Raw genomic sequence first — 72,089 nt, forward strand, 5'->3', positions numbered from 1 at the left:
ATTCCAATATGTGTGGGCACTAAGATAAGCTAAGTATGCACGCAACAAGGGCGCAGAAAGACCAGGAAAAGTAATAGCTTACGTTTAAAGAAAGCTGAGAAGGAACGAAAAGAATTATTCGATCAATGATCTAGAGTTGGTTACGTTATGAACTCACTTAAAAGTTCGGAGTATTATCCATACAACATATATGTTGACAATCATACAGCCGTAGAAGGTTCCGGTATAAGTTAAAAGGAAGAATTGAGCTCGGGTCATAGATAAAGGATTAAATTGTTAAAGGATTGTATCATGGATATTCCATAATGCCTATGAAAGGCTAAAAGTAATAACTAATAACATAAGCCATATATTGGAAGATAGCTTAAGCCTACATAAAGGTTGATCAGAGGGAAGAGGAAACTAAATACTTACATCAACTAACTAAATCAGGAGTCTGATTATTGGACCCAGAAAATTATAGAAATCGCGATTAAAAACATTGCAGAGTCAATCTTAATATCAGAGGTGCAAGTAGTATAATAAAACTTCAAGTTGTGGATGTGAATTATACTGTGTGGAAGGGAGGTCATGAAAGAGAGAGAAGAAGTGATGTGAGATTTTAAGGTAAGTAAGGCAAAGGTGAACAACGTATGAGATACTCAAGTGCAGAAGGTTGTGGATAATCTATACTTCAGATAGAGGTCTAGAAGCGCAGGGATTCAGTATCCGGGACTAATAGCGGCATTGTCAGTAGCATATCTTCTAGCCTATGGTTTCTAGGTAACGATAGATCTAGCCAAGAGAGTAAAGAAGAGTTAGAGATGATGTGATGTATCGCTTGATGTTCCAGAATAACATAAGGAAATCTATGGTGCAAGCAAGTTGAAGTAAAGTTGCGAGTAGCATGAGTAAGGATAAGAAAGGGCGAGTGAGGAGGTGGCAAGAAATGTATAAGTCCTCATGATTAAGCCCATGAAAACAAGAGAGATAATGGTCTATCTAAGTTATAGAAAGCTCAGTATAGCCTGAATGAACTCAAAGGAGTCTAAGACTTGTAGCATTTAGAAAAGATGGAATGCTACCCTGGTAGTAGAATGAGGGTGTAATTGTGATAAATGAAGGATGACATTTGGGCCTTCGATTGAATAATGATTTGAAGGAAAAAAATAAAAAAGGGAAATTTCATGAATTGTACAGGATTAAAATACCCACGTAAGGTGAATCACATTCGGATGCTATCAAATACAGTTATGAAAGCATGGTATCTCCCCAGGTGGATCAGTCTAATCATTTCAGATGTTCACTGATGAGACGTGAGCCCTAGAGGCAGTATTACATAAAATCTCAAGTTATTAGTAGTAGATGATATATCAACATTAAGGTGAATCAACAATGGATGGACAAAAGTAACAAAGTATGAGGTGAGATTAGGCCATCATTCTTAAGATGAACAGTAATGAGGAAGCATTAAAGGACATAGATTTAAACATATGGGATAAGCAACGAACGTAACCTGGAGTTTGGTAGCAGACCTCAGTAATGATAAATCGAGGTAAATGTTATGGTATATTATGACCTACTTAGATGCAGTAAAGTCATGCGGATAGATAATCGGGCCTATGAAATAAGATATAGCAATATTCGTAAGTTCGACAAAGTACCGAGGGAAGAACTTCAGTATACCTACATATGCCCAGAGGGACATATTGTCAAGCTCTGTATATGTTTACAAAGTGAGGCCTAAAGATTAGCTAAAAACTGGAGGAAAGAGTCGCATAGGGAAGAGTCGCATAGGAAAAAACTGGTACAGACTGCATGATAGAAGGTAGCAACAGTTACGAGATTGGAAGAATTCCGACCACAAGTCGTGGTGTGAGAAAGAGGCCTGAAGATGGGAATGCCCCGGCCTTTGGATTTATTCACAGAATAGTTGCCTAGATGGCAAGGAGAGTACTAAAGTATTCGCAAGAGCTATAGGTTATGATAATGATAATTGCATCAGTCAACATTCGAGGACGAATGTTCCAAAAGGGGGAATAATGTTACACCCCATATTTTCGTAAGTTAAAGTTTTGTCGTAGGCTAATCGACGTATGTTCGGGAAGCAAATTATTTTGAGATTATAAGTATTATGCTATTTAAAACAAGTGATAAGTAAATTTATGAAGGTGAGAGGGTAAGCGAATCAAAGAAAATAAGCTTCGTCGAAGTTTGGCAATTTGGGGTAAAATACGGTCCGAGCTATAATACCCGACATTTTTGGACTAGTGCCATACAAGGTACCACATGACCATGATGGTAAGGTGTATAAGGTATGTTAAAAGTAAGTAGTATTTTAAGTAATTTGAGATAATTCTTAAATATGTGGGTAATTGGTTAATTATTTGTTAGTGGAAGATTAATAAATTAATAATTAATTAGAATTGGATAAGCTTGATGGATCTTACCACCAACACGACAGCCCATGAAGTTGTTAACAAAGTCACTAAGTGACTCATATAAGGTGTAGCAAGGTGTCACATTATTAGAGTACATAACAAGGTTAACATTTTCTTTAGCCTTCTGAACGTGAATTGCACAAATATATGAACTTTAGCAATGCAAGCTAATGTTTGCTTACCCCCCCCCCCCAAAAAAAAATTAGAAGAGGCAGCATCACGTTTCAGAGAAATTGCATACGTGATTTACAATGGTCGAAGCTGTAACCTGAGAATTTGCGATTCTAAGGAAGTACGGTGCAATCTTTCTCAAGAATATCATATGGATTTTTCCCTAGTTTGATCTACTGTTACACGTTGTCTCTATTGACGTGTGTTAGAAGGATTGTCCAGAAAATCCGCTCAGGTATGTTAAGGCTAAGCCCTTCCTTCATGTTGGCATGATCTCGTAATTACATGTGCTTGATAACGAGGCATAAAGAAAAGTTCATACTCCCAAATTTATATACATTATCCTAGTCTCATAAATTAAAATATTCTCCTTATCGAGACTTCATATTTAATTGAGTATTGTCTTCTTCCAGTCAAGAGAGCAGGGAGCCTATATATACAGTATTACAGTATTTGCATTACTATTGAGCTATAATCGATGGTCAGGCCCCCTATTGGGCAACCTCTGATCAGATGGTAAGTTATATACCGAGCTTACTGTGGCCGAGCATCTATGAGCGAGCCCAGCATGGCCGAGATACAGCACTTAGTATGGCCAAGCGCCTGTGAGCGAGCCTACTATGGAAGATCAGTTATATATATACCGAGCCTTATAGGGACGGATAACTATTTTACTTACTATATTGAGAGAATTGAGTCAGTATTAGCAGGTAAGTATATCTTCAGATTATCTTTTGACTCCCAGTTACTTTCAGTTATTATATTATCAGTTCAGATTCAGCTTTTTGTTAATCTATTGCCTTACATACTCGGTACATTATTTCGTACTGACGTCCCTTTTGCCGGGGACACTATATTACATGCGTGCAGGTTCAGACAGACAGACGAGTAGAACTCCTCAGTAGGTGTTGCCCGAGTTCAGCTTGATCGGTAAGCTCCGCATCCTTCATAGTTGCGGGGTCTAGAGTTTTAAGTACATCTTGTGTATATATGTATATATATGTTATGGATAGGTCGGGAGCTGCTCCGATCACAGTACATCCATCACTAGAGGCTTGTAGACATATCCTGTCAATTAGTGCAGTATGTTGGGCTTGTAAGCCTTGTATGTATAGTTTGTTTGTTTGCCTGCTGTAGTAGTTATGTTGGCCCAGCTTTATATTAATGTTTTGTCAGCATTCGTAAATTGTCTTGCAATATGGCCCATGGCCAAAGTATAACATTATATGTTCAGAGTCCCTTAGTCGCAAGTTGGTACGCAAGGATAGGTGAGGCACCGGGTGCCAGTCTCGCCCCCCAGGTTCGGGGTGTGACACCTATCCCTATGGCCATTCATGAAATAGGAGATGGATATCATCAGCCCTCTGCCATCGGCCCCAGGTAAAGCTATATTTATTTTATTTATGACTGACTATTTTTCTTAATGGGTTAAAGCACAGGCGTTCGAGAAAGTGAGAGAGAAAGAGGTTATAGACTTCATCTGGGATCACATCGTATGTCGATTTGGGATACCCGCCGAAATAGTGTTTGACAATGGAAAACAATTTATCGGCAGCAAAGTGACGAAATTCCAAGATTGCAAAATAAAAAGGGTATTATCAACATCGTATCACCCTAGTGGGAACAGATAGGCCGAATCGACAAACAAGACCATCATTCAAAACATGAAGAAATTTGATTGGTGCTAAGGGGAAATGGAGAGAAATTCTACCCGAAGTCCTTTGGGCATATCGAACAACATCAAAGTCCAGTATGGGGGCAACCCCGTTCTCTTTAGTATATGGCTTCGAAGCTTTGATTCCAATCGAAGTCAGGGAACCAAGTGCCAGGTTTCGACATATAACAGAATAGTCAAATGACGAGGCTATGAATACTAGCCTCAAATTATTGGATGAAAAATGAGAAGCCGCACTCGTTCGAATGGCTGCACAAAAGAAACAAATCGAAAGATACTACAATAGGAGAACAAACCTTCGCCACTTCAGAGTCGGGGACTTAGTCATGAGGAAAGTCACCATCAACACTCGAGATCCTAATGAAGGGAAGCTTGACCCAAATTGGGAGGGACCCTACCAAGTCCTCGACATCGGAGGAAAGGGATCTTATAAGCTCGGCACAATGGACGGCGAACAACTGCCAAATAATTGGAACATATCACTTCTCAAACGGTATTATTGATAAGATATGACTTTATCCTTTTCATTTTTCATTTTTATATTCGACACTAACTCACTGCAAGTGTTCGATCGAAGACATAGAGACCTCTGGTTTTAAAGCACGTATTGCAATCTTTTTCCCAAGTGGGTTTTTCCGGCAAGGTTTTTAACTAGGCAATATTTATGTGCTACGTAAGGACAATTCAACAGTATCCAAGGCTTCATTAAAATCAACCTCGACTACTAGGGGGAATCACCCTCAGATGTTAAAATTTTGAGGAAAATACTTTGTGTTAAAGGGTCTCGATAGGGAAACTTTGTAATGGGCCAAACGATCGAATGAACCGTGTTCATATAGATTAATCGAGCCCCGATGGCAAAACATGTACGCATGTATAAATTAAACAAAGAAGCATTCTTTCTATATCAAACATCTTATGTCTCAAAGAAAATTTTCTACTATAGAAGCTCCATACTTATGATTCTGTGAGAAATGGCTCAAGGGCCAAGTGAAAATATACCTCGTACGCTCGGGGACTACCATCGACGATCGACATATTTGAGTAATATAAACTCAAATTCATAAAACCTCAAAGAGGCACCCCTCTATCTACAGGCCAAGGCCATCATTCTCGGGGACTAACACCTCGAACAACTTCGAAGTGTTATTGGGAAATAAGCTCAAAAGGCATACCCAAAGGCTACGGCCAAATTAAGGCGGCTCCTAGACATCCGAATCCCGCAACAAAAATAGTCCTTTTCTTCTTGAGGGATGGTCTTTGATGTTTTTTCCATAGCTATATGAGGTTTAAGGAAGAAGAAGGTGGAATTTGTGTTTTAACAAGAGATTGACAAACGGAAACTCGCAAAGTTGATAAATTTGAAAAGAATAGAAGAGTTTTTGAAGATTAGAAAAAGTTTGAAAGTAAAGTTTGAGAAGATTATGATGGTGGTCTATTTATAATTGCCACTTTGACGGTTTGAAAGCACTGGGGGCCGACCATCAACTGGCGTTAAATAATGACCTTGGGAACTGTGCAGATACGACGTTTCAATCGCTTCTATCTCTTACGTCATGATGTCGATGTCATAATTGATCGAGGTATTAAATCGAAGTCTCGAATTCATTTTTTCTCATTACACTCCAAAAAATGAGGGGACTATCTGTATACGGTCGAAACCGGACGTACCCGATTACGTTGGCAGGGGAGTTGCCTCGAGGGTAACCTCATAATAGATCGGGCTCGAGCTCGATGATAGAACATCAAGCCTGGGGATTGAAGTGTTCATTGGGATTGAGGCCAGCAACAATCGAGATTAAGCGTGACTGACTTTGAGTAAGGCGTAATAACGGAATGGCGAGATATCAATAACCGATCGAAGATCATAGCAGAAATCCCAGAACATATCAAATCGAAGCGGTTATTATTGCCAATCATGGGATCTACTTCCGTGATTAGAGTCGTACCTTATTTAGGATTTCTCTATTATATAAATAGGGATCCCATTCACTTATGAAGGAGGGATTGTTCATTGATAAGAATATATACATACGCTGCTTTCTTTGCTTTATTCTATTGTTCATCGTTGTTTGTTCCATCCTCTACTGTTCTTACTAACTAACCTCGAGATTATCTATTATCGAGGTCGAGGTATTATTCGCAGACCGGTTTGATTTATTTTATTGTCCAATTTATCTATTTAATTCGTTGTTTACTGGGTATAATCACCTATCCTTAAAGCTACAATATAAAATTAATTAATTGTTATTCAATTTTTAGGGTAAGCACGAAGATATTGTGATTTATATTTTTCTAGAGTGTAGGTGAAATATATCAAATAATTACTTAGGATGAAAGATTGTTATCAAAATACAGGCATTCATGAATTAACACAATTATTTCCGGTGTCTTGTTCCTTCTAAGATGTATCTACTTATGTCTGGTGCAACAAGAAATTTACTTTTACTTGAATTAAGTGGAGTTTTTATGTTAGGCATATTTCTATATGTTTTAATGTTACTTTACTCATATTTTAACCGCTTTTTGGTACTATTTGGTCTTTACAATGCCCAACATGTGTTAATTATTTATTTTATTATAAATCAAGTGTGTGTGGTAATGTAGGATGTTTGGAGTACGAAAATATGAAGAAAAGGTGCTCCAGCTATAGTAGACGAGAGTGGATGCGTCGCATCCAACATAGGAAAAAAGGATATTTGGTTCATCCTTGAAAGTGAAGTGAGGAGAAGGAATCCACCTTAGCATCCACACCTGGGTGCACCAAGGATGAGGGAACATAGGGTGGACGAAAAGCATCCACCCCAGCATCCGATGGTGAGAAGTTTAAGCTGAGGCGGACGCGTAACATCCACCCCGCATCAATCCCTGCAGCTGATTAGGAATACGAAAAGGAAAACCTTGGCCCACCACTTTTGTACGCAATATAAAAGACAGAAATGCCTCTTTTAGGTCATCTAACACACGGGGGAAGCAGAGAAAAGCAATCACAGAGTTTGGAAATCATGGAATTCGTCTTGAGTTCTGTCATGACCCAAAACTCAACCTGTCGTGATGGAGCCTATCATGATACTAGGCAAGCAGACTACTTAGACATTTCCAACACTTTAAAATTTAAAATATATTAAAACAGGTTTAAATAAGTAAAAATCTTATAAAAAATGATAAAACTCGTCACAACTCGATATCGAAGTTTCCCAAAACCATGGTGTCAATGAGTACATGATCATCTATACAAATATAAAGTCTAATACACTGTCTAAGAAAGCAAAATCTGAATAAATAAAACTGAGGGATAGGGGAGCAGACTCAAGGTCTGCGAATGCCGGGGCAGCTACCTCGAAAAATCTCTGAATGATTGAAAACTTTGAGATTCAGCAACCGCCGTGTCCGGAAACACCTGGATCTGCACAAGAAATATAGGGTGTAGCGTGAGTACAACTAACTCAGTAAGTAACAAGTCTAACTATTGGGCTGAAAGCAGTGATGGGCTTCACAAGTACTGTTCAATTACAGACATATAGTACAGAAAGGTAGACATGCTTCCAAATTTAACAGTTAAAGCTCAAACAGGTAAGATATGTCAAGTTCAATTGAAACAAGATATGGCACATCTCGATATCTACATGTCAGTTATGTATGCCAACTAAAGTACAAAACAATTATAAAATCATATGCATACTCTCAGAGTATCAATCACTCAGTCCTCCCATTAACTCCCTCCTCATAGTCACTCATTCCTCACAGTCACTCAATCCTCCCAAATGCTCTCCACTCGCACACGCACTCAGTAGGTACCTGCGCTCACAGTAAGTGTGCAGACTCTGTAGGGAAAAATCTAGTCCAAGCGCTATAATAGGCCAATCATGGCATGAATCAATGAAACATGTTGTGACGTGCAGCCCGATCCTATAAATATCCTCACAATCAGGCCCTCGTCCTTACTCGGTCATCAATCTCTCCAGTCTCTCGGGTTCACAAAAGTCATGATAATCAGCCCAAATAATGATGATATGATGTATAAATAAATGGCAACAGAGACAGAGAGAGAAATGATATGCAAATAATAGTTGTGACTGAGTACATAACTTTAAATTAAGCAATTAATTCAACATGTAACACAACCTCTATGGGTCCCAACGGTACCAACATGTAGCCTAAGAATGATTTCTAACATGACTTGCATCTCTATTTCACTAACACATAGATAATATACTAATAACGACAAGATTATTGAACTATACAGTTTCACGAAATTGACCAAGGCACAATTTCTACGGTGCACGCCCACCCGCCCGTCACCTAGCATGTGCGTCACCTCAACACCAATCACATAACACGTAATTCGGGGTTTCATACCCTCAGAACCAAGTTTAGAAGTGTTACTTACCTCAAACCGTGCAAATCCCTACTCCAAATTCGAGGCCTCCAAATGCCTCGAATCTAGCCACAAACAATTCGATACAATCAACACGAGCTAAAGGAATCAATTCCATATAAAAATACTATGTTCTTAATCAAAAGTAAAAAAAAATTCAAGTAAAAAGTCGACCCATAAGCCCACGTCTCGGAATCCGATAAAAGTTACAAAATCTGGAAGATCATTCAACCACGAATCCAACCACACCAAATTTACTAAATTCCGATACCAAATCACCACTAAAATCCCCAAATTAATCTCTCGGAATCCCTAGCCTCAAAATCCCAAAATTCCACCTCAAATACACACAAACTAGGTGGGAAATTCAACGGGGAAATAATATTATTGAATAAAAATGATCACATGTGACTTACTTCAAGAAACCCCTCGAAATCCCTATCAAAACTTTACTTTGCCCGAGCTTGAAATGTACAAAATGATAAAAATAACGAAACCCTCGAGTTTTAAACTCTGCCCAGTGCTTTCGCACATGTGGGCCAAAATTCTACTTTTACTTTTTTGGGACCGCATCTGCGGAGAAATCTCCGCACCTGCGCAGTTAACTTAAGTCCCTAGACTCCATAAATGCACCCCAAAAATATGATACAAACTTAGTTGAGACCTCAAACAACATCAAAAACATGAATCACACCCAATTCAAGCCTAATGCAAACTAAGGAATTTTAACTTCTACAATCGATGCCGAAACCTATCAAATCATGTCCGATCGACCTCAAATTTTGCACACAAGTCATAAATGACACAACATATGTACTCCAACTCCCAAAATGAAAATATGAGCCTGGTAACCACAAAGTCAACTCTCAGTCAAACTTCTGAATTTCCAAAACTTCTAATTTTCCAACATTCGCCATTTAAAACCTAAATCAACTATGGATCTCTAAATCACTATATGAACACACTCCTAAGTCCGAAATCACCTAACGGGGCTATTAGAACCATCAAAACTCCATTCCAGAACCATTTATACATAAGTCAATATCTGGTCAATGTTTTTAACTTAAGCTTCCAACCTTAAGACGAAATGCCTCAACTCATTCTGAAACATCCCCAGAACCAAACCAACTACCCCGGCAAGTCACGTAGCAAAAATTATGCATAAAATGAGTAGTAAATGGGGGAACGGGCTACAACACTCAAAATGAACGTTCGGGTCGTTACATACTCCCCCCCTCCTCCCTCTCTTAAACAAACGTTCGCCCTCGAACGGGTCTAGAAATGTACCAGGAGTCTCAAATAGGTGTGGATATCTGCTCCGCATCTCATGCTCAGTCACCCAAGTAGCCTCCTCAACTGGCTGACCTCTCCACTGCACCTTCAATGAAACTATGTTCTTTGATCTCAACTTTTGAATCTGCCGATCCAAATTGGCCACCGATTCGACATCATAAGTCAAATCTCTATCCAACTGTACTGTGCTGAAATCCAAAACATGAGACGGATCGTCGACATACTTCCGGAGCATAGAAACATGAAATACAAGATGAACACTCAATAGACTAGGTGGATGGGCAAGCTTGTAAGCCACCTCTCCAATCCTCTAAAGCACCTCAAACGGCCAAATATACTGAGGGCTCAACTTGCGCTTCTTCCCTAACCTCATAAAACCCTTCATGGGTGAAATCTTGAATAGTACCTTTTCCCTACCATGTAAGCAACATCGCAAACCTTCCAATCGGCACAACACTTCTATCTAGGCTGCACCGTGTGAATCCGATCCTGAATCAATTTTTTGGCCGGGTTGTCCAAAGCATCCTGAACCAAGTCAGTACCCAATAGCCTAGCCTTACCCGGCTCAAACCATCCCACCAGAGACCGACACTGTCTCCCTCACAAAGCTTCATACGGATCCATTTAAATGCACAATTGGTAGCCGTTGTAGTAGGAAGCTTCATACGGATCCATATCAATTGATCCCAAGAACCCCTGAAATCTATGACACAAACGTGTAACATATCCTCCAATATCTGAATAGTGCGATCAGACTGTATGTCCGTCTAAGGGTGAAATATGGTACTCAGCTCGACACGTGTGACTAACTCTTGCTGCACGGCTCTCCAAAATTGCGATGTAAACTGCGTCCCTCGATCTGAAATGATGAACACCGGCACACCATGAAGGCGAACAATATCGCGGGTGTTGATCTCAGCCAACCTCTCCGAAGAATAAGTAGTCCCAACTGGAATGAAATACGCGGACTTGGTCAACCGATCCACAATCACCCAAATAGATTCAAACTTCCTCGAAGTCCATGGGAGCCCAACTACAAAATCCATGGTGATATGCTCCCATTTCCACTTTGAAATCTCAAGCCTCTGAAGCAATCTGCCCGGTCTCCGATGCTCATACTTCACCTGCTGACAATTTAGGAATCGAGCTACAAACCTCACTATATCCTTTTTGATCCTCCTCCACCAGTAGTGCTGCCTCAAGTCCTGGTACATCTTCGCGACACCCGGATGAATGGAATACGGCAAAATGTGGGCCTCCTCAAGAATCAACTCACGTAACCCATCTGCATCAGGCGCACAAATCCGACCATGCATCCTCAACACCTCATCATCACCAATAGTAACATCCTTGGCATCACCGTGTTGAACCATGTCCTTAAGAAAAAGAAAATGGGGATCATCATACTGGCGCTCTCTGATATGATCATATAAGTAAGACCGAGAAACAACTCAACCTAGAACTCGGATGGGCTCCGAAACATCTAATATCACAAACTGGTTGGCCAAGGCCTAAACATCAACCCGTCTCTCACCAACAGGAATAAATGCAAGACCACCCATACTCACCGCCTTTCTACCATAAGGCATCTGCCACGATATTGGCCTTCCCGAGATGATATAGAATGGTGATATCAAAGTCCTTTAGCAGCTCCAACCATCTGCATTGTCTCAAATTTAGATTTTTTGTTCAAACAAGAGCTGGAGACTTCAGTGATCCGTAAATACCTTACTAGACACACCATACATACAATGCCTACAAATCTTCAATGCATAAACGATGGCTGTCAACTCCAAATCATGAACAAAGTAACGAGAACTGGAGTTGTGGTCAAGGTAGTCATTGGACAACGCCTCACACTCATCGAACCACCTGAATGGAGCACCCTTCTAGATCAATTTGGTCAAAGGCGCTGCAATAGATGAGAAAATCTCCACGAAGCGACGATAATAACCGGACAAGCCAAGAAAGCTATGAATCTCAGTAGCTGAGGATGGTGTGGGATAACTCTGTATCGCCTATATCTTCTTTGGATCCATCTTAATACCCTCACTAGACACCACATGCCCCAAGAACGCCATTAAACTAAGCCAAAACTCACACTTGGAGAACTTGGCATAAAGCTTCTCCTCCCTCAGCCACTGTAATACAATCCTCAAATTCTAGGCATGCTCCTCTTGGCTACGTGTGTACACTAGGATATCATCAATGAATACTATGAAAAACAAGTCGAGATATGGTTGAAAAACCCTGTTCATCAGATGCATGAATGATGCTGGGGTGTTGGTCGGCTCAAACGACATCACAAGGAACTCATAATGATCATAACAGGTCCTGAATGTTGTCTTTAGAATATCTGAGTCCTGAATCTTCAACTAGTGATACCCATAACTCAAATGAATCTTAAAGAACACCCTCCCTCTCTAAAGCTGGTCAAATGGATCATCAATGAGCATTAAATGATACTTGTTCTTGATTGTAATTTTGTCCAACTGCCTATAGTCGATTCACATATGCATAGTACCATCATTCATCCTCACAAACAGAATAGGTGCACCCCATGATGACACACTAGGCCTAATAAATCCCTTATCAAGAAGTTCTTGAAGTTGCTCTTTCAATTCTTTCAACTCAGCCGGTGTCATACGATACAGAGGAATAGAAATGGGCTGAGTGCCCAGCACCAAGTCAATACCAAAGTCCAAATCCCAGTCAGTTGGCATGTCTGGCAGGTCTGCAGGAAACACATCCGGAAAGTCTTGCACCACCAGAACAGAATCAATAGTAGGGGTATCAGTACCAACATCCCTCACAGAGGCCAAATATGACAAACACCACTTCCCAACCATCCGTTGGGCCTTTAGATAAGAAATAACCATGCTGGAAACATAATCTAGAGAACCTCTCCATTCAATCCTTGGTGACCTCAGCATCGCCAACGTCACGGTCTTAGTGTGACAATATAGAATAAAATGACATGGAGGCAACCAGTCCATACCCAAAATCACATCGAAATCGACCATACTAAGCAGATCAACTTTAGTCTCCAATCCCTCAATAGTCATTACACATGACCGATATACATGGTCCAAAACAATGGTGTTGCCCACTGGCGTAGAGATATGAACAGATAAAACTATAGACACGTGGGGCATATCCAAATAACGAGTAAAATAGGATGATACATAGGAATAAGTATAACCAATGTCAAATAATATGGAAGCATCTCTCCGACACACTGAGACAATATTTGTGATCGCTACATCTGAAGCAATAATATCTGGCCTGGCTGGAATAGCATAGAATCGGGCCTGACCACCACCTGATCTGCCTCCCCCTCTAGGGCATCCTCTAGCTGCATGGGCCCTACCCCGAGCTGGGTAGGTAGGTGGTGAAGTAATTGGTGCAGAAGTTATAGCCTGACCCTTCTACTGAACCCGACCTCCCGAGTGACGAGGACACTGCCTCCACATATGCCCAAACTCCCGACACTCGAAGAAACTCCCTGCTGGTGGTGTGGGGGCTGAATTGGGCCCCGAGTACCAGAGTAACTATTAGAAAGATGTGGCACATATTAACCCTGAACCGATAGAGCACTAGATGAGCTCTAAGCTGGGAGAGCACTGGGAGATGACTGACCTCGATGGGAACTATACGAACTATGGCTAGTTGATGCACCACGATGAACTGGACGAGCTATCTGAGTGGGCTTAAAGGGATGACCCCTCATGTAAAAGAACTGTCCCCCTAAAAGGAATACCACTAAAACCACCCGAACCACGAGGCCTCTTGGCCTCCCTCTCCTCACGCTCTCGACTATAGACAATCTCTAGCAGCCGAGCAATAGGAATCGCCTCATCGAACAGAGCACCACATATACTCTCCCGAGTCATAAAAAACACAACTGATAGTGGAGGCCATCGGTGAAACTCCTAATCCTCTCCCTCTCAGTGGGAACCAAAAATATTGCGTGACGAGCCAGCTCTGAAAGTCTCATCTCATACTGGGTCACAAATATGCCATCCTGACATAGTTGCTCGAACTGTCTACGCAGCTCCTCCCTGCGGGTCTGCAGCACAAACTTCTCCAAGAAGAGAACAGAGAACTCATGCCATGAAAGTGGTGCAACACCGACTGGACTACTCCTCCTATAGGCCTCCTACCATCTGAAGGTAGCCCCTGGTAGCTGAAAAGTAGTAAAGGAGACTCCACTAGTCTCTAGAATACCCGTCGTGCGAAGAATTCACTAGCACCTATCCAAGAAGAGTTGAGCATCCTCTGACTCAGCCTCACTGAATGATGGAGGCTTGACCCTCCCCAATCTCTCCAGCCTTTTTTGCTCCTCATCAGTCATAATGGGACCCACATGGGCCTAGCAACTATACCCGGTTGGGTTGGTAGTACCCTCGGTGTCTGAAACCACTGGACCACCTACTCTAGAGTTCAGGCGGTGAGAGTCTAAGTACCTCCCCCGACCTGAGAAGTGGATAGCACGGTCTGAATAGAAATCTCCTGAGCAAGGTTAGTGCACACAGTAAATATCTGAGCCAATGCCTCTTGAAGGCCTGGAATCACAATGAACACAGCTGGCGCCTGAGCTAGTCCCACTGGATCAGCCACATCTAGAACTTGCTCTTGAGCTGGAGCAACTGGTGGATCTACAAGTGCTGCTCTAGCTATGGTACGAACTGCACCACGGCCCCTTCCGCGACCCTCAACACCGCCCTGACCTCTCATGGCCCTAGCCGGTGGTACTGGTGGCTGTTCGTCTGGTCCTACTAGTGGCTGTTCGTCTGCTCCCTGAATAAACAAATTCGCACGACAAGAATACAAGAATGTGATGTTTTCCTAAGGGTTTGGTAGCCTCTCGAAGATAAGTTTAGACGTCTCTATACTGATCCGTAAGACTCTACTAAACCAGCTCATGACTCACGAAACCTATGTAACTTAGGCTCTGATACCAGGCAAGCAAACTACTCAGATATTTTCAACACTTTCAAATTTAGAATATACTATAACGGGTTTAAATAAGTAAAAATGTCATAAAAATTGATAAAAACCATCACATCTCAATATAGAAGTTTTCCAAAACCAGGGTGTCACTATGTACATGAGCATCTATACAAATACAAAGTCTGATACTCTATTTAAGAAATAAATAACTAAATAAAACTCAAGGATATGAAAGAGAGTCAAGGTCTGTGGATGTTGGGGCAGCTACCTCGAAAGATCTCTGAACGACTGAAAACTCTGAGAATCAGAAACCACCAAGTCCGGAAACACCTGGATCTGCGCACAAAGTGCAGGTTGTAGTGTGAGTACAGCCAACTCAGTAAGTAACAAGTCTAACTATTGGGCTAAAAGCAGTGATAGGCTTCGTAGGTACAGTTCAATTATAGAAATATAGTACAGAAAGGTAGACGTGCTTCCAAATTTAACATTTAAATCTCAAACAGGTAAGATATGTGCCACACCCCGACCTCGAGGAGCGCGATCGATGCTCAACCGAGATAACCCAGCCGAACAAGCCTGTATAATACCTCCTACCCGAACTCACTCATGAATAAAGAGAAGATCTATTTTATTAGTTAGACAGTGAGGAGATTCATGTGACCAACAACAAAAATTCATTATTAGTAATTTCATCATCTATAAGTTTCAAAATACATACACTTTCATAGTTTGATGCGAAAAGTGTGATGCAATTACCAAAATTTCTAGTTTGACTTTCCCATAACCAACATGCTACCCACACAATGTGTATGAGGCCTTTAATAGATACAAAAGAGTACGATGATAGTGCCGGCAGCAAGGCCCATGCTATACCTCAAAACTTAATACATAAGGACAAAAGATATACGACCCCAAATGAGGTGGGGCTCACCAAGTCAGCTAGGAAGAGGGTGTACCACTATCAACGATCAAAGCCGCCTGCAGTGGAACCACCTGCATCCATTAAAGATGCAGCGCCCCAGCAAAAGGGACGTTAGTACATGTGGAATAGTACTAGTATGAATTACTAAGCACCCTCTCACTAGAACAAATGATAAGACAAGAATGAACAATCATAAAATCAATGGGAGTCTCAAACAATACCCAAAACATCAAGTTAGGAACAAGACAAGTTTTCAAGTGATTTCCATATTTTAAGTTGGGAGATTTTTAGTACGGATATGCCACCGTTTTGTCACGACCCCAAATCTACTAGTCGTGATGGAACCTAAACCAACCCGCTAGGTAAGCCAATTACCACTAACCAATTTCAATAACAATTTAAAAAGCGATTAAGTAAAGAAATATCTGAATCTTATATAGTCTCCAAGGACTGGTAGTATAAATCATGAGCTTCTAAGAATAGAATTTACAAAGCTGAAATGAAATAAATATATCTTCTATTTGAAAAGTACATAAACAGCGTTTTATAGATCTAAATCTACCACGAACAAGGGGCAGCTACAACCGGGACGCAGGTACATCTTCAATCCAGCTCCCATCGAACGAAGCAACATCAATGACCAACATCTGCACGCAAGGTGCAGAAGTGTAGTATGAGTACAACCGACTCCATGTACTCAATAAGTAACAAATATAGCCTTAGGTTGAGAGTAGTGACGAGCTAACAAGAAGTGGTTGGGTCCAACACCAATAAACCACAATAGTTCATAATAGCATAGTACAAGTAACAAACGAGTATCTCAGAAATAAAAGGCTCAGTTCATTATCAGTTCTAGAAATATAGGCATTTCGTTTCAAGTATATCAGTGAAAATCTAAATGTTTTACCGAAAACCCAAATTACAAGTAACTTTGAAAACTGTGATTTTTCCCAAAAATCCTTTCAACAATAAATAAGGTGTTCCATATTTCCTTTCAGATAAGAAGTGTAATATGCCTCTCTATGCCCATATGTAAAAATGTATGACAAGTCATAAATGACATGATACTATACAGCATGAGGAAAAACGCATCTCTATGCTTCTATGTCAAGTGTGTATGCCAAATGCAATGCAAAACAGTGATGAAAATCATATGCATACTCTCTATCAATTCATTCCGTCCTCCTAGTCACTCAGCACTTGGCACTCGCACTCAGTAGGTACTTGCGCTCACTAGGGGTGAGGAGACTCCGCAGGGGCTCCTACAGCCCAAGCGCTATACGGACAACTCACGTGCCATAATATCAATATCTGAAATTACAACAACTCACGTGCTGTACGGACAACTCATGTGCTATAGTAAGTCAATCTGACCCGCTGCGATGTGCAGCCCGATCCCATAATCATTTTCACAACCAGGCCCTCGGCCTCACACAGTCATCAATCTCTCCAGTCTCTCGGGCTCACGATGTCCTGATACTAGCCCGAAAAGAATGATATAATGCATCAATAAATAACAACAGAGACTGAGATATGATATGCATGTAAATGCGTATGACTGAGTATGTAATGCAATGAAAGCAGATTACTCAACAACAGAAATGACCTCAGTGGGTCCCAACAGGATAAGCATGTAGCCTAGACATGGTTTCTAACATATTCACAACTCGATAACTCTAGTACGTAGAGATTTCATGATAACAGACAAGTTCAGGCAACTACACAGTACCACAGAAATAATGGAAATCACAGTTCACACGGTGCACGCCCACATACCCATCACCTAGCATGTGTGTCACCTAAAACTCAAACACATAACACATATATTCAGGGTTCATACCCTTACCTCCAAAATTAGAATAGTTACTTACCTTGAACAAGACAATACCAATACCGAGCAAGCCAAGCTATGCTCTAATGATGCCATACCCCGCGTTCCAACCTCCGAACGGCTCGAAACTAACCAAAAACTCAAGTACATCAAACAATGCTAAAGGAACCAATCCCAATCGAAAAAGATCAAATCTTGAATCAAAAGCCCAAAATCGGCCAAAAGCCCAGCCCGTGCCCGCACCACGGAACCTGACAAAATTTACCAAATCCAACAACCAATTAAATTACGAGTCCAAACATACTAGTTTCACTCAATTCCGACACCAAATCGGTGTTTAAAACTCAAAAATTCCTATTATGAAACTTTAGGCCAAAACCCCCAATTTTCCTCTTTAAATTCATCAAGCAATTGTTAAAAACGAAGATGGATTCATGAAATGTAATCAAAACTGAGTAGAGAACATTTACCCCAATCCTTATTATGAAATTTGCTCCAAAACGTGCTCCATTCCGAAGTCCATAGCTCAATATGTGATAAATAAAATGACCAACCCTCGAACTTATAACATTTTGCCCAGCAATTCCGCATTTGTGGACTGATCGTCACATCTGTGACCACCACTTCTGCGGTAAAAACTTCACTTTAGCGAAAATAGCCTAGCCCAGCAACCCCCGCACCTGCGAAAATCAAATTCGGCTTCTGCGAAGATTTTTAGTATGCTTCCAATCTCGCATCTGCGCGCATGTAGGTGCGCTACAAAAATCTGCTTTTGCGGTCTTCCTTACCCAGCCTCTTCTTGCCTGCGACCATCGCACCTGTGCAATATTAGTCGCAGGTGCAGAACACCAGAACCAGCAGCTTAGCAAAATTCCAAAATGCAATGAAATGATCTGTACCTCGTTCGAAACTCACCCGAGCCACTCGGGACCCTGTCCCAATGTATCAACAAGTGCAATAACATAACACAGACCTACGTGAGGCCTCGTTTGAAACTTCATGCTTCCACAACCGATGCCAAAACCTATCAAATCACGTCCGATTGATCTCAAATTTTACACATAAGTCACATTTCCCATTACGGACCTGTTCCAGCTTTTGGAATCAGAATTCGACCCCGATATCAAAAAGTCCACTCCCGGTCAAACTTTCCAAAATTTCAACTTTCGCCATTTCGAGCCAAATTCAACTACAGACCTCCAAATCACAATCCGGACGCGCTCCTATGTCCAGAATCACCCAACGGAGCTGAACCATCAAAATTTCAATCCGAGGTCAAATGCTAAAAAGTCAAACTTGGTCAACTTTTTCAAATTTAAAGCTCCCTAGTTGAGAATCTGTAACACCCCAGAAAATTTTGAAGAACTTAAGTGTAAAGCCCGGTAAAATTTGCAAAGAAAATAATGTTTCATGGTGTCGGACCGTTTGGGTTGAACAATGCACGGGAAGGTAAAGAAAAAATTTTGGCGGAAAAGTGCATTTCTGCGGCCCATTATGTGATCGCATAATCACTCTACGGAACGCATAATGGCCGCAGAGTGAGGCAGTTAATTGGGTTAGTTGGAAGCAATTATGCGGTCGACTATGCGACCGCATAACCGTTATGCGGACCGCATAGTGACCGCATACTCAAGCAAATTTTTGGTCATTTTAGACACCAATTATGCGACCGATATGCGGTCCGCATAACCATTATGCGGTCGCATATGCGACCGCATAACCTATTCCGGAGCTTCATTTTTGGGTTTTTAAAACCCGACCCTATTTTGTGAAATACACTCTTTGGATCATTTTTGAGCTATTATCTGACATTTTAGAGTGAGAGAGGGTTCCCTAGAGTGAGAAGGTATGCTCCAATATTGTTCTTCAATTCTTGCTCAAGTTTTGGAAGATTAAGAAGGCAAGCTCACTAGGTCTTCATCCTAGAGGTAAGATTCTACACCCTAAACCCAAATTTCGAAATCATCTGAGAATGGGTAATTAGCAAGATAATATTTGGGCATGAGAGTTGATTATTTTACATGCATGTAATATCAAGGGGTGTAGGAACATTGTTGAACTAAGCATGGTAAAGATTGGGTTGTGGGATGATGGAATCCTCCATAAAAAGACCTTGAAACCTTAATCCACACTTAGTGTTTTATAAAATGCTCAAATGAGCTGAGACCATGAATATCTTCCTAATTATGGTTCAATTTTGTTATGTCTCAAATAGATTAGGATTGCTAGAATTTCTGAAATATTGTAGTAATTTAAGGAAAGCTCAATCGAGGTATGTTGGCTAAACTTTCTCTCTTGGAATTGAATTCCATAATATTTCCGTGAGTTTCAAAGTATGGGTTGCGTATTAAAATCTTGTGGCTTGAATCATATTTCAAAAGAAGGCTAGTATGCCAAATTGTGTGAGAAAATCACAATATTCTCAAGACTCTTAATTGCTCATATGTGTACCTAAAGTCTTGATTGGGAATATCTTGTTGTTGATAACCTATAAAGATGGTTGGAAGTGAAATCAGTAAATTGGGAATATAAAGTGTGGCCAACGTGCCAATAGTGAAAGTTATACTTGTGACCAATGATGCCAATGAAATAATGTGAGGAAGATTATGAAATGAGCTTTGACTCAACTATTCCAAAATTGACTTCGATAATATAATCGGCTAAATGTTTATGAACTCAAGTGATGCCCATATGTGGTTGTTTTAGCTAATGCTATACTTTGTAAGTAATTTTCAATGTGTTTTGCGCTCTTACTTATTCGTGAGTAGAAATTGTGTATGATTTCAACTTATACTTCGATTGCCAATCATATTACTCCATTTGTTGGAAAGAAATCGATTGTGTTTAAAGCCTTCATTACTAATGAATTTAAAGTTGTGATTTCCGGAATATTCTACTTTTTAATAATTATGATGATGATCTATGAAAGGGAAGAAATGAAAGTGTGGAATATAAAATACGGCCATTGCGCCATGAATAAAGAATCATTTGTATGGCCAAGAGAGCCAATGAAATAATAATGTTGTAGGTGGTTGAAAGTACGGATTAGGTGATATGTGGTGTGAAAGGTTATGAGATGTACGTATTTGTACTTTTGTTTCCAATATGTTATGAAACCCTATGGATGGTCTATGAAACGCATAGGTATATTATGTTATGAAACCCTATGGACAGTCTATGAAACACATAGGTACATTGTGATATGAAATCCTGTGGACGGTCTATGAAACGCATAGGTACATTGTGATATGAAATCCTATGGACGGTCTATGAAACGCATAGGTATAATATGATATGAAATCGTGTGGATGGTCTATGAAATGCATAGGTACATGGTGTTATGAAATCCTGTGGACGGTCTATGAAATGCATAGGTACATTGTGTTATGAAACCCTATGGACGGTCTATGAAACGCATAGCTCCATTATGATATGAAATCCTATGGACGATCTATGAAACGCATAGGTGCATTGTGTATAAGAGGTATAGATGTACGGTATGAATAAACACTATGGACAGTCTATGAAACACATAAGTGTAGAATGAATTTGGGTAGAATGAAGTCTAACAGGCTTGCTCGGTCGGGTTCACTCGGTTGAGCGCCGGTCGCGCTCCTCGGTTTTTGGGGCGTGACAAAATCATTCTTCCAAATCAGTCCCGAATAACCTGAAACCCAAAACCGACGATTCACACAAACCAAAATACATCATACGGATCTACTCACGCCCGTAAACTACCGAGCAAAGTGCAAATGCTCAAATGACCCATTGGGTCGTTACATTCTCCCCCACTTCTAGAACATGACCAGAGTTGTTCTCATAGCCATCAAACCGCCGTATAACCTTGCCATGCACATACCTGGGTATGATCTCACGTCACCCTATCCGATATAGGCCCGACAACATAACATAACTGTAGTTTCTTAATTAAACCTAGCCCACAAACCTTAGAATCCAATTTCCAACATCACAATTTCTATAGGATCAGAATCTTGCATCTACACACTGTATAAGTCTGAACAAGTTGTACCAAGCCGCAATCATAACCCAAGGTACAATCGCATGATATATCACATAGCACAGATACTCGAAGCAATGATTTCTAATCACAGTTGCTGCTCAAAACAACCCAATGCCGGTAATATACCTCATATCAAACAAGATTCCATTCTCAAACTTTCGTAGACTACCGATGATGAAAGGAACATGCAGAAACTCATAACCATTCATCAGATAAACCAGTCATGGAACTCCCCGTCCTTCGACAAGAACTATAGTAAATTTCTAAGCCGCCTTTCGATATTATCCTTCCAACCATGCCTTAATCTATTCCGATAGTATCCATTCTAGGTCCAATGACCTCATCTCATCCAACATGATTACTTTAGTAACATGACACATCAATACAATTTAAAGCCATAACCCGTGCAATCCGTGCACCAATAAGCAACATTCCAAATATACTCAATCACGAAAAACAAATGACTCAGAAGAGAGAACTGTCCTGCATGCTCAACAAGTACCACCACAACACAATGCTAAGAACCTATCACACACCGTAGAACCAAAACACACGAATCTAACACAAAGGATCATATCTCAACAAAACTCCGCTACAATGCGTAACCCCATCCAAACACTGGTCCATATGAAATACCTCAGCCCCATGCTCAAAATCAATAACCACGCGCAATATGAGATCAGGTACGCAAAGTGCATTACCATAACCATGAAGAAGCAGATGACACAATGCCACACAAAACCCGAAAGAACATAACCCATACGCCATCAACCATGCAATACCCAATTACTCATCTTGCTCAAATTCCGCTATAAAGCCCAAAAAGAACAGCACCAGGTGTGCTTATAACCAATGAATCACAACTCCTCGTAGCATACAAGAGTAACTCACAGATCATTTTAGAACACGAATAAGCTCAATAACAATTGAATGGCACATCCCTTAATAATAGCAGTATGGAACCAACCAGTCCGGCTCGGTGTAGAATATACATCCTAATTGGGCCTACCAATGGGCCCCCAAATCAACTCTGGTCACCCACAAATAGATAAATAACTCTCCGAAAGTCAACAATGACTGAATCATAACACATACTATCATATGGCTAGCTTCGGGCACAACCTCACAGTCCACAACCATGAAACAATCTGCTCCTGAGAACTTCCAGCCTCCAAATCCATAAAATACACGAATCACCACATTTGATTCCATATCCACCGCTCGAATGTCTAACACATCTCTCATACACGATCATCTCACGAGGAATACTTCTAAAATTCTTCCGTGCCACCTAGCAAAATTTGAATATCAGCAGTCGATTAACCAGGAGAGTGCCACAATACCAATGAAGTATCCATAAATGAAAACACATTGCCCCTTCTGAAAAGTATACTACCATCAGGCCATACCGATTAGTAATATCGGTTACCAAGTCATCGGAAATCGTCCATGCTGCCTACGAATCTATGCCCTTCTCTTCTAAACTGGCCTGTGACCTTGCACATGCAAATCTCAATCCCATACAACATCGCATCTACCATGCCATCCTGTGAAGAGTACAAGAAACACATAATCAACTCTGAGTCCCAAGAAGAATACATACTCGATAAGTCAGAAACCTTCCATTTGATTTCATCCATGAGAAATTCACTATACACCACATGCTCCTCACGCCAGCAGGAAATATACCCCTCGAACCTTGGTAAAAACCATTGAGAACTCTTCAAAACCCATTTGCACATAACCAAGCTATCTGAACCGAATCTCTCTAACTCAACCCAGCCACGCATGTTGCCAAAACCCAAGAGTATTGCCACAAAACACATGTGGAGACTAGCCACATCTTAGGTACCTAAAGAACCGATTATGTCCATTACTATGTTGATCCAGCCTACTACCACGTTGTCTAATTTCTCCAAGTCCCTTCCAAATTCCCTTCAAATTGATACTTCTCCTTGCTGGAACACCACGATCCTTAACCAAAATTCACCACATAAAAGACCCTAGTATAAAACCACAACACCCTAAGGCCCATAAGCCGATGTCTTCCTTCTTAAGCAACCCAAGGCACCACAACTGAGACACCCACTCTAAAGAGACCTTATGTGAACCTAAAACTATTTCCTTCACCTTCTTGATACTGAAATGCACAATCCACAATGATATAAAATGCCACAAGTCTCGACACCATCCAATGTAACTCCCAGTTTCTAGCCATATACAAATCTTGAAAATTCCAAATCGCTACATATGAATCTTGAATCCATTAGAACCATTCTCGAGAGTCATCCACTCTACTCAAATCTCAATTAAACCAACCAAACGGACTGAATGACCTGTGCCCAATTAGCACACCAGCACCCATGGGAGTAAAGAGTAACCCACACTCTTAAGCAACCGAACAAATTCCTACTCCATGTACACTACATCCTTCGCGAATAACCACTCAATTATTTTATGATTTCTCATATACCCATAGAGTGTAATATAACTTGTATCCAGAAATTCCTTTAACCGAGTCATCCTAGATCTCGACCTCTGCAAGTCAGAACTGATTCACCAGTATACCCCGAATCGAAACCAATACAACACATAACCGTGCAATCAACTGGTCGATAGCAGACTCCCCTACTTGGCTCAAAACCATAGAATAAAACATCTGACTACTTACAATAACCATACCCCATTACTACCATAATACCACAGTGAGATTGCATTAATTCCTTCATCCGCTCAAGCAACCCAAACCATCTAGTACCTTAAATCATCTGCAAATCTCGCGTTCATCCTCGTGATGGTTAAGCCAACTTCCACAGGCGATCCAAACTCAAATTGCAACATATATCATTCACTGGTAAATGAGAACTCTCTACAAAATATCTTAGGGATCAGACAAGCTCAGGACACCTCGCAGAGCATAACCCACATGCTTTGCCTCAAACTGACATCTCTCTACACCCTTCCACAGTCACGACTACTACGCAATCACTTAATCTTCTCGGTTCTGAACTCATCAACAAGACATGAGAATCTACTTCACTCCACAACTAAATAACATGAGAGATCCCTCAATACACCCATAACTCGAGACCATATGCCAAATCAAGACAAATCAGACACCCCATAGTCCTTTCTACATCTGAAGTAAACTTTTCTCGTGACATTCGAACAATCTGAATATATCTCGCAGTCACATCATACTCACCACGTAGTCATTCAATCACAAATTCCACTAATAGGGACACCAACACACACATAAGTCCCAAAATCATGTGCTCAAGCAACCGTCAAAACTCGGCTTCAAGTCCTCCAGACTGGCCCATCCCCAGCATGCCAAAATCACATATCGCACCTCAACTATGGAATCAGAAACCGTCGATGCACAGCTGATACCGAGCGCGCATGTGAGCATATTAATGCGTGGAAGGAATTCAAAGGGTTACGCTTCAAGCTGAATCAATGTCGCATGATAAGGAAAGAACAAAGTGAAGTATATCCTAAATGTCGTATAGCCTCTCGAAGATAGGTATGGACGTCATCATACCGATCCGCAAGACTACTAGACACTTGCTCATGACTTGTAGAACCTATGAACCTAAAGCTCTGATACCACCTTGTCACGACCCCAAATCCACTAGTCCTGATGGCACCTAACCCAACCCTCTAGGTAAGTCAATTAACCACTAACTAAATCCAATAATAATTTATAAAGCGATTAAGTAAAGAATTATCTGAGTCTTATACATTCCCCAAGGACTGGTAGTACAAATCATGAGCTTCTAATAATAGAATTTACAAAGCTGAAATGAAATAAATACATCGTCTGTTTAAAAAGTACATAAACGGAGTTTTATAGATCTAAATCTACCACGAACAAGGGGCAGCTACAACTGGGACGCATGTACATCTTCAATCTAGCTCCCATCGAATACAGCAACATCAGCGATCAACATCTGTACGCAAGGTGCAGAAGTGTAGTATGAGTACAACCGACTCTATGTACTCAATAAGTAACAAACCTAACCTTAGGTTGAAAGTATTGACGAGCTAACAAAAAAGGGGTCGTGTCCGACACCAATATTCCACAACAGTTCATAACAGCATAGTACAAGTAACAAATGAGTATCTTAGAAATAAAAGGCTCAGTTCGTTATGAGTTTCAGAAAAATAAGCATTTCTTTTCAAGTATCTCAGTGAAAATCAAAATCTTTTACCGAAAAGCCAAAATACGAGTAAGTTTGAAAACTGTGATTTTTCCAACAAATACTTTCAACAATAAATAAGGTGTTCCATATTTCCTTTCAGATTGCAAGTGTAAGATGCCTCTCTATGCCCATATGTAAAAATGTATGAGAAGTCATAAATGACGTGATACTATACAGCATGAGGAAAATGCATCTCTTTGCATGTATGTCAAGTGTGCATGCCAAATGCGATGCAAATCAGTGATAAAGATCATATGCATACTCTCAGAGTATCAATCCACTCCTTCCTCTCAGTCACTCAGCACTCGGCACTCGCACTCAGCAGGTACCTGTGCTCACTAGGGGTGTGCAAACTCCGGAGGGGCTCCTACATCCCAAGCGCTATAATCCGCACGGACAACTCACGTGCCATAATATCAATATCTGAAATTGCACGGACAACTCACGTGTTATAGTAAGCCAATCTGACTCGCTGCGACATGCAACCCGATCCCATAATCATCCTTACAACCAGGCCCTCGGTCTTACTCAGTCATCAATCTCTCCAGTCTCTTGGGCTCACAATGTCATGATAGTAGCCCGAAAACAATGATATGGTGCATCAATAAATAACAATAGAGACTAAGATATGATATACATGTGAATGCATATGACTAAGTATGTTATGCAATGAAAGAAGATTACTCAACAATAGAAATGACCTCAGTGGGTACCAACAATATAATCATGTAGCCTAGACATGGTTTCTAACATAATCACAGCTTGATAACTCTAGTACGTAGAGATTGCATGATTACAGACAAGTTCAGGTAACTGCACAGTACCACAGAAATAACGGAAATCACAGTTCACCTAGCATGTGCGTCACCTCAAACCCAAACACATAACATATATATTCAGGGTTCATACCCTTAGCTCCAAGATTAGAAGAGTTACTTACCTCAAACAAGCCAATACCAATATCGAGCAAGCCAAGCGATGCTCCAATATGTCATCCCGCGCGTTCCGACCTCTGAACGGCTCGAAATTAACCAAATACAACTCAAGTACATCAAACAATGCTAAAGGAACCAATCCCGATCGAAAAGGATCAAATCGTGAATCAAAAGCCCAAATTTGGCCAAAAGCCCAACCCGGGCCCGCAACTCGAAACCGACAAAATTTACAAAATCCAACAGCCCATTCAATTACGAGTCTAACCATACTAGTTTCACACAAATCCGACTCTAAATCGGTGTTCAAAACTCAAAACTTCCTATTATGAAACTTTAGGCCAAAACACCCAATTTTCCTCTTTAAATTCATCAACCAACTGCTAAAACCGATGATGGATTCATGAAATATAATCAAAAACGAGTAGAGAACACTTATCCCAATCCTTATGATGAAATTTGCTCCAAATATCGCTCCATTCCAAAGTCCATAGCTCAATATGTGATAAGAAATGACCAACCCTTGAACTTATAACATTCTACCCAGCGATTCCGCATTTGCGGATATATCGTCGCATCTGTGACCACCGCTTCTTCGGTAAAAACTTCTCTTCTGCGAACATAGCCTTGCCCAGCAACCCCCGCACATGCAGATATCAAATTCCGCTTCTACGAAGATTTTCGCACCTGCGCTTCCAATCTCGCATCTGCGCGCACGCAGGTGCGCTACAAAAATCAGCTTCTGCGGCCTTCCTCACCCAGCCTCTTCTCGCTTCTACGACTCCACTAATGCTTTTGCGACCATCGCACCTGTACAATACCAGTCGCAGGTGCGGAACACCAGAACTAGCAGCTTAGAAAAAATCCATAATGCAATGAAATGATCTGAACCTCATCCTAAACTCACCCGAGCCACTCGGGACCCCATCCGAATATATTAACAAGTCCAATAACATAACACGGACCTACTCGAGGCCTCAAATCACACATAACAATATCAAAATGATGAATCACACCTCAACTCGAAATCAATGAACTTTGAAACTTCACGCTTTCACAACCGATGCCGAAACCTATAAAGTCACGTCCGATTGACCTCAAATTTTGCACAAAAGTCACATTTGACATTAGGGACCTGTTCCAACTTCCGAAATCAGAATCCGACCCTGATATCAAAAAGTCTACTCTCGGTCAAACTTTTCAAAATTTTAACTTTCGCCATTTCGAGCCAAATTCAATCGCGGACATCCAAATCACAATCCGGACGCACTCCTAAGTCCAAAATACCCAACAGAGCTAACGGAACCATCAAAATTCTAATCCGAAGTCAATTGCTAAAAAGTCAAACTAGGTCAACTCTTTCAAATTTAAAGCTCCCTAGTTGAGAATCATTCTTCCAAATTAGTCCCGAATAACCTGAAAACCAAAATCGACAATTCATACAAATCAAAATACATCATACGGAGCTACTCACTCCCGTAAACTATCAAGCAAAGTTCAAATTATCAAAACGACCGATTGGATCATTTCACATTTACAATTTCTATTACAATTTCTGATATATTCACCACCAGGTGTGCGACATGGCATCCGATCACGACTCGATCGGCTAGGCCGTCTCATATGAGACATCACCCACAATCACAATTTCAATTTCAATTTCCAACACAATCACCACCATGTGTGCGGCATGGCGTCTGATCACGACCCGATCGGCTAGGCTACCTCATCCGAGACATCATCCTTTTCTATCAATCATCCCATTTCATACCTCGGTCACATCTTTTTATGTCATTGGAACTAGTGATCACAATTGTAACATCCCTTTTTGAGTGACGTGCTATTCTCAAGCTACAATGCTTTTTCGTATGAATTGCTTGTTCTTTATCTATATTATAAAATAACCCTTCTAGTGTTCTATGGAATTAAGTAATAGCATATAAAAAGGAAGACTGAATACCCATAATTAAAGAGAATATAAACAAGTGATTCATCAACACCAAAGTAATAACTGTCTATAGTTCTTGTAAACTTTGATCCCGAAATTCTAGAGAAATCCAGAGGTGTAGAACCACATTATTATGTGAAAAAAGACTAATAGGTAGCCTCCACGAGTCGAATTTGATTAAATGAAAACCATGCGGAACCTAACAATGCAAACCTTGATGGACGATAACAAAGTATAAAAGAATTATACTAAAATTGGATACTATAATGGGGATTGGTCAATTGACCTACATATAAAAATTAGTATAAAAATAAAAAACTATTGAGAGAAATATCTTCCCCTAAACAAGAAACTTTAATGGCTACATTGTGAATAATATTGTTGTTGTTGTGAGATGAAAAGATCTTCAATTTATTCTCTCAGCCTTCCTACTCAAGGAATCGGCCACCACATTGGCCTTCGCGAGATGATAAATAATGGTAATATCATAGTCATGTAATAGCTCTAACCACCTCTGTTGCCTCAAGTTCAGATCCTTTTGCTTAAACCAGTGTTGTAGGCTCATGTGATCTGTGAATAATTCACAAGACAAGCCGTAGAGATAATGCCTCTAAATATTCAATGCATGAATAATGACTGCCAGCTCTAAATATTATATTGGGTAGTTCTTCTCATGGGGCTTCAACTGACACGAAGCATAAGCAATGACTCTACCCTCCTGCATCAACACACACTCAATACCAATCTGCAAAGCCTCACAATAAATTGTATATGAAACCGATGCTGAAGGCAATACCAGAACTGGATCACTGGTCAATGAAGTCTTGAGATTCTGAAAGCTCTCCTCACACACATCGGAACACCTGAATGGGGCACCCTTCTGAGTCAATCTTGTAAAAGGAGCTGCGATGGATGCAAAAACCTCCACAAAACAACGATAATACCCAGCCAATCCTAGAAAACTCCAGATCTCAGTAGCAGAAGATAGTTTGAGCCCACTCTGAACAATATCCACCTTCTTCGGATCCACCTTAATCCCCTCACTAGATACCACATAGTCTAAAAGGTCCACAGAATCAAGCCAAAATTCACACTTGGAGAATTTTGCATATAACTTCTTCTCCCTCAATGTCTGGAGCACGATTGTCAAGTGCTGCTCATGATCATCCTAGCTGCGAGAATACACCGATATGTCTTCAATGAACAAGATGACGAAAGAATCAAGATAATATGCTAGATATGGTAGGAGTATTAGGACTAACATCCCTCACAAAGGCTAGATATGCTTCACACCCCTTCTCACCCATTCACTGTGCCTTTAGAAAGGACACCACCCTACTAGGAATATAATCCAATATACCCCTCCAATCCAACCGCGACAACCCTGGCATACCCAATGTCATGGTTTTGGAGTGACACTCTAGAATAGCATGATAAGGTGAAAGCTAATCCATGCCCAATATCACATCAAAGTCTACCATACTGAGTAGCAATAGGTCAACTATGGTCTCATAACCCCCGATAGTGACCAAACACGATCGATAAACACATTATACTGCAATAGAATCTTCTACACGTGTAGATACATATACAGGGGTAATCAAAGAATCTCGAGATATATCCAAATGTGGGGCAAAATAAGATGACACATACGAGTAAGTGGAACTCGGATTAAATAAAACTAAGGCATCCATATGACAAACTGGAACAATACTTGTGATGACAACTTCTGAGGAGACAGCCTCGGTCCTACCCGAAAAAGCATAGAAACGATCCTAGCCTCCCCTCTAGGGCGACCACTACTAGCCTGACCTCCACCCCAACTCTGACAGTGCAGCTAGAGTGACATCTAGAGCAGCAACCATAGCATGTGAACCTGGGGACCCAGTGGAATTCATGAAACCTGTAGAGCCTGTGGAGGTGCACCCCAAAAACCATATAAATGTATTATGTGGTTAATTAGGGATTCGATGTGTATATTGTTTCCATGAAGAGCATTGGAAATTTGAGCAAGTTCCTTCCCATGACTTTGTACATTCACCTCCTGCACCATCACAGCATTTGCAGTCCAAACCAATCCTAGAAAACATGCTCGGAAAATCACCTATACTTAAAATAAGAAAAATAAATTAACACATAAATTCTCAAACCGAAGAAAACAAAACAAAAGAAACTATGCAAAGAGTGCTGACGTTGTGGATGTTGAAGAAATACACGGTTGACTTCAAGGCTTCCATGGTAATCTGTAGTTGTTATCAACAATATTACTATCACGACAAACAACTGAAAAAGCTTTGAAATGCCCATATTCAGTGCTGAAAAAATGAAATGAAACGATTAATTCTTAAAAGGTTGCGTTTATTTATGCATGGAATATGTGGTAGGCCCTTCTCGAAGAAATTATGGTAAACACTAACTCCGTGCGTCACGGTTTTAACTCTATTAGTACGTTAGTCGCCTTGAAGTGGGACCAAAGGAGGACCACTCAATGAACATAGATAGGCACAACTACATATATTATTTTAAGACGCACATAGACACAAAATGGGATGAATTGTGTAGTACCCAATTTTCACTTGTGAAAGAACCTATTTCTTTGACTTATCTAATCTGAGACAAATTGAAAGTGCAGTGCGAAGATATAACGTACAAAAGCAATTTTACATAGAAACCCTCCTGGTTCAGGGAGTAAAAATCATGACATATCCCGGTAAGATTTATCTCAATACTTCACCAATTTCAAAAATAAATTTTAAGGTATAATTAAATACCCAAAGGAACAAACTCTAGTACCTTAAGCCCTACAATCAACTCAAGACTCTAGTATCGATCCGCAAGACTCTACTAAATCTGTTCATGATTCGTGAGACCTATGTAACCTCTGATACCAACTTGTCATGACCCAAATCTCACATGTCGTGATGGCGCATAACGCAAAATTAGGCAAGCTGACAATCACAATAAACCACACATCTTTAACTTTGAAGAAATAATAAAACAAGCTTAAGAGTAAAATCTCATAAATACTGATACGAAAATACCGCGACTCAATACAATATTCCTCCAAAATCAGGGTGTCGCTGAGTACATGAGCATCTAACTGACAACATAATGTGACTGCTAAAATCACTGTATAGAAGGATAGAACATTACAAATAACTTTTAAAAAAAAAAGGAGAGTCAAGGTCTGCGGACGCCAAGGCAGCAACCTCGATAGTCTCCAACAGATAAAGCTCCAAAAGTTAGCAACCGCCATACCCGGAAGTACCCGGATCTACACACAAAGTGCAGAGTATAGTATGACTACAACCGACCCAACATACTCAATAAGTAACAAGACTAACCTTGGGCTGGAAGGAATGACGAGCTCAACAAGTAGAGTCCATATACCGAATTAAACAGTACAGAAATGTAGATATACTTTCAAGTTCAACAGTTTAAGCTCAAAACAGATAAAATATACCAAGTGTGACTGAAATAAGGAATGATACATCATTATATCTACATGTCAATTATGCATGCCAATTGTAATGTAACACAATGATAAAATCATATGTATACTCTCAGAGTATCAATTCACTCATTCCTTACAGTCACTTTGTCCTCATACTCACTCAATCCTCCCAATCACTCGGCACTCGCACTCGCACTCGCACTCAGTAGGTACATGCACTCACTGCTGATAAGTCAGACTATGGAGGGGTGGATCCTGCCCAAGCGCTAAAATAAGCCAATCATGGCATGAATCAATAAAGCATGCTACGGCGTGCAGCCCGATCCCATAAATATCCTCACAAGCAGGCCCTTGATCTCACTCAGTCATCAATCTCTCCAGTCTCTCGGACTCACGAATATCATGACAATCAGCCCAAACAATGATGATATGATGTATCAATATATGGCAACAGAGACTGAGATATAATATACAAATGATAGATATGACTAAGTACATAATTGCAAATTAAGCAAGTAATTTAACAACAACACGACGTTTGTGGGTTCCAACCGTACCAGCATACATCCTAAGCCGTATTTCTAACATAAATCACAACTCAATTTCCTTAACACGTGGAGAATATATGGATAATGATAAGATTATTTGACAACACAGTTCCACGGAATCGATCGAGTCATAATTTCTACGGTGCACGTCCGTCACCTAGCATGCGTGTCACCTCAACACCAATCACATAACATGTAATTCAGGGATTCATACCATCAGAACCAAGTTTAGAAGTGTTATTTACCTCAAACCGTACAAATATCTACTCCAACAAGCCCTTGCCTTGCAAATCAGCCTCCAAACGACTCGAATCTAGCCACAAACAACTCGATACAATCAACACAATCTATAGGAATCAATTCTATATGATAAAGCTAAGTTCTTAAGCAAAAGTTAAAAAGTCACCTAAAATATTTAACCCCGGTCCCACATCTCGAAATCCAAAAGAATTAATAAATTCTGAACACACATTCAACCACGAGTCCAACCATACCGAAATTACTCAAATCCGATCACAACTCGACCTTCAAATCCTCAAATTAAAGCCTATAAAGTTTCTATAATTTTTCCCAATATTTCCAACTCAAAACACTACTTAAATGATAAAAACAATGATAGATTCATGTAATTTAACCAAATCCGAGTTAGAATCACTTACCCCAATTACTTCTTTGAAAATCCCTCCAACCCTCGTTTTTGATATTTAAGAGTTAGCCCAGATGCCCTTCTTCGCGATCGTGAAGCACAAAATCCACGCTGCCAAAATTAACTCTTCGCGAATGAAAATAAACCCACACGAACGCAACTTACAGGCTCAACACACTATGTGATTGCGAACCTACTCACGCGATCGCGAAGAACAAAATCGCGTGAACCCAATCTCCTCTTTTCCTTCTTCGCGGACGCGACCCCCTTTACGCATTCGCGATGCACTGAAAGAGAATGCTCCGCGATCGCAAACCATTTCACATGATCTCATAGAACAACTCCACCAGCTGCCCAAATAAGCCTTCGCGATCGCGAACCTTCCCACGCGATCGCGTACAAGGAAACCAAACCTGCAACATCAGCAATCTCCTAAGTCCAAATTGCAACCCATTAACCATCTGAATCCACCCGAGGCCCTCAGGACCTCAACCAAACATACCAACAAGTCCTAAAACACGATACAAACTTAGTTGAGGCGTTAAATCACATCAAACATCATCAAAAATACGAATCGCACCCCAATTCAAGCCTAATGAAACTAATAAATTTCCAACTTCTACAATCGATGTCGAAACCTATCAAATCAACTGTGATTGGCCTCAAATTTTGCACACAAGTCATAAATGACAAAACTGACTTATTCTAATTTCCGGAACTAAAATTCGAGCCCGGTAACCATAAAGTCAACTCTCAGTCAAACTTCTCAACTTTCCAAACTTTTATTTTTCCAACGTTCACCAATTCAAGCCAAAATCATCGACAGACCTCCAAATTAATATCCGGGCGCGCTCCTAAGTCCAAAATCACCACACGGAGCTATCGAAACCATCAAAAATCCATTCCGGATCCGTTTACACATAAGTCAACATCCGATCAACTCTTTGAACTTATGCTTCCAACCTTGGGCCTAGGTGTCCCAATTCATTCTAAAACATCTCCGGAACCAAACCAACTACCCCGAAAAGTCACATAACAATAATTGATCATAGAATAAGCAAACAATGGGGGAACGGGGCAATAATACTCAAAATGACCAGCTGGGTCGTTACATCATCCCTCTCTTAATTAAACGTTTGTCCTCGAATGGGTCTAGAATTATACCTTGAGTCTCAAATACGCGTGGATATCTGCTACGCATCTCCTGCTCGGTCTCCCAAGTAGCCTCCTCGACTGGCTGACCTCTCCACTGCACCTTTACTAAAGCTATGTTCTTTGACCTCAACTTTCGAACCTGCCGATCCAAAATGGCCAGCGGCTCCACATCATAAGTCAGATCACCACCCAACTAAACCATTCTGAAGTCCAAAACATGAGACTGACCGCCGACATACTTCCGGAACATGGAAACATGAAACACTAGATGAACACTAGACAGACTAGGCGGCAATGCAAGCTTGTAAGCCATCTTTCCAATCCTCTCAAGCACCTCAAAAGGCCCAATATACCGAGGGCTCAACTTGCCCTTCTTCCAAAACCTCATAACTCCCTTCATGGGTGAAAATCTGAGCAGTACCTTCTCTCCCACCATGTAAGGAACATCATGAACCTTCCGATCGGCATAACTCTTCTATCTAGACTGTGTTGTGCAAAGCCGATCCTGAATCAACTTAACCTTGTCCAAAGCATCCCGAACCAAGTCAGTACCCAATAGCCTAGCCTCTCCCGACTCAAACCAATCCACCAGAGACCGACACCATCTCAAATACAAATCCTCACACAGAGCCATCTGAATGCTCTATTGGTAGCTATTGTTTTAAGAAAACTCTGCAAGCGGTAGAAACTGATCCCAAGAACCCCCGAAATCTATGACACAAGCGCGTAGCATATCCTCCAATATCTGAATAGTGCGCTCGGACTGTCCGTCTGTCTGAGGGTGGAATGTTGTACGTAACTCAACCCGTGTGCCTAACTCTCGCTACACTGCTCTACAAAACTATGATGTAAACTGCGTAGCCCGATTAAAATGATGGACACCGGCACACCGTGAAGGCGAACAATCTTGCAGATGTAGATTTTAGCCAACCGCTCCAAAGAATAAAATTCCGAACATGAATAAAATACGCGGACTTGGTCAACCGATCAGCAATCATCCAAATAGCATCAAACTTCCTTAAAGTCTGTGAGAGACCAACTATAAAGTCCATGGTGATGCGCTCCCATTTCCACTCGAATCTCAAGCCTCTGAAGCAATCCACCCGGTCTATGATGCTTGTACTTCACCTGCTGATAATTTACGCACCGAGCTACAAACCTCACTATGTCTTTCTTCAGTATTCTCCACCAATAGTGCTGCCTCAAGTCTTGATACATCTTTGCGGCACCCTAATGAATGGAATACCCTGAACTGTGGGCCTCCTCAAGAATCAACTCACGTAGCCCATCCACATTGGGCACACAAATATGGCCCTACATCTGCAACACCCTATCATCTCTAATAGTAACCTCCTTGGCATCACCGTGCTGAACCGTGTCCTTATGGACAAGCAAATGGGGATCACCATACTGACGCTCTCTGATGCGATCATATAAGAAAGATCGAGAAACCACACAAGCTAGAACTCGACTGGGCTCCGAAACATCTAACCTCACGAACTGATTGGTCAAGGCCTGAACATCTGATGCAAGCGGTCTCTCACCAACAAGAATAAATGCAAGGCTATCCATACTCACCGCCTTTCTTCTCAAGTTATCGGCCACCACATTGGCCTTCCCAAGATGATATAAAATTATAATATCATAGTCCTTTAGCAGCTCCAACCATCTCCGCTGCCTCAAATTTAGATCCTTTTGTTTGAAAAAGTGGTGGAGACTCTGATGATCCGTAAATATCTCACAAGATGCATCGTTGAGATAATGCCTCCATATCTTCAATGCATGAATGATGGCTGCCAACTCCAAATCATGAACAATATAACTCTTCTTACGGGGCTTTAACTAGCGCGGAGCGTAAGCAATCACTCTACCCTCCTGCACCAAGACACGCCCAAAACCAAACTGAGAAGCATCCCAATACACAGTATAAGAACCTGATATCGAGGGAAAAACTAGAACTGGAGATGTGGTCAAGGCAGTCTTGAGCTTCTAAAAGCTCTCCTAAAACTCATACGACCACCTGAATTGAGCACCCTTCTAGGTTAACCTGGTCAAAGACTGTGCAATGGATGAGAAACCCTCCACGAAGCGACGATAATATCTGACCAAGATGAGAAAACTATGAATCTCAGTAGCTGAAAACAGTCTGGGCCAATTCTGAACCGACTCTTTCTTCTTTGGATCCACCTTAATCCCCTTGCTGGACTCCACGTGCCACAAAAATGCTACTGAACTGCGCCATAACTCACACTTGGAGAACTTGGTATAAAGTTTCTCCTCCCTCAATCTTTGTAATACAATCCTCAAATATTGTACACGCTCCTCATGGATACGTGAGTACACCAGGATATCATCAATAAATACTATGACAAATGAATCAAGATATGGCTGGAATACACTATTCATCAGATGCATGAATATTGCTAGGGGTTGGTCAGCCCAAAAGACAACGCAAGGAACTCATAGTGACCATAGCAGGTCCTAAATGCCATCTTCAGAATATCTGAGTCCCGAATCTTTAATTGGTGATACCCAGACCTCAAATCAATCTTAGAGAACACCCTCCCTCCCTGAAACTGGTCAAATAAATCATCAATTCGCGGCAAAGAAAAGTTGTTCTTTATTGTAACTTTGTTCCACTTGCTATAGTCAATGCACATCCTCATAGTACGATCATTCTTCTTCACAAATAGAATCTGTGCCCCCCATGGTGACACACTAGGCCTAATAAACCCCTTATCAAGAAGCTCCTGAAGTTGCTCTTTCAATTCCTCCAACTCTGGTGGTGCCATACGATACGGAGGAATAGAAATGGGCTGAGTGCCCGACACCAAGTCAATATCCCTGTCAGGTGGCATGCCCGATGGGTCTGCAGGAAACACATCCAGAAAGTCTCGCACTATCGGAACAAAATCAATAGTAGGAGTATCAGTACCAATATCTCTCAGAAAGGCCAAATATAACAAACACCCCTTCCCAACCATTTGTTGGGTTTTCATATAAGAAATCACCTTGTTGGGAACATAATCTAGGGAACCTCTCCACTCGATCCTCGGTAATCAAGGCATCGCCAACGTCACAATCTTAGCGTGACAATCTAGAATAGGATGACATAGGGATAACCAATCCATACCCAAATCACGCCAAAAACAACCATACAAAGTAATAAGAGATCAACTCTAGTCTCCAATCCTCCAATGGTCACCACACACGACCGATACATATAGTCCACAAAAATAGTATCGCCCATCGGCGTAGATACATGAATAGGTGAAACTAAAGATTCACGTGGCATGTCCAAATAATGAGTAAAATATACATAGGAATAAGTAGAACCAGGGTCAAATAATGTGGAAGCATCTCTGTGGCACACTAAAACAATAAATGTGATCACTGTATCTAAAGCAACAACCTCTGACCTGACAAGAATAGCATAGAATTGAGCCTGACCACCACCTGATCAGCCTCCCCCTCTAGGGCGGCCTCTAGCTGCCTGAGCCCCACCCCAAGCTGGCTGGGCCGCTGGTGAAGTAACTGGTCCAGAAGTTACCGCTTGATCCTTATGCTGAACTAGACCTCCAAAGCGGCGGGGACATTGTCTCCACACATGCCCAAACTCCTTGCACTCGAAGAAACTCCCCACTGGTGGTGGGGACTGAATCGGGCCCCGATAACCAGAATAATTGTTAGAAGGACCTGATACAGATGAACCTTGAAATGATGGAGTACAAGATGAACTCTAAGCTGGGAGAGCACTGAGAGATGACTAACCCGGACAAGCACTATTTGAACCATGGCTAGCTGATGCACCACGATGAACCAGACGAGCCATCTGAGTGGGTCTATAAGGTCGACCCCTACTGTGGTAGGACTGTCCCCAGAAGGAACATCACTGAAACCACCCAAACCACGAGGCCTCTTGGCCTCCCTCTCCTCACGCTCCTAACTACGGACTATCTCTAGCCACCGAGCAATATCAACCACCTCGTTAAACCTAGAACCTGATGCATTCTCTCGAGTCATAACAAAACACATTCCATAGCTGAGGCCATCAATGAACCCTAATCATTTCCATCTCTATGGGAACCAACCAGATCGTGTGATGACCCAACTCTAAAACCTCATCTCGTACTGGGTCACGGATATATCCTCCTGGCATAGCTGCTCAAACTACCTACGCAACTCCTCCCTGTGGGTCGGTGGTACAAACTTCTCTAAGAAGAGAACGGAGAATTCGTGCCGAGAAAGTGATGTAGCATCGGCTGGCTTGCTCCGCTCATAGGCCTCCTACCATCTAAAGGATGTCCCCGTCAGCAAAAAAGTAGTAAATGAGACCCAATTAGTCTCCAGCATACCCGTCGTCTGAAGAATCCGCTGGCACCTATCAATGAAGTCCTGAGCATCCTCTGACTCAGCCCCACTGAATGTTGGAGGCTTGAGCCTCCCAAACCTCGCTAGTCTCTTCTGCTCCTCATCACTCATAATGGGACCAACCTGGGCTTGAGCAACTGCAACCAGCTGGGCTAGCAGTACCCCCGGTGTCTGAAGTTCCTACATCACCCGCTCTGGAGTACGGGCGGCTAGAGTCTGAGCATCTCCCCCGGCCTGAAAAGTGGCTGGTGCGTCCGAAACTGAAACCGCCTGAGTAAGGCTAGTGTAAACAGTCCATATCTAGGCCAAAGCCTTCTGAAGGCCTGGAATCACAATGGGTACAGCTGGTGCCTGAGCTGGTGCCACTAGTGGATCTACAGGTGCTGCTCTAGCTGATGTACGAGCTGCACCTTGGCCTTTATCGCGAACCCAGCCTCTCGTGGCCCTAGCTGGTGGTATTGGTGGTCGTCCGCCCGGTTCGGTAGCACCTGTTCTCACCATCTGTGAGAGAATAGAGTAACAGAAGATTAGTTTCCGGAATCAACAAATTCGCACGAGAATATTACAAGAAAGTGAAGTTTGTTAACATTATCGCCTACAAAGAAATATAGAATGCAAAATGAATAATAACAAATAGACTTGTCTTAGAAGGAACTAGGTTTTGACTAGGCTTAAGAAGGGACTAGAGACCAGGTTCACTAAAGCTAAGTTCTTAAGGAAAAGTAAAAAAAAAACAACTCAAAAAATCAACCCCGGGTCCACATCTCGGAATCCGACAAAATTAACAAAATCCGAACATCCATTCAACCACGAGTCCACCCATACCAAAATTATTCAAATCCGATCTCAACTCTATCTTCAAATCCTCAAATTAAAGCCATAGAAGTTCCTACAATTGTTCCCAATTTTCACCCCAAAACACTAATTAAATGATGAAATCAATGATATATTCATGTAATTTAACCAAATCCGAGATAGAATCACTTACCCCAATCATTCCCTTGAAAATCTCTCCAATAGTCCCCTTAATCCGAGCTCCCAAAACCAAATTGTGAAATATAACTCAAACCCTCATTTTTGATATTTAAGAGTCTACCTAAATGTCCTTCTTCGCGAACGCGAGAAATGCTTCACGATCATGAAGCAAAAATTCTAAGTTGCCAAAACTTTACTCTACGCGAACGCGAGTCAAAAATTCTCAAACCTAGGCAATCACAGGCATCATTACGCGATCGCGAATAACAAATTCACGTGAATACAGTCTCCACTTTACCTCTTCGCGAACGCGACTAGACCTACGCATTCACGAGTCACTGCCTCTCCAACATATGCGATCGCAGACCCAAGTTCGCGAACGTATAGAAAAAAAATCCCAACTACCACAATAACACTTCGCGATCACGATCCTCCTCTCGCGATCGCATACAAGAAAACCAACACCAACAAAAGCAGAATTCTTCCAAGGTTCAAAATGCGCCGAACATGATCCGAATCACACCCGAGGCCCCAGGGACCTCAATAAAACATACCAACCGGTCCTAAAATATCATACGAACTCGCTCAAAATGTCAAATCACATCAAACAACACTAAAACTACAAATCGCTCATCGATTCAAGCCTTATGAACTTATGAACTTCTAACTTTTACATTCGATGCCGAAACCTATCAAATCAACTCCGATTGACCTCAAATTTTGCACACAAGTCATAAATGACACATAGGACCTATTCCAACTTTCGAAATCAAAATCCGATTCCAGTAACCACAAAGTCAACTCCCGATCAAACTTCTCACCTCTCCAAACTTCTAATTTTCCAACTTTTACCATTTCAAGCCAAAATCGCCTACGGACCTCCAAATCACTATCTTGACACACTCCTAAGTTAAAAATAGCTATCGGAACCGTCAAAACTCCATTTCGGAGCCATTTACACATAAGTCAACATCTGGTCAACTCTTTCAACTTAGGTTTCCAACTTTGGGACTAAGTGCCCCGATTCATTCTGAAATATCCCCATAACCAAATTTACCCCGAAAAGTCACATAATAACAATTGAGCATAGAATAAGCAATAAATTGGTGAACGAGACGACAACTATCACGACCTAAAATCCAACTAGCCTTGATGGCACCTAACCTCACCTGCTAGGTAAGCCAAATAACAACAATCTGATTTAATTAATATTTAACTGATTCTAATATACTCTCCAAGGACTGGTAGTACAAATCATAAGCTTCTAAGATTAGAATTTATAAAGCTGGTGTGAAATAAAAATACGTCATATGTCTGAAGTATGCATGAACAGATTAAAAATTCTAAAGCCACCATGAACAAGAGGCAGCAATGACTGGAACGCAGGTACATCTTCAGATCCAGCTCTCGTCGTACGCAGCTACATCGACATCTAACATCTGCACGCAAGGTGCAAAAGTGTAGTATGAGTACAACCAACCCCATGTACTCAATAAGTAACAAGACTAACCTTTGGGCTGAAAGTAGTGACGAGCTTAACAGGTACAGTCCAATATAAAAATAACAGTATAGAATTGTAGGCATGCTTTCAAGTTCAACAATTAAACTCAGTACAAGTAAAATAGATCGATTCTAAATGATATGAGGAATATGATATCTCTGTATCTACATGCCAATGTACATGTTGTATGTGATGCACCTCTGTGGAAAACCCTCAAGCACTCACAACCTCAAAATACTCAATCACTCAGTATTGTATATGGCCAATCTAGCCTAGGGAAGATCCATCCCGTATATATAATAAATGATTCGGGCAAGATCCATGCCAAGGGAAGTACATCCCAAAAATATAAAATCAACTGCACTCACTGTGGAGGTGCAAACTCCGGAGAGGCTCCTTCATCCCAAATGCCATATATAATCCGCATGGATAACTCATGTGGTGCACGAACAACTCACGTGCTATAGTATCAATATTTGGATCCGCACGGACAACTTAAGTGTTACACGGACAACTCACGTGCTATAGTATCAATATCTGGATCCGCACGGACAACGCACGTGTTATAGTATCAATATATGGATCTGCACCGACAACTCATGAGTTGCACGAACAACTCATGTGCTATAGTATCAAATCTGGAAATCAGGCCTCGGCCTCACTCAGTCATCAATCTCTCCAGTCTCGCGAGCTCACAATATCATGAAACTAGCCCAAAATGATGATATTCAATAAACAACAACAGAGACTGAGATATGATATACAATGAATGTATATGACTGGGTATGAAAATTAAATTTAAATAAATAACTCACCAGCAAAAATGACCTCAGTGGGTCCCAATAATACCAACATAAACCTAAGCATGATTTATAACATGAGTCACAACTCAGTTTCTCTAACACATAAAAATACATGGAAATATACAAGTTAATTGACTATACAGCTCTACGGAATCAATTGAGTCTCAATTTCTACGGTGCACACCCACACGCCCATCACTTAGCATGTGCGTCACCTCTAAACAAATCAAATAACACGTATAATCAGGGTTCATACCCTCAACTCCAAGTTTAGAAGTGCTACTTACCTCGAACAAGTCGAATCTAATACCGAGCAAGCTAAGAAATGCTCCAAAAATTCTACTCTGTGTGTATCAACCTCTGAAAGACTTCATACCTCCTCAATTCCAAGCCAAACGATTCAAAACTAGTCAAATAACGTGCAAATTAATCAAAATATACCCCAATGCTTACAATTTAACAATTTATAAAAATTCCCAACTCCGCTCGAAAAGTCAGTAGCGGGCCCGCATCTTGAAATCCGACGAAACTCACGAAATTCGATAACTCATTCAATTACGAGTCCAACCATACTAGTTTCACTCAAATCCGACCACGAATGGACATTGAAATTCCAAAAATTCGTTTTATAAACTTTCTACAATTTTTTCCAAATTTTCATCTCAAAATACTAATTAAATGATGAAAACAATGATATATTCATGTATATTGACCAAATACGGGTTAGAATCACTTATCCCGTTGAATTTTTTGAAAATCCCACAAAAAGTCGACACAAACCGACCTCCCGAAGTCCAAATATGAAATAAAACTCTAACCCTTGTTTATAAGGTACAACAATCTGATCTCCCATTGTGCTGACCGCACATTGTTTTGTGTGATCCGCACATTTCAAGTTCTGCGGCCGCAACCCAAATTGTGCGGTCGTAGTCTAACAGTAACTGCACTACCAGACTTCAGTATGTTGACCATAATATTCTATACATATGTCCAAATGATGAATGATATAACTTTCTGAAAACTAGACTCAAAGGGCTACAACTTTCATCTTTGGATCATCTCCAAATTCTTTATAGATCAAAAGATATAAGCTTCCGAAGTCAGACCATCGAACCTGCAGGTTCTCCTTTCTGCGGCAGCAAGAGGACTTCTGCGGTCCGCACATTTCCTCTGTGGCCCGCAATTTTCCTCTAAGGTCCGCAATTTTCCTCTAAGGTCCACACATGAGGCTTTGCCTCATCACTCCAAAATGTTCCTCCGCATGCCCAAACTCGTTCAAAACTCACCTCGAAACACACCCGATCCACTCGGGACCCTGTACGAATATACCAACAAGTTCTAAAATAACATATGAACTAAGTCGAGCTTTTAAATCACTTCAAACAATGATAAAAACATGAATCGCGCATCGATTCAAGCCTAAGAACTTATGAACTTCTACATTCCACATTCGATGCTGAAACCTATCAAAACATGTCCGATTGACCTTGAATTTTGTACATAAGTCCCATATGACATTACAGACCTGTTTCAATTTCCGGAATTAGAATCCGACCCCAATATCAAAAATTTCACTCCCGGTCAAACTTATGAACCTTCCAAACCTTCAAATTTCCAACTTTCGCCGATTGGTGTCGAAAACTTCTAGAAATATCCAAATGAAATTTCGAGCATACGCCCAAGTCCAAAATTACCATCCGGATCTAACAGAATAATCAAAACTATGATCTGAGGTCGAATACTAAAAGGTCAAACTTGTGAACTCTTCCAAAGCTTCAAATATGAAATTCATTCTTCCGAACTAATTATGAAACACCTGCCAAACCAAAATCAATGATTCACACATGTAATAATACATCATATGAAGTTATTCAAGGGTTCAAATAGTTGAAAGGAGCATAAATACTCAAAACGATAAGTAGGGTCGTAACAAAAATACCCAAAACGACCGATCGGGTCGTGACACAACTGCAAGAGTAACAGATGAAAGTGCAGACCGCAGATGAATTATGCGGCCGCAGAACCTCCCGAAGAGAATTTTCGTTACTGAATTTCAGAGCACTATAAATAGATGAGAAATATTCTTTTAGGGCAACTTTTATACTGTAGCAGCTGGTAGCGGTTAGACTGCCATTTTGGGCAATTTGTGACGACAATTAGAGAAGTCACATTGATTTTACCTTTTAGTTTTAGTTTAATGTCTTCAATTACTTCTTCTTTTTAATTTTTCATGTCTATGAGTATGAGTAGCTAGATTTTATCTAGGGTTGTGATCCAACCTTAGTGTGTAAAACTTATGGGTATTCAATATTAATGCTTGTTATTGATTTGGTATATGTTATTTAGCCTTTTTTATGTTTTATATCTAGAATTAATGGTTGCAAATATTGATTCATGCCTATTTGAGTTAGTTCTTACTTGAGAAAGAGGAACCTAGTCTAGAAAAACTTGGCTAATAAGAAATTGAACTAGTTGAAGTTTTGATTAAAGGATTTGAACTAGATATAGGGATAATCCCAATTGGATCCATATCAATTATTTAGATTGCTACCCATTTGGTCTTGAGAAAGCCAATTTGGGTATAATCACTCTTTAACTGAGAGGTATTGAGTGGGTACTTGTGCATTGAGAGTCATAACACACACTAATCTATCAAACAAGCATAGATTTACTATACCCATTAGGTTTACACCTATGTGAAGGTTACATCCCTAGGCTTTTCCCTTAGCTGATAAAAATACTAAAACATTTCACTCAGTATTTGCTTACTAGTTAGTTATATCTCTTAGAAGTTAATTTAGATAACAATTACCCCTACTTGTTTGAAAGCTAAATTTAGGTATTTCGAGTTCTTTGCTTAAGTGCTTACTTTAGCACCAACTTAAACTCCCTATGGATTCGACCCTGAATCGTGTTGGGATTTATAATTGCAACGGTCGTTTCAAACTCTTTAATTGGGTGTGAATTAAATGTGATCAATAGTACCTTGGTGATCCAACTTGTTTCTAAAAATCCACTGGGTTCCTATGATCGTTTTGTCCTTCAGTCGGGATTCCAGATGACATACTTTATTTCTCTCAAATTGGTAAAGCTCTTCTTACATAGCCACAATCCAATCAGTATCTTAAAGAGACTCCTTGAGACTTTTGGGCTTAATCATGAACAAGTAAGCAGAGAAGGCATATATATTTCTCACTTTGGATCTCGTCATGATTATAAAATCCATAAGAGTGAGCACATTCCAAATTGGGTGAGGACTTTTTTACTTCCTGTTTCTCACTTATACTTCCTTAGTATCACTATTCCCTTCTTGATCAACAGAGAAACCAAGTTCATTGTTACTAGTTATTCTAGCTTTAGCCTATTCGATTGTCCTTGTCTGTTGTATATCATGCTCAGCTTCTAGAGAATTAGGTTCTTGTGTCATCTCTTCTACAATAGTGTTCAACAGAATGCCTTGATCTGATCCATCAGTATAGGCTTATATGAGTCAAATTTCACCATTATCATCATCATTATCTTGCCAATGTTTCTCAGTCAAATGATCAATTTCATCAAAAATCGTATGCACACTTTCTTAAACACACAAGGTTCTTTTGTTATATACTTTATAGGCCTTACTATGTAAAGAATATCCAAATAAGACACTCCCATTTCTTTTTGTATTAAGCTTTCCAAGAGTAATTTTACCATTATTATACACAAAATACTTATTGACAGATGCTCTTAGGTGAGTTATATTATATTTACGGCCTTTAAGTAACTCAGAGGAGGTCTTCTCAAGTAAAGGCCTAATGATTATATAGCAAGCAGCGTTTACAGCCTCAGCCCAGAAAGTTTTAGGAAGACCACTAGCAATTATCATAGTTCTAGTCATATCCTCTAAAAGTTCTATTATTCCTTTCTAATCATTTTACTGGGGAGCCATAGATACAACAAAGTTGTGATCAATATCATAATTCATACGGTATTCAAGAAATCTAGAATTTTTAAGTACAGTGTTATAATTAGATCTAATGCTAAGTACTTGACTATCTATTTTTCTTTGTAGTTTCCTCACAAATTCAACAAACAAATCATATATTTTATTTTTAGAGGAAAAAAAATAAAGTCCATGTAAACCTAGAATAGTCATCAACAATCACAAATATATAATTGATTCATCCTCTACATTAAACCCTCATGGGACCATATAAGTCCATTTGTAGTAGCTCCAAGGACGAGAGGTACTTAGCACTTTCTTTGATTTGAATGAGGACTTGTCATGTTTACCTTTTGCATCAATATTACAAACTTTGTCTTCCTTGAACCTAGAGTTTGAAAGACCAAGAATCAGGTCCTTTGACATCAACTTGTTTAGCAATAAAGCTTGCATGTACTAGCCTTTTTTGCCACATTAGTGACTCAGTATCAATAACTAAGATATGTTAATTCATTTTCTGGAGATAATATAATATCAGCTTTGTAAATATTTTTGTGCATTTTTCCTCTAAGAACCAGGTTTCTAGTATTCAGATTAGTGACATTACATACACTAGAGGTGAACAAGACCTAGTTTTCTCTATCACATATTTGAGACACACACATTAAGTTGAATTTTAACCATTAATATAATATAAATTTTCAATCGCATAGGAGTGAAACATATAAACCTTACCTTTACCAATGATATCTCCTTTCTTATTATTTTTGAATTCTACACTCCCTCCTTGATAGGCTACCAGTGAGAGAAAACATTTTTTTTTCCTGTCATGTATCAAGAGCAAGCATTGTCCACGTACTATATATTTTCTCGTTTCCTCGCCTTAGTCTGTAAAATAATTTAGGGATTAGTTTTAGCAACTTAGACTAGCTTGAATTCCTTTGAGTAAGAGGATGAATCAAATTTCGTTTAGCCCATCTTAATAGTCTTGTATTTTTCAATGAAGAACCGGGTTTAACAATTTTCCTTTTCTCAACATATTTAATATTTTTGAAAGGCTTTAAACTTAGTCGTGCATGAATCTTTGAAATGCTCATTATTACCGTAGTGTGTACACACGTGATTTCAAGGATCAAAGACATAACTACTTTTAGGGTTATAAAGAGTTTTAACCTTTTTATGTCATAATCTTTTTCTTCGCTATAGTAATTTTTATGCAAGATAGTTAGTATATCTTAGGACTTGCTCTATTTAAAAGTTCTTTCCAATTTATACTTACTTTTGTTTAGGTTCTCTTGAAGTACCCTATTTTTCTCACATTCTGTAGAGAGATTACTCTTAGTCTTTTTTAATTCATTATCTAGGTTTTCTTCAATCTAACTAGCATGACTCTTTCTCTCAGAATATGCATCAAGAAGCTTTTTATTTTCTTACTCTAAAGCTGAGTTGTCATTACCTAAAGTAACAACCTAGATCTTTAGATCTTTAATGGTACTTTTTAGGTTTTCCTTACTTACTTCTAAGTCTTTGTTTTCAAGCTTAAGAGAGGTAAATTTATTTATAAGTTATTTCTTTTTGGCACATATATTATGATATGTATCAATTAATATATGGGACAATGAAGCCAATATATTTTCAGAGTAAGCATGAATCATTTCTTTAATATCATAAATATTTACTCAGTTTGGTCATGTTCCACATCTGAATTTGAGTTGGCCATCAAAGCAAGAATATCTTCAATGTTTGAGTCAGGATCATCCTTGACCATCATGGATTGATCTTCATCATCACTTTCATCGTTGAAGGTATTTCTATAGTCAAATCCCTTTTTTACGATCTTACCTACTTTTTTATTTGTCATTTTATTTTTAGGAACCCTATCTTTTTTTGCTCATTTGATTTATCAAGTTTACTTTTCTTCTACTCAATTTTTCATATTGGGCAATTCCTCATAAAATGATCGTGACCGCCATACTTGTAGCACTCATCAGTGTTGCTTGTTTATGGAGCTTTAGATTTGGAGCTGCTATCTTTTTTCTGGAATCTACCCTTTTCTAATTATCTGTTAGGAGCGACGTATCAGTGGTGCCATAGCATCATCGCCAATATTTAGCTTTTCTGTGGTTTTAAAAACTAGGTTCTTCTCCTTGCAAGGCTTTGCTATCTGGCGATCGTAATACTTCTTCAACTCATATGTTTTAAAGTTTTCAATAATATCGTCAGTGGTAATTGTCTCAAGATTCCTAGCTTCAATAAATGTGTTAAGCTTGCTTTCTCGGGAGAAAGGCAGTGTACTTAGAATATTCCTTATGATTTTATTGATATGGATGATTTCTTCAATAAAGATTAGTTCGTTATTGATCATTGTAGATAGTTTTCACCTCCTTCAACTTGAAGAGTTCATACTGCTTTGTGAGCAATCTTAGACTGTTTGATGTAGTTTATTCTTCATGAGCGGTATATAAGGCGTGAGATTTGCTTAGCATTAATGCATGCAGATATTTTGATTATCTCATTAGGTCCGGTAAATTGGCTTTAGTGTTCTTCTAAACAGCCTTGACATGTTCATCATTATAGTGCTCCCATATTTTGGGGTCAGTCACTGACCCCTTATTATCTTTGCCAAAGGAACCTTCGAACCTTTCTAAAATGCGTTCTAGAGATTTAAATCTTCGTCTTTCGAAAAATCTAGCATTCTTTCTTTTCACTATCCATAGCACTTTCCGTTGAAAAATAGTGGGTAGTTGATTGTCCTTCTTGAATGCTTGGAGGTGCAGCTATCTTGGATCCTTTTAAGGTGTTAGCCTTACTTTGACAAAATATGCTCTAATACTAATTGTTATTTTAAGATGCACCAAGATACAAGAGGAGGGTGAATTATTTCTTACTGAATTTTTACTTATCAAAGAACCTAGTTCTTTGACTTAATTAGTCTAACACAAATTGAAAGTGAAGTGCGAAAATATAACGTACACAAGAAATTTGCATTGAAAACCTCCTTACTCAAGGGAGTAAAAGCCACAACTTATCCTCATAAGATTTGCCTCAAAACATCACTAACTTCGTAGAGCGGTTTTAAGTTTTAGCTCAATAACCAAATAGATTAACTCTAGTACATTAACTCCTATAATCAATCCAATTAGCTACCCCTTTTAAGACTATAAACTCTACCCTAGAAAGCTAAATGAACTCTTCAGAATTGTTTACATGTGAATACACTTCTCAAAAAATCAATATAGGTTACAAGAACAATGATTCAACCTAACCAACTAAAGAACTAAAGCACCTTCGTCTTCGGGAATAGGTTCTTTAATTGCTCAGCGTGAATATTTAAAAGCACATTCTTGATATAATTGTTATTTGCCAAGAATAATTTTTTGAAACTGTGCGAATAGGGTTAGCCTTCAATAGTAGAAACATGATGCTTTATACAGGAGTGAGGTTGGCTAAAAACTTGGTCAATTAATATTCCAAAATCTAGAATATTTCGGTTAAGAAAAATGCTTCTTTTAGGATTTAGTTTCCTTATTTGTTTCAACTCCACACGCTTTTCTTTTTTCCACATCCCTTTTCAAGTGTAACAATATTATTGAAATCTTTTTGATCATGAATTCCTCTTGCCGACGTAATACTTGTAGCGGACGTAATAAATATTTTAACGAATTCGTCTTGCATTAGGAATCGGTTTCTTGCTTATGATCAATACACTCCAAGAGACCTGGTTCTTTTATAACTATGTTAATCATCAAAACCAATATAGGTGTAACGACCCGACTTGTTGTTTTAAAAATTTACACCCCGTTCAGTGACTTAAGATCTCGAGCAGTTTCACAATATATATTATGACCCGCGGGTGTGGTCGAGTTTGAATTACTGAAGATTCGAAATTAAATTAAAAGAACAATCCTTATTTAGAAGTTTAAATGGAAAGAGTTGACCGGAGAGTTGACTTTTGAGCAAACGACTTCGGAATAGAATTTTGATGATGTCAATAGCTCCGTATGGTGATTATGGACTTAGGAGTATGTCCGGAAAATTATTTTTGAGGTCTGTAGTGGAATTAGGCTTGAAATGGCGAAAGATGAATTTTTGAAAAGTTTGACCGGGGGTTGACTTTTTGATATCGGGGTCGGAATCCGATTCTAGAAATTGGAATAGCTTCGTTTTGTCAATTATGACTTGTGTGCAAAATTTGAAGTCATTCCGGATTGTTTTGATGTGTTTCGGCACAAGATATAGAATTTGAAAGTTCAAAGTTCATAGATTTTGATTTGAGGTGTGATTCATAGTTTTGATATTATTTGATGTGATTTGAGACCTCGAGCAGGTTCGTATTATGTATTGGGATTGGTTGGTATGCTCAGACGGGGTACCGAGTGGCTCGGGTGAGTTTCAGACCATATCTAGGCCATTTTTAGTTGCTGGTTTTAGGCCACAGAGGTATGCATCGTGATCGCGAATAAACAGTCGCAATCGCGAAGAGTAATTTTTCTATTTGGAGACTGTGAATCCCGATCGTGGAAGCCTTTTCACGATCGCGTGGAGGAAACTCCTGCCGTACTAACCCAATTTTCAAAGCTCTTATCTCGCAATCTATATGGAATTTGGAGATGATCCAAAATGAAAGTTGTAGCCCTTTGTGTAAAGTATTCAGAAAGGTAAACCATTTGTCATTTGGAGTTGTGTACAAAACGTTATGGTAGATATACTACAGTCTATCCGAGAAGAGTTTGGAAATCTCTATTGCATAGGGCTGATTTTGGAAGCTTATATATCGAAATATATCAGGAATTGGAAGATGAGCAATAAATGAAAGTTATATCTCTTGAAATATAGTTTTCAAAAAGTTAAACCATTCATTATTTGGAGTTTTGTATTAAAAGTTATGACTGTTATACTAGAGGCTGTCTGGAAGAGTTGGGGAGTTTGTTCTTTGCGATCGCGATTGGTTTCCGCGATCGCGAAGAGCAATTTTGGGGCTGAAAAATTTTGTGCTTCGCGACCGCAAAGCATTTTTCGCGATCGCGAAGAGTAAATACCTGGGCAGTAGCTATATTTCGAGGTTTCAACCATTTTTAACATATTTGAAGCTATGGAGCTCGGATTGAAGCGATTTTTACCATATGGATTGGGGTAAGTGTTCTATATCCTAAAGTGATTATACTTCATGATTCTATGATTATATGCATCATTTATTTTGGATTTAAATGGAAAAAATCAAGATTTTTGCAAAATCTTCCAAAAATAAAAATTTAAGGTTTGGAGGTCGAGTTGTTATTGGAATTTGATAAAATTGGTATGGTTGAATTCGTATCGGAATGAGTATTCGGATTTGGTAAAAATTACGTCGGGTTCCGAGAGGCGGGTTCCGCGTTGACTTTATTTACTTTTTGGAATAAATTTTTAAGTCGACGTATTATTATCCGGAATTGTTTCCGATGAATTTTAATGAGGTTATGCAATTAATTTGGATAGATTTGAGCTGTCCGGAGGTGAATTCAAGCAAGAAGACTTTTGGAATATCGGCCTAACTTCAAAAAGGTAAGTATCTTATTTAACCTCGAGTGGGGAAATTACCTCTTAGGCATTGAGTCTTATGTGCCATTTGTGAAATGTGAAAAGCCGTGTACGCGAGGTGACGAGTACGTACTCGGGCTTATATGTGCAAATTTTATTGGATTAAAGTCTTAGGCATTATTGTGTAGTAAATTGGGTAATTGTGGACATTTATTAAATCATCTATTTACCATGTCTAAATCCTTGTTGTTGAATTTATTTTTATATGAAAATTTGATGTGATTGTTACTTGAAAATTTATGAAATTTTGTGAGTATGGTTGGTTTGATATTTTTTGGAATTTAATTTCAATATGAATTTTCCCTATGCAAATAATTAATTAAGCAAGTTTAAAAAAAAGTGTTAACTTAATTATCTAAGTTTGGATTAATGAAGGCTTTGTTTTATGTTGAGTAATTTCTATCTCTGTTGATTATTTTTGGGGTGTTATACACATTGTGTGGGGCCTTCGGCTATTTGTTGTTAAATTAATTGATTTGGTTGTATCTTTGGAATTTTGGTTGTGGCCATTGGGAAAATTGTGATATGAATTGATTTTATTATATTGCCATGATATTTTCCCGAGTAAATTATGTGTTGTGTGGGTTCTTATTTTGAGGAGATAAGGGTGGAATTTCACCGTTGATATTAAGTGAGTATAAGGGTGGCATTTCACTATAGTTGTGTTTGTTGGAATATTATCTGGGCGGAGCGATAAGGGCGGCTATAGGAGCGATAAGGGTGGCTATAGAAGCGATAAGAATGGCTATTGATATTGTCAGGGCGGAGGGATAAGGGTAGCTATAGGAGAGATAAGGGTGGCTATTGTCAGGGATGATATGTGATGATGTGGAGTTATTGTGATGGTGATTTTCATGTGATGTTGTGATTTTTATTGTGTTTATTTTATACCTTGTGCAATTTGTCTTCTTGTTGGTAAATTGATAACAATCTGATTTATGTTGAAATTGATAGCCTATGGCTATTGCCAGGCAGATTATAAAATAAAATGTGGGTACGAGGTGTCGTGAGTAAATAATGAGGATATTGGCACGTGAATAGTCCGTGCAGTTGTGATATGAAATGTGGGCACGAGATGTTGTGAGTAAATGATAATTATATTTGGCACGTGAATTGTCCATGCAGTTGTGATATGAAATGAGGGCACGAGGTGCCGGAAAAATATGATGATTTAAATATGGGCACGAAGTGCCATGAAAATATATGAAAATGGGCTGAGACCCATATTTTTAAGATTTTGAAATGAGATGTCACAGGGTGACTTCTTAATTGAAAGAATTATATTCAAAATATTTATTTGGAAGAATTTTTATTTAGAAAGTATAATATGAAAGAATTGTATTTGAGGAAATAAAGGATTTTTATTTAGAAAGTATTATATGAAAGAATTGTATTTGAAAGATAGTATTTGAGGATATTATATTTGAAAGAGAGTTTTGGAAGAATTATATGTGAAAGACATTTATTTGAAAGACTTGATTTAATTGGATGTAATTATATTTATTAATTATTTAGCGATATTAATGGTGTTCTTGTTGTCTTGCTGTGCATATCACTGGTTGTTTTATATCGCCCTTATTGTTATCTGTTCCTACTATTTTTTATATTATATTGCACAGGCTATTAGACTAGTGAGTGTCTTGACTGTACCTCGTCTCTACTCTATTGAGGTTAGTCTTCATACTTACTGGGTACCGATCGTGGTGTACTCATACTACACTTCTGCACATTTTTGTGCAGAGCCAGGTATTGAAGATATCGGACTTGGGCAGAGTAAAGCGGGATCGTAAGGATTCAAGGTAGAGTTCCTTGGTCGTCGCAGTCCCTTGGAGTCTTTTGATTTTATTGTACTGTTAATTTTAAATCAAACAGTATTATATATTCGGTCCTCGTGATCATTCTATGTATTCAGTTAGAGTTCGTGACTCAGTATTACCAGTCTTGGGAGATTGTATATTAATATTTGTTCCGCTGTTAGTTTTGATTACTTATTTTTTTTTTAAAAAAAATGGCTTCGAAATATAATGAAAATCGACTTACCTAGTCTTAGATACTAGGTACCATCACGACACCTGTGGTGGAATTTTGGATCGTGACAATAAGCTCAGTGTCACAGGCCCGTTTCCTTACGCTCGCCAGCGGCACCGAATTGCGCGTGCGGCGCCTGCAGTTTCCCTCGGTGCAGGTCAGCCTTTCGCCTTTCCCAGGTTTTCAAGCACGATCATGTGTCTGTTGGTAGAGCTCGCCCTAACTTGTGCCCCCCGTAAGATGTCTAGGCACTTGGCCTAGACACGTCATGGCGCTTCCCATCTTAGGATCATAATCCATGCGTGCCCTGGGGACATGTTTTGTCCTTCGCCCAATACTGAGCATCTCTCTCGCGTGCACAACCCAATCCTCAAGCTTGACACTCGCCTCGTGCATCCGCACCTAGCTTGCGCCTCGCCCGAGTAAGGCAACCTTTAGTCCTTGGCTATTGTCATGTGCGTCTTTCGTGCCATGCCCATACATAGCCCTCGTGACACACTACCATCTCGTCTAGTGCAGTGTCGCCCCACAACTGTATGTTTAGGCCAACGGGCCCTTGCTCGCATGGCTGAACCCAAGCCATGCTTACAAGTCGACACATGATGCTCCTAAGATAAGAGCATCAAGTATCCAATCGGCACGGAGGTCTCTTTCCAATATTTCGGCAGCCCGTGGGGCATAACCGTCCCACATATCAACCTCCAGCGCCCGTTTGGTGCCCAACGCTAGCCCGAAGGCGTCGCGCCGTCCATAGAGTTCCCTAACTCGTATGGATACCTAAGACACTCCTTTGAGTTATCCAGGCAGACCCTTGAGGTTGCCCTCAAGGTAGCTCATTCAATACGACTTGGTGGCAGCACGTATGGGGGAGGCAGGTCAAACTTTCATCACCTATAGCCCCCTTATATATGCTTAAAATTAAAAAGCTCAATTTTTCTGAGTAGACATACCTACGTCAGAGAATCAGACGAGTCTTTTCTCACCGGTTCTTGGCCGAAGTCAGAACCCCAAAGTGCGGGTTGTGACATCACTCCAACACATATAATAGAAAGAGTGCAATTAATCTAAAAAATCATACTACCCGAATAGGATAAGTATCTATTTTGTCCTCGTGTAAGAAAACTTGAATTACTTTTAACATGAGGCTTTACGGTGTAGGGGTAAAGGTATTTGAAAAGTTAATATAGGTTGCTATCACATTGAAAGTGTAGCATTCTTGCATTTTTTCTTTTAATCTGCTTTCTAGAATTCCGGACTATGTATGTATGTATATGTGTGTGTATAAGTATAAATAAAAGTTTTACGATAGTATTTTTCTAGACTTAACGATTTTCTTCTCTCTATCGTTTTGAAAAACGACTAGCTGAATTTTCTCCTATGCTATTAACTAGGCTCCTAGAATATGTCTAGCTAAAAGGGCTAGCTAAAGTTTCGTCTAGAACATGGACTTGTCATACTAATTCCTTAAATTAAATTACACTCGTTGGTTCTTTTCCTTTTTTGGTTCTCTTGAACGTGAACCCCCAAATATTTTCATCGTAATAGCAGTTTGCGTAATCAATTCACTCGGAAATACAGAAGGAAAAAGGAATATTGCGCAGTGGGATTACTGAGAAAAGAAATTGAGTTTCGTCGTACAGAAAAGCCTTATCAGTAGCTATACTTAAGCGTTACTTTAGGTGTTACCACACCGTTACAAGATTACAAGGGAGCTTTTAATAATTAATTATAAAACGGAACATACAGTAGTACTTGCCTCATCAGAATGATAGTATTAGCAACAGTATTCGTCACCTTTCGGTTAGGAATTAAGTGGTCTTGATTGCTCATATGGACAGAGATGCTTATTCAATAGCTGAGGGTTTAGTTAATTTGACCTTTAGTCAAGAATCTCCTTGTAAATGGCATATGCTTGTTCTTTCTAGAATTTCTTTACGTGTTGTGGAAGATGTTATTAGTGTTTTATTCCCTTGCTTGATTATTAGCTAGTTTTCTAGTCGCTTTCTTTCCCCTTCAAAAGAAGAAAAAATTACTCCTTCCGTTTCAATTTATGTGAACCTATTTGACTGCACACGGAGTTTAAGAAAAAATAAAATTTTTTGGAATTTATGGTCCTAAACATGTCAGAAAGGGGTCCAGAGTATTTGTGTGCTTATAAAAGCTTCTCATTAAGGATAGAGTCGAAAGTTTAAGTTAAATTGTTTTAAAATTTAAAAAGGGATCATTCTTGTTAAAACGAACCAAAAAAGAAATAAATTCACATAAACTGAAACGGAGGAATTACCATACAGCAGTAGATTAACATTTAAGAGCCGTTTTATTAATATTTAACTTTATGGTCCTTTCTACCAAAAAGGTCAAATTCTTCTAGAAGGTCCTAGATATTTGATGAACCAAACGGTGTAAATCTTTGGTGACTGGCGAATATCAAGATTACTTTCCTTTTAGTGTCTGAATTCAATGTTAAGGACAGTCCAGATTCAAATAGTGCAAAGGCCACTCACAAGATTCGCATGTCAATGCTTTGTTTCAACGTAGAATAGAAAAAAAAATAGATTAATGTGAAAACTTGATAGTCTGGTATTATTTATACGTCATAACTTTTTACAATTTTAAATTTTAAAAAATAATATTTTTACATCTTTTATGTATAAAAGATAGATCTTTTACGTATAAAAGTAAATCTTTCATGTGTAAAAAAAAGTAGAGTCATAAAACTAAAAATATGTTTGTAAAGAACCACACACCCAATTGACATGATAGTATGTCAGTGTAATGAGACTTGGAATGAATAAGCAAAAAACAACAAATAGGTAGAGACATGGAATGAATAGGCAAAAAGCAACAAATAAGCAAATTGTTGATCTTGTTTCCCCCGAAAATCACGTTGATGGTTAGTCGGGAAGGGTATTCACCTATCTTCGAGGGCTCTGCGTTGTCCCAGCTGCTGTCGTAATTATTTTTAGCCCGATCGCTTAAGAACTCTCTGAGATGGTCGTTTTTCAACAACGTTGCCACCTCCTCATGTAGACGCTAGCAGTCCCCAGTCTGGTGGCCGTTAGTCTCATGATACTCGCACCATAGATTAGGATCTCTTTGGGTGGGATCAGATCTCATTGGCCTCAGGAACCGCACTTCCTTGATGTTCCTCATCGCTGATACCAGCTCCTCTATGCTGACATTGAAATTGTACTCAGATAGCCTGGTATTGGAGGAAATCCCGGGAACCCGATACCTCTTTATCTTGCAATTATATGTTATTCCGGCCATGATCAGTTTTTCTATCCGGAGCGAACCTATTCTCTGACCGAAACCCTCTGTCGTGTCCTTCGGCCCTTTTGTATGGAAAAAATCGGCCCTTAGAAGATCGACGATATGCGTCAAAATCATCCTTCGATATATCCCTATTCTTTTCTCAATCCCAACCCTTAGTTGATGCCGGGAACCTGAGCTGATCATCTTCTATTCTTGCCTGGAGCTCGAGCAGGCTTTCTTTTAGTTTTCGGGAGGCGTCAGAGCTCCTCGGGTTCAACCTTTTAGTAATCACTTCATATGTCCATTCATCTGCCACGACCGGTAGCAGCATCCTTTATTTCTGAAATGTGGTCACAAACTCACGCAACAACTCGGACTCTCCTTGCAAAATTTTAAATATGTTCGCCTTCCGGGCCTGGACCTTCTTGGCCCCGGCATGGGCCTTGATGAAAGAGCCCGCGAGCATCTCAAAGGAATCTATTGAGTGTTCGGATATGAGTGAGTACCATGTTCGGGCCCCCTTCATGAGGGTTTCTCCTAACTTCTTAAATAGGACCAACTCAATCTCGTGTGGAGCCAAGTCGTTTCCCTTCACCACCATTGTATATGTGGTAATGTGCTCCTGAGGGTCCCAAATCCCATCATATTTTGGTATATATGGTATTTTGAACCGCTTCGAAATTAACTCTGGTGCTGCGCTCGATTTAAAAGGCAATTGGATGTATTTCTTTGAATCCGGGCCCTTCAGCACTGGTGGTGCGCCCGGAATTTGGTCCATTCGAGCGTTTGTTTAACTCATAAATCGCTTGAACTCGGTTTTGAAGGGATCATTGTTGTTGTTGTTACTAGATCCACTGTCGATCCCCCCGGTCTCGTCGAAACCGACCTCACCCCTCGGGGTGTTGTTATCAACTTTTTGAGCTGTTTGATTTACCAGAGCACCGGGAGCAACTGAGCCTCTTCCATTTGCGTTGTTGGAAGCACCCAACAACGCTTCCTTTAATTCTGTCATGGCCTAGTCTTGCCGTGAGAGATGGCTCATGATGGTCTTTTGTAATTCTATCAGGATCCTCAACGTTTCCGTAATGTGCTCGTCCTCAGCATCATCATGAATCGGCTCCCGTACGTGTCAGGGATACACCCCGCCATGTACCGGCGTTTCTACGTCCTCCAAGTTGCGGGTGTCACTGATCGAATCCTCGTATTGGGGTATGTTTTCTTGTGCCCCAAAGTTGTGTTCGATGTTGACATCGTTAGCTGCCACATTGTTTATAATTTTTTGCTAAGAAACAAAGAGTCAAATAGGTTAGTAATAGATGCAAGGATCAACTCAATCACGTAGTTGTCTAAGCCCCACGGTGGGCGCCAAATTATTTACTCGTAAAACTGTACAGTTGAATTTATAGCGTAGACAAGCGAATCAATTTGATCCCAAAATGATAAATAAATAAATAAAATTCATGATTTAGCATTGAAATCGAGATTGAGTAAGAGATAGCTTGGTTCCGGGAGCAAGGCTTCCGAAGACAGCAATAAGAACAACGTTAGACAGAAAATAAAGTATTATTTATCTTGGAATAATGTGTAGCATAAGTTTGTCAGAATTTTCGTGTCTTACAATAGTTGTTGAAGTCACTATTTATAGCTATACATAGGGAACAAGGTCCTAGGATCAAGCCCCTCTTAAATGACAAAAATGGGGACCACTGATGGACATGTAACCGCAAGTCATGAATGCCAAAATTCTCTGTAACGGATGTGTATTTAATATTGAGGAATATTGTTCATCGAATGTCATCTGGTGACAAATATTTGTTTGCTCTCATTGATAATGTTTCCTTCGGGGCCTACCCGATGCCAACCGAAGATGTTGTCCTCGGTCTTGGTTTTCACGCGCTTCGTCTTCTGTCTGTCCTCGATTCCACGTGTCACTCCGTCATTCGAGTATTTAATGTGTAGCGATTTTACCCTATACAAACTTTTGCTTTGATCTAGGAAATTATAGGTTTCTCTGCTAACTACCTACTGCTTAGAATCAAAGAGATACATGTTCTAATGTGATTTTGTTTTATAAGTGATAGTTATATAAGTCAACCAGGTAAGGAACTACTACTTAGACCGCAAAATATATCAATCATTGGCTATTATTTTATCCTGAATCACTTTTTCACTCTCATTATCTCTTTCATGGATTTTTGTTCTCATATTTTCTTGAAATATTTGCACTACCGCTGCCTTAAAGGTTGGATTGGTCTTTTGCTATTATGGGCATTCAAAGAATAGAGGTCACATATAGAATAATTGACCCTAATTTCACCTGCAAGACCGTAAAGATCCTCAAGATCGTCAAGCCTAATCTCGGAGCAAGCTTATGCCTAATTTACCTCTAATACTATTGTATGTTATTATAATGGAAGATATGGTATTTTAAATTGTTATTCGAGTACATACATTGTTATTGTGCTCCCATGGATATAAATATTGTACCATTTGGTAACTATACATCTATGAGGGGATTTATTTTTCAAAATTTATCAAAATGATATCCAATGACAACCGTGTACAAAGAACATCACTCTTGACCCTCAGATTTTCTCACAAGACTACTCTTAGTCTTAAGTGTTTTCACTCTTGAAAACAGACTTAGGAACTCTTTCCTAACTTTCAAATGTGCTCCACACATTTTTCTCCTCTACCCACAAGCATAAGGATGATGCCCATTTATAAAACATGAGACAGCCCCTTTGCCTTACACTTGTCACACATAGGCTTAGACACTTGTCCCACACAACTCACTATTTTAGCTTAGTGTAGTTGACATCCCCCAACTACTAGGATCATGTAGATCATGCTAATATAATGGAAACATGCCCCCAAAAACGTGCTAGTATAATCCTCTAGGTTTGAACAAAATCCAACTCCTGCCTATGTGCACATCATGTGCCTTGTAACTGCCCTTGACTTGGTCAATCTAAAGCTTGCTACCGATGTGCGTACTTTTGCTTGAATCAGGCACCAATGCCTTGCTATTATGTGCATTGCAGCCGCATTTAGCACATGCCATTTCCAACGCACGTAGCCCTTTGCCTCGCCCCAATGTCATGAAAAGTCTGCCTTGCGCGCATGCCTTCATTGCACTTTCCCTGCCTTTGCCCACTTCGTTTTTGCCTTGCCTTGGCATCACTGCCTCATGCCTTGATGCCTTTGCCATGCTCAAGTGTCTCCCTCAGCCCGCATCTCATCGTCAAGCCCTTACCAAGCTGCCTTGCCTCTCTAAAAGCCTTGGCCATCACTTGCCCGTTTCCCTTTTTGCCTTGGTGCTATCTCGTGCACCTTAGCTTGGCAACACTCTTGCTTCCAAATAACAACACTCTCGTTGTCAAGTCAAGCTCAAAGAGGCGGAGCCCTAACAAACCACCCGCACCCTTTGAAACTCGACGTCCTCATCGATTTAGCTCAATTTATGAGTCTTAACGGGTTGACAAGCAATGTCCCTTGGCCTCCCTTCTCATCAGCCACAATTGCATCGACCCCGGCCATTTGTTTGTCACTGGTCATTGCCTCCAATACAGCCCTTTTATCCGCAACAGTGTTTGCATTCAACACTGCCTTCTTTGGACAGTCCCTTTTCTCGATGTGGCCCATCACAAATGAAACAGCCACTGAATTTGTTGCCCATCTCCTTGCTCTTTGAAGTTCCACCCTCTTGTTTTTCCTTTCCCTTGTCTTCATTAGCATTGTTATTTTCGCATTTATTCCACTCATTTGCCTTGTCCTTCTTTCCGTCGTTGGACTTTGAAGTAGAAGTGTCTTCGCCTAAGTGAAAATCAGCTAATGCATCTGTCGCAGCCACAACACTTGCAAGGTTTTGAATATTCTGCCTATGCAACTCCAATTGTATCCATTGTTGCAGCCCGCTCATGAAGTTGTGCAATTTGTCTTCTTTTGGCATATTGCTTATACTCAACATCAAAGAAGTGAACTCTTTGACATATGCTCTCACTGATCTGGTTTGTTTCAACTTTTTCAATTTGTCCCTAGCAATCCAAGCTGTATTGCTAGGAAGGAATTGATCCTTCAACTCCTTTTTAAGGCGCTCCCATGACTCAATCTTTGGTCTGCCCAAACTTTCATCTTCAGCCACACGAGTGCGCCACCATAACTTAGCATTTTCACTCAAATACATGCTAGTCAAGGATACTTTGTCCTTCTCATCTTGCACACGAATAGCATGAAAGTACTGCTCCATATCTCAAAGAAAATTCTCAAATTCACGTGCACTCTTTGCACCACCAATGGCTTAGGTACAAGAATTTTTACCTTGAGACGATCAACACCACGTTGAGGAGCATCCTCTCCCATAGCACATCGCAGCACCATTGTCTCGTTTTTCAGATACGCATTCTCTTGACTTAGTCTTGTCAATTTTGCCTCAAGGTAGGCAAGCATTGTCACGAGGCTCTGAAATTCGTCACCTTCAGGGACATTTTCAATCAATGCCTCCAGTTTTGTTAGTCTTTCCCGGAGTTCATTGTTACCATCGGCCATATTCTCAAACAAGACCACGAATTCTGCTACTGCCCGTCGTGTCTCCATCACGAACCCGCTCCGCTCTGATACTGTAACGACCCGACCAGTCGTTTTGAGAGTTGTAGACTCATTCCCCCATTTACTGCTCCTTTTGGGCTTTATAGCTATTATGTACTTGCCGAGGTAGTTGGTTTGTGTCCAAAAAGGTTTCGGAACGAGTTGAGACACTTAGTCTCAAGGTTGGGAGCATAAGTTGAAAAGGTTGATCAGATGTTGACTTATGTGTAAACGACTCGGGAATGGGGTTTTGATGGTCATGTTAGCTCCGTTGGGTAATTTTGGACTTACGAGCATGTCCGTATTATGATTTAGATGTCTATAGTTGAATTAGGCTTGAATGGCAAAAATTAAAAATTTAAAAATTTGACCGAGAGTTGACTTTGTGGTTACCGGCACTACTAGAAATATATCATTTTCCCACAGAAATTTCTCACGAATAAATTGTCAGTGTCAATTCTCACCTAAATTCGATGGGAAAATTAAAATTTCTTTTCCAGATAAAAAACAATAACATTTCCCATTGACTATCCATGGGAACGTTTTGGCATAAAAATGTGCGTAGTTTAGTTCCCTCTAATTCTGTGAGAAAGTCATTAAAAATAATTATATAAAACTGAAAAACATTCCTAGAGAAGACAGTGGGAACTTAAACAATAAATAAAAAATGTTTTTAAATATTTTCACATACTCAGTGTGTACGAAACTTTTTGAATTATCAAAGTTTTCTTAAAATTAGGAAAAACATTTCCCATAGAGCTTTCCCACGGTAGTAGTGGGAAAGTTTATTATTATTCACATAACGTTTACGTTTTCTCTCAGTTTATTCACAATGTGTTTTCCCCCTCTGCCTCTCTCACTCCACAGACGAGTTCTCACTTCACGCCATTGCTGGGTAAGTCGACCCCTCTCGCTCTCTCTCTCTCTCTCTCTCTCTCTCTCTCTCTCTCTCTCTCTCTCTCTCTCTCTCACCCTCTCCTTTTTCATTCTTGATTTCCCCCAAAACATTTCGCAACTTAGGGATTTTATACTGTTTCAAACCCTAGGTTTAAAAAATTAATATTGTTATCTTGTGCATATATGGTCTAATTAAACCTAAGTATTTATTTGTTTCGTCTTACAAATAATTAATTTGTTGAAAGACAATATTGGGTTGGTTTATTCTTGTTTGTTTGGTCTATTTTCAGATTTTTTTATATGGGTATTTGGAATTGTAGCGTAAATTAATGGTTGTTGTGGTATGTCATAATGTATTAATATGACAAACGGTTGGATTGTTGAAGTCATAGCAAATAACGAACTCAAAATTTTACTTCTTTAATTTCTATATTTTGGATTATCTAATTAAAGCATAAAACTGTTAGCAAGAGAAGCAGAACTGACCTTTCTATAGGAGTGCATCAATAAGCTTATTGTAGTGCTCAATTCCGGCCATATTAACTTCTCCAAATATCCCCTCTGACTTAGAAAAACAAAAGAAGATTCTCATCGTAAGTGACAATTAGGAGTTTACTTGTTTAACATGGAGGAAAGAGAGCAGTGACAGTTATAACTTACTAGGCAGAATTCTTGCCCTTAAGATAGAGAAACGAAAGCTATTCACACCCATATCTACCATGAGTTTGATGTCCTCCTGTTTATATTTTAATACCAAACAGATCAGAACTCTTCTATTTCATGATTTATGCTTTTTTATTATTGCTAATACACTGCATTAGTCTATGATGCTATGTTCCATTGGAGATTGGTTAAGAATAATAATTGTTTACCCTTACTGCCAAATAATACTCGGCCGATCATTTTGGGAGTTGTAGTCTCGTTCCCCCATTTACTGCTCCTTTTGTGCTTTACAGCTATTATGTGACTTGCTAGGGTAGTTGGTTTGGGTCCGGAAAGGTTTCGGAATGAGTTGAGATACTTAATCTCAAGGTTGGAAGCTTAAGTTGAAAACGGTTGATCGGATGTTGACTTATGTGTAAACGACTCCGGAATGGAGTTTTGATGGTTCTGTTAGCTTCGTTGGGTGATTTTGGACTTCGAAACGTGTCCATATTGTGATTTGGAGGTCTATAGTTGAATTAGGCTTGAAATGGCAAAAATTAAAAATATGAAAGTTTGACCGAGAGTGGACTTTGTGGTTACCAGGCTCGGATAGGAGTTCTGAGAGTTGGAGTAGGTCTATGGTGTCATTTGTGACTTGTGTCAAAAATTTTGGGTCAATCGGACGTGATTTGATAGGTTTCGACGTTGTTTGTAGAAGTTGGAATTCCTTAGTTTCAATAGGCTTGAATTGGGGTGAGATTAGTGTTTTTGATGTTGTTTGAGGTATTTAAGGGCTCGACTAAGTTCGTATCATATTTTAGGACTTGTTGGTATGTTTGGTTGAGGTCTCGGAGGCCTCGGGTTGATTTCAGATATAACGGATCGAAAATAAGACTTAGTGCACTGTTGAAGCTAGAGTCTATTGGTGTAATTGCACCTGCGGAGCATTGATAGCAGGGGCGAGCTGGGATGCGCAAAAGCAGAGGTTGGACTAGGGGATTGTAGAAGCGGAAAAGAATTGAGGAAGGTCCGCAAAAGCAGATTGTTTGCGCTGATGAGCGCCCGCAAAAGCGGGGATTTCGACCGAAGAAGCGGTTGGTCGGCTTAGTGGCTTCCACAGATGCGGATGATGTACCGCAAAATCGGTGCCGCAGAAGTGGCTAAATTGGCCGCAAAAGCGAGAATGCTAGGCAAATTATTTAAAACGAGGGTTCCGAGATTTTCACCATTATTAACATTTCAAGCTCGGGATTTGGCGATTCTTGAGAGGATTGTCGGGGGATTTCTTCAGGTAAGTCACTTGTGGTCTAATTTATTCAATAATTGTGTTCCCCCATTGATTTTCTCACATACTTTGTGTGTATTTAAGGTGAAATTTGGGAGTTTGAAATTAGGGATTTGGAGAGTTTGATTTGGGGATTTGGGTGGTGATTTGATGTCGGATTTTGATAAATTTGTTATGGTTGGACTCGTGGTTGAATGGGCTTTCGGATTTTGTGACTTTTATCGGATTTTGAGATGTGGGCCTAGGGTCGGCTTTAGAGAGTCTTTTTGACTTTTGATTAAGAATTTGGTATTTTCTCACGGAATTGATTCGTTTAGCTCGTGTTGATTGTATTGAATTATTTTTGGCTAGATTTGAGACGTTCGGAGGGCGATTCGCCAGGCAATGGCTTGCTAGCGAAGTGATTCGAGTTGCTTGAGGTAAGTATCGCATCTAAACTCTGTTGAGGCACCAGTTGCCTCAATTGTTGTGATATCCATGTACTTTGGGTGCACACATGTGTGGGGATGATCCCATGTGCAGGGCACCGGGGTTGTAAATTCATGTTTGGGTTGTGCTCGGGCTCCTATAAGCCCAGAAATGACTATTAAGCTTCGAGCTTCGATATCTAGTATGTGATAAGTGTTTATGTGATCTAATTGAGCCATGATGAGTCTGCTTAGAGGTTTAATCCCTGAACGAACTTGATAAATGTTTTTCATTGATGAAACTTCTGGATTTAGCTACGATAGCACACTTTGCACATACCTACACTTTAGCATGTTATTACACCAGTCTATGGATAGGAGAATCTTATTTCATTCATTATATACATGTACACTTGCTTTATTGATTATGTATGATATTTTGGACTGAGGCCTGCAGCTATGCCAGGCGGATTATGTTATTCTCACGTGAGTTATCCGTACAGCAGGTGAGTTGTCCGTACGGGTCTATATATTGATATTATTGACACGTGATTTGTCCGTAAATATTTAAGTTGTTCGTGCGGATCCATATATTGATATTATTGACATGTGAGTTGTCCATGTCGCACGTGAGTTATCCGTGCAGATTCTATTGTTAGCACGTGAGTTGTCCGTGCAGTGTGTGAAACTTATCTTTCCTTGATCATTTATCTGATTTACTTGTTTTTATCTCCCCTATGTGCCATAATACTGTTGAGCAGGGCAGTTGAGAACCAGTGCACATGCACACACGGATATTCGTATCAAGAAGCCTTATGGTCTAGCTTTAAATCTCACATCATGTTAGTTAAAAAGGATAGAATTGTACCGATTTATCTAGTGACTTTAACAATTAAGCTTCTCTTACCTTGCCTTATTTATTTGCGATACTTATTGAGTTGGTTGTACTCACACTACACCCTGCACCTCGTGTGCAGCTTCAGGCATTTCCGGGCACGGCGGTCGTTGATCGTGGAGTCTACCTGTTCAGAGATCATCGAGGTAGCTGCTTGGCATCCACAGACATTGATCCTCCTTTCCCTATCTTTTGGTTTTATGTAATTAGTCTTACTTTCCAGATAGTGCACCAGACTATGTTGTTATATATATAGAATGCTCATGTACTCGGTGACACCCAGATGTTTTGGGAGGATTTTGTATTGAGTTTCGAGGTTCATATATGGTATTTTGGGAAATTCTTAAATATTTAATCTTTCTTCGGCATATTGAGTTTTCAAAATATTGGTATGTGTGAGATGTCGGCTTGCCTAGTACTACGATAGGCGCCATCACGACAAGTCGAGTTTCGGATCGTGACAAGTTGGTATCAGAGCCTAGGTTATATAGGTCTAACGAGTCATGAGCAGCTTTAGTAGAGTCTTGCGGATCGGTACGGAGACGTCTTTACTTATCTTCGAGAGGTTGCCGAACCCCTAGAAAACTTCAAATTCTCGTATTCTTGTCGTGAGAATTTGTTGATTCTGATCACTAAATTTCTGTTGTTCTATTCTCTCATAGATGGTGAGGACACGTGCTACCAGACAGGATGGCCAGCCACCAGCACCGCCAGCTAGGGCCGCGAGAGGCCGAAGTCGTGGTAGGGGCCGTGGTAGGGCAGAGTTGTAGCTCGTATAGCAGCTAGAGCAGCACCTACCAGCTATGGTTGAGCCAGTGGGGCAACCTTAGGCACCAACTGTGCCCCTTGTGATTCCAAGCCTTCAGGAGGCTTGGGCTCAGATTTTGATGGTGTACACCAACCTTGCTCAGGCGGTTTTTGTTCCGGCTACGGCAACTACTTCTCAGGCCAGAGGAGGTACTCAGACTCCCGCCGCCCGTACACCAGAGCCGGTGATGCAAGGACTTCAAACACTGGGGGTACCACTAGCTCAGCCGGTTACAACTGCTCAGGCTCAGGTGGGTCCAGTCATGACTGATGATGAGCAAAGGAGACTAGAGAGATTTGGGAGACTCCAACCTCCATAATTTAGTAGGGCTGAGTCTGAGAATGCCTAGGACCTTTTGGACAGGTGCCAGCGGATGCTTCGCAGGGTAGGTATTCTGGAAATTAGCGGGGTCTGATTCACTACTTTTTAGTTTACTGGGGCTGCCTTCAGATGATGGGAGGATTATGAGAGGCGCAGGCTAGTCGGTGCAGCACCACTGACATGGCGTGAGTTCTTTGTTCTCTTCTTGGAGAAGTTCGTGCCATAGTCTCGCAGGGAGGAGCTACGCTGATAGTTTGAGAAGCTACATCAGGATGGTATGTCTGTGACCCAGTACAAGATGAGATTTTCCGAGTTGGCCCGTCACGCAGTTTTGTTGGTTCCCACGGATAGGGAAAGGATTAGAAGGTTCATTGATGGCCTCACATATGAGTTGCGGTTGCTTATGACTCGGGAGAGGGTATCTGATGCTACTTTTGATGAGGTGGTTGATATTGCTCGGCAGATAGAGATGGTCCGTTGTCTGGAGCATGAAGAGACGTATGCCAAAAAGCCTCGAGGTTCGGGTGGTCCCAGTGATGTTCATTCTAGGGGACAGTTTTACTACAGCAGGGGTCGTCCTTATAGATGACTTGTCCAGCTCATCCTGGTGCATCGGTTAGCCACGGTTTTTATAGTGCTCGCTCAGGCCAGTCATCATTCATCGCACCACCAATGCAGAGTTCTCACCATGCCTTATCTGCTCAGGTTTCTACAGGCAGTTCTTTGGGTTCTCAGGAGCAGTAGTTCCGTCAGAGGGGGGTTTATTTCGAGTGCAGGGACATGGGTCATATCAAGAGAGATTTCCCTAAATTGTTGAGTGGGCCTCCACAACACAGTTCTCCGCCGATAGTACGAGCACCAGCAGTTACACAACCCACTCAACCAGCTCGGGAAGGGGCCGATCAGGTGGCGGTCATGCCCGATTCTATTCTATTCCTGCCCGACCAGATGTGTTTGCTTCAGATGCAGTGATCACATGTATTGTCTTAGAGTGCTGCAGAGATGCTTCCACATTATTTGACCCTGGTTCTACTTATTCCTACGTATCTTCCTATTTTACTCATTATTTGGATATGCCCCGTGAGTCGTTAGTTTCACCTGTTCATGTATCTATGCCGGTAGGCGATACTATTGTTGTGGACCATATGTATTAGTCATGTGTAGTGACTATTGGTGGATTTGAGACTAGAGTTGATCTCTTATTGCTGAGTATGGCTGATTTCGATATGATCTTGGGTATGGATTGGTTGTCTCCATGTCATACTATGCTGGATTGTCATGCTAAGACTGTGACGTTGGTGATGCCGGGTTTGCCAAGGATCGAATGGAGTGGTTCTCTAGATATGTTCCAGCAGAGTGATTTCTTATTTGAAGGCCCAATGGGTGGTTAGGAAGGTATGTCTGTCATATTTGGCCTTTGTGAGGGATGTGGGTGCTGATACTCCTACTATTGATGTTGTTCCGATGGTGCAAGATTTTTTGGATGCGTTTCCTGCAGACCTGCCGGGCATGCCGCCCGACAGGGATATTGACTTTGGTATTGACTTGGTGCCAGACACTCATCCCATTTCTATTCCTCCGTATCGTATGGCACCAGCTGAGTTAAAGGAATTGAAAGAACAGCTTCAAGAACTTTTTGATAAGGGGTTTATTAGGCCTAGTGTGTCGCCTTGGGGGTGCACCGGTTCTATTTATGAAGAAGAAGGAGGGTACTATGCGGATGTGCATCAACTATAGGCAGTTGAATAAAGTTACAATCAAGAACAAGTATCAATTGCCGCGCAATAATGATCTATTCGACCATCTTCAAGGAGCGAGAGTGTTTTCTATGATTGATTTGAGGTCTGGGTATCACCAGTTGAAGATTCAGGACTCGGATATTCTAAAAACGACATTCAGGACCCGTTATGGTCAATATGAGTTGCTTGTGATGTCTTTTGGGCTGACCAATGCAACATTCATGCATTTGATGAACAATGTATTTCAGCCTTATCTCAGCTCGTTTGTCATAATATTCATTTATGATATCCTGGTGTACTCTCGTAGCCAGGAGGAGCATGCCCATCATTTGAGGATTGTATTGCAGCGGTTAAGGGAGGAGAAGCTTTATGCCAAGTTCTCAAAATGTGAGTTTTGGATTAGTTCAGTGGCGTTTTTGGGGCACGTGGTGTCCAGTGATGGGATTCAAGTGGATCCAAAGAGGATAGAGGCGGTTCAGAGTTGGCCCAGATCGTCCTCAGCCACTGAGATTCAGAGCTTTCTCATCTTGGCCGGTTATTATCGTCGTTTCGTGAAGGGTTTCTCGTCTATTGCATCGCCTTTGATCAAATTGACCCAGAAGGGTGCTCCTTTCAGGTGGTCGGATGAGTGTGAAGAGAGATTTCAGAAGCTCAAAACTACCTTGACCACAACTTCAGTTCTAGTTTTGCCTTCAGCTTCAGGTTCTTATACAGTATATTGTGATGCTTCTCGGATCGGTATTGGATGTGTCTTGATGTAGGAGGGTAGAGTGATTGCTTATGCTTCGCGTCAGTTGAAGCCTCATGAGAATAACTACCCTGTTCATGATTTGGAGTTGGTTGTCATCATCCATGCATTGAAGATTTGGAGGCACTATCTCTATGATGTGTCTTGTGAGGTATTTACAGATCATCGAAGTCTCTTGCACTTATTCAACCAAAATGATCTAAATTTGAGGCAGTGGAGATGGCTGGAACTGCTAAAGGATTATGATATCACTATTTTGTATCATCCCGGGAAGGCCAATGTGGTGGCCAATGCCTTGAGTAGGAAGGCGGTGAGTATGGGTAGCCTTGCATTCATTCATGTTGGTGAGAGACCGCTTGCAGTTGATGTTCAGTCCTTGGCCAACTAGTTTGTGAGATTAGATGTTTCAGAGCCCAGCCGAGTTCTAGCTTGTGTGGTTTCTCAGTCTTCCTTATGTGATCGCATCAGAGAGCGCCAGTATGATGATCCCCATTTGCTTGTCCTTAAGGTCACGGTTCAGCGTGATGCTAAAGATGTTACTATTCGGGATAATGGGGTATTGAGGATGTAGGGTTGGATTTGTGTGACTAATGTAGATGGGCTACGTGAGTTGATTCTTGAGGAGGCCCATAGTTCACGGTATTCCATTCATCCAGGTGCCGCGAAGATGTACTAGGACTTGAGGCAGCATTATTGGTGGAGGAGGATGAAGAAGGATATAGTGGGGTTTGTAGCCCGGTGCCTAAACTGTCAGCAGGTGAAGTATGAGCATCAGAGACCGGGTGGATTGCTTCAAAGGCTTGACATTCCAGAGTGGAAATGGGAGCGTATCACCATGGATTTTATAGTTGGGCACCCACGAACTTCGAGGAAGTTCGATGCTATTTGGGTGATTGTGGATCGGCTGACCAAGTCTGCGTACTTCATTTTAGTTGGGACTACTTATTCTTTGGAGTGGTTGGCTGAGATTTACATTCGCGAGATTGTTCGCCTTTACGGTGTGCTGGTATCCATCATTTCAGATCGTGGCACGTAGTTTACCTCACAGTTTTGGAGAGTAGTGCAGCGAGAGGTGGGCACTCAGGTTGAGTTGAGCACAACATTTTACCCTTAGACAAATGGACGATCCGAGTGCACTATTCAGATATTGGAGGCCATGGTACGCGCTTGTGTCATTGATTTTGGCAGTTCATGGGATCAGTTTCTGCCGCTCGCGGAGTTTGCCTACAATAACAGCTACCAGTCGAGCATTCGGATGGCTCCATATGAGACTCTATATGGGAGACGGTGTCGATCTCCAGTGGGTTGGTTAGAGCCGGGGGAGGCTAGGCTATTGGGTACCGACTTGGTTCAGGATGCTTTGGACAAGGTTAAATTGATTCAGGATCGGTTTAGCACGGCGCAGTCAAGACAGAAGAGTTATGCCGATAGGAAGGTTCAGGATGTTGCTTTCATGGTTGGGGAGAAGGTACTGCTCAAGGTATCACCCTTGAAGGGTGTTATGAGGTTCGGGAAGAAGGGCAAGTTGAGCCCTCAGTATATTGGGCCGTTTGAGGTACTTTAGAGGATTGGAGAGATGGCATACAAGCTTTCCTTGCTACCTAGTTTGTCGAGTGTGCATCCAATGTTTCATGTTTCTATGCTCCGGAAGTATGTCGGCGATCCGTCTCATGTTTTGGATTTCATCACGGTTCAGTTGAATGGTGATTTGACTTATGATGTGGAGCTTGTGGCCATTTTGGCTAGGCAGGTTCGAAAGTTGAGGTTAAAGGACATAGCTTCAGTGAAGGTGCAGTGGAGAGGTTAGCCAGTTGAGGAGGCTACTTGGGAGACCGAGTGGGAGATGCAGAGCATATATCCACGCCTATTTGATACTCCAGGTACGTTTCTAGACCCGTTTGAGGACGAACGTTTGTTTAAGAGGGGGAGGATTTAACAACCCGGTCGGTCGTTTTGAGAGTTGTACCCCTGTTCCCCCATTTACTGCTCCTTTTGTGCTTTATAGCTATTGCGTGACTTGCCAGGGTAGTTGGTTTGGGTCCGGAAAGGTTTCGGGATGAGTTGAGACACTTAGTCTCAAGGTTGGAAGCTTAAGTTGAAAAGGTTGACCTGTGCGTGGATGATTGCAGAAGCAGAAAATGATTGAGAAGGCTAGGCTGGTCCGAAGAAGCAAATTGTTGGCGAAGATGCGCACCCGCAGAAGTGGGGATTTCGACCGCATAAGTGGTTGGTCGGCTAAGTGGATGGGCAGATTATTTAAAACGAGGGTTCCGAGATTTTCACCATTTTTAACATTTCAAGCTCGGGATTTGGCGATTCTTGTGAGGATTTTCGGGGGATTTCTTCAGGTAAATCACTTGTGGTCTAATGTATTCAATAATTGTGTTCCTCCATTGATTTTCCCAAATAGTTTGTGTGTATTTAAGGTGGAATTTGGGTGTTTATAGCTAATGATTTGGAGAGCTTGATTTGGGGATTTGGGTGGCGATTTGGTATCGAATTTTACTAAATTTGGTATGGTTGGACTCGTGATTGAACGGGCTTTCGCATTTTGTGACTTTTATCGGATTACGAGACGTGGGCACGGGGGATGGCGTTAGAGTGACTTTTTGACTTTTGATTAAGAACTTGGTATTTTCTCATAGAATTGATTCCTCTAGCTCGTGTAGATTGTATTGAATTATTTATGGCTAGATTCGAGACATTCAGAGGGCGATTCGCGAGGCAAGGGCTTGCTAGCGGAGTGATTCGAGTTGCTTGAGGTAAGTACCGT

The sequence above is a fragment of the Nicotiana tomentosiformis genome, chromosome 11, assembly GCF_000390325.3.
Source record: "Nicotiana tomentosiformis chromosome 11, ASM39032v3, whole genome shotgun sequence".
Classification (NCBI taxonomy): domain Eukaryota; kingdom Viridiplantae; phylum Streptophyta; class Magnoliopsida; order Solanales; family Solanaceae; genus Nicotiana; species Nicotiana tomentosiformis.